We start from the raw sequence: 60,948 nt of genomic DNA, 5'->3' as shown, positions 1-60,948 counted from the left end.
CCACGCCATTGTCGTCATACAATAAAAGTCATGCATTTGTTGTCATTGTGTCGTTGGCATACCGTCGCGGCCGTTCTATCGTCATCATTGTAACTTGGACATTGCCACTCGTCACGCCGTCGTCTTCATGCCGTCACCATTATACGATGTTTGTTTATCTATCGATGGCATTGCTCGTTCATAATTCTATCATAATGATGTCACCATTCAGTCGCGATTATAACACTGTTGTTTTGCCATTGGCCTGAATCGGGTGATCGTCACACAGACCCTACAATTCATCCGCTGTCACATCATCATCATGCCGTCTAAGTCGCGTCATCGCCGTCATTCCCGCTTCTTCGACCGGTTCTTGGAATACCGTCATCGCCATCTCATTGTCGTCATTTCATCGCCATCTGGTTGTCGTTATGCTATTATAATAATTTAAGAACTGACATCGTATTTTCAAGACACCGTCGTTACACACCTTGGTCATTTCATGAATATTAGTCCTCCTTCTTCATTATATCGTCACTACGTCCGCATTATACAGTCATCGCCATGCCTCCATGCTGACGGGTGACCTTGGCACGTGAGTGCCATAGCAGAGTGGGATGATATCAAAGAATGTGACATATAGCCGAGGCAAAGAGTCTCACAATTACTACACCTGTTCTATAAACCTGAATTCTGGAGTATTGTCTGTCGCTGCAATGTTCTATGGCTAGTCGCATTAGCGTCGACAGACATCGTGAGGTAATTTTTAACACTGCCGTAATTTTTTAACAAACACATGTTTTAAATAAGCCTTCAGCTGACGGACAAGTCTTTTATCGTCTGCATGTTTTCCGGCTCTCCGATGTATGCATCTTGCACGTATATTATGAATTTTATGTGTTTGTTTTAGTAATGCATCTTTGTTTAAGTGCTCATGACGCTATCGCCAGCCGCAACATGTGCTTGCTTTATGTTACATAATACGTTTTGTTCACTTAGAAATCGCTGTCCTGCCAGAAACAATCAGCACGACTTGTTCTCGGTGGTAGCACGGGTGCTACAAACATTTTTGCACCTTCTATATTGCATACCTCGCAAGAATTTCAACAGTGTAAGTGCTAGTTCAAAGCTAATATTTGAACGATGTGTATGCCGTTATACAGGCATTTTAACCCCACCGATATGTCTTTTTTATGTTTTCAAAAAATCATGTCTTGCAAATGAAACAGCACACTATGTAAAAATACGACTTTATTGAATATACACATATGACAGGTTTCCTTTATGAATGTCTGAATGAAATAAAATATAATCGAATAACGAACATAGTCTGTGAAATTCCAAACTCTACAAATGAAATCGCGAGGGCGACATGGTGGGCTACGAAGTGTAGCCTCCGAGTAAGAAGACGAGAATCATGTGTAATGTGTAGACTACTTCATGAAAGTGTTCAAATGTATGTCGTCTACTGAAGAGCAGCCGCCTTATTGAAGTAATGACTGCGTTGAAGTCTCCGTACGCATTCATGAAAACCACTTTTAATCGCTGCTCGTCATGATACCCATGCTTTTCTACGCTGCATTAAAGCAGCTTTAAAATATAATATTCAAACTAGAGTTTGCGTGTCACTGTAAAGCACCAATAATGGAGGGCTCGTATTTTATTTTTAAGTTGAAGATATTCTGCTTGCTTAATTGAGGTGTTACTTACATTTGAAAAAAATATCATAGAAGCAAACAAGAGAACACCACACGTATCACAGTAGCTCATTACTTCGAATCTTGCCGAATCGTGCAAAAGAGGCAGAGAGAGATGATCATGACGATGATCTGCAAAATGAAGGAAACAAAAACTATTACTCACTTTTCCGAAGAAAGATAATCGCATAATTATAAAGTTCAAGTTTCGTGAAATCCTAAAATCAAAAGATCCGATATCGATGCCAGGAATTTTATTGGTCGTACACTAGGCTGAGTAGACGGAAACGGAAGGTTGTGCACCGTAAACATTATTTTGCGTAGCTCATATTGAAGCATCCTCTTTGACATATGATCTGTACGCAGATTACGTTGGCTCATAACTTTGAATCATGGTTGATTTTTTTAAGGGCCGATGCCAAATGTGCCAGCTTGAGGCCCTTCTGAGCAATCTGGTGCCACTCACCCTTGAAGCAAAATGTTCAGAGTCGTGTTAATTGCGACGCAATGACATCGGTACACTTTCGCTCCTCGTTTGTCTTATTTCGCAAAGTTTACCCCTGTTTGTTTGCTGTTGGTGCCTGCTATCAACAACGGAGGTTTCAAGCAATTCATTGGAATGAAATAGAGAATAGTTCATTGCAGTGATTATTGACACCTCGTGTTTGATGAAACCTGGCATTATTGCGTAGACAGCTCGTGTAGCCTTATTTGTCTGTTCAATTCATATGCTAAAAAGTGCTGTTCGGATGTGCAACGTGAGCGTTTTCTACACAAAACTGACCAAGGCTAGCACCCTCATAAGGAAGAACAAGACTTTGGCGGGACTTATGATGATCGCTTTACAATTGCAGACTCCACACGTAAAGATGCCGGTGATCCGCTTAAATCAACGAATGGGTACTGTTCCCTGTATAGTTGAAATGAAAATATTTTGCCCCGCGCCACACTACAATCGTGTCATTCTGGCATGAGGTGTCTAAGCTGAGGAATTCTAACAAAACAGGAACTTATTTGGTGAAAGCGAGGTGCCACAGAAACTAAATTACGTATTACAGAATGCTTAAATATTTTCACTGACGACGTTTTTCCTTCAGTTGTCTTTTTATGACCATTCAAGGTTTCACTATTGAGGCGATGGCTCTTACGCACGGATTAGCTCTTCCAGCATAAATGTTCGTTTAGTGTTATCCTTCTCGCTGTATTCTGTGCTTAGACACTATTACAGGCGTCGCTTGTTAAGAAGTCTACACAGGCGCCCTTCGCGAAAGAAGGGATGCTTTCGATGATTTAATTAAACATACACTTGAAACCTATTAAGTCTGTTAAGCACTCGGTGAAAACTATAGGCCCTACCACACACATGCACCTGGATACGCGTCCACGACAGCTTACATCTCGTTGCAGAAAAAGCGAAAATTATTGGTGTTGGTTAGGAGGAAAAAAAAGAAACTGGGCAACTCTATTGGGAGCACCATAACTTCCTTGCCCAAGGCACACATGTCCACAACGCAACAACGGCTCCAAGCGCGGGTGCGCTGCATAGCTGACATAATAACCGCAAGTGTAGATTGTGGAAACAAAAAGGAAAGCGGAACTATGTATTATATTTTTACGGAAGGATGACAGAAAGGAGAGAGGAAGAGGAAGATCGCGATACGCTGGCTGCTGCGTGTTGTTGCTGGTCAGCCATTCTGACCACATTGACTTTGCTTGTATATATACTGTAAATATATTCGGTCTATACTACCAACATCGCCATGACATATTGGTGGGAGGTGCGGGATACTACGGCTGGAAACGAAGCTCCTCAGTGGACGTCGCCTCACCGTTCTCATCATGAATGACGGTGAGCACTCGGGATCAACGTCGTTGCTTCCTCCAACGTCACCGTCACCCTCTACGACACAGTCCCCTTCGGTTCTGGTCGTGCAACCCAAGGATCCCGGAACATTCTGCGGTACTGATGGCGCCGACGTTGAAGGGAGCGTGGCTATGTACCAACGTCTGAGTGGAATCAACAGATGAAGCCCTACGCTCATGCTAGCTAACCTGTTGTTCTACCTAAGAGGCACGGCAAAGGTGTGGTTCGAAAATCATAAAGAGGAGCTGACCAGCTGGGACCAATGCAAAGAGAAGTTAACAGAGCTGTTTGGCAAACCAACCGGACGTAAAATTGTCGCAAAGCAGGAACTGGCCTCTCGTGCCCAGTCCCCCACAGCGACCTATGTTTCGTATATCCAGGACGTACTGGCGCTTTGTCGTGAAGCCGATCACGATATGACAGAAGCTGAGAAGGTAGGGCATGTGCTCAAGGGAATCGCTGACGACGCCTTAAATCTGCTCATGTGCAAACGCTGTTGCACAGTTGATACTATCATCGAAGAGTGCCGACAATTCGAGCAGGCCAAAAGCCGACGTGTCCTGCACCCATTCACCAGACTTCTCAATACCGCATATGTTACGGGGACGTTGGGAGTATAAACTGAATATATTTACAATATATATACAAGGAAAGTCAATGTGGTCAAGATGGCTGACCAGCAACAACACGCAGCAGCCAGCGTCTCACGATCTTCTTCCTCTCTTTCTATCATCCTTCCGTAACAATATTTTCAATATTTAGAATGGTGACTATTATCGCAATATATTCAAACATTTCGCCTTCGGTTAAGGCCCATTATGAATTTCTATACCGTGTGCCCTTGCTAACCCTCCAAGCTGTATGAAGAAAAATATTAGAAAGCAAGGTGAAAAGTACAATTGTAACACTCGCGGTGATAAATTGTCACAGGTCTGACGACTGAACACCATAGGCTTCAAAATTGTATATGGGAAGATTTTTTTTATATTTTTATTCTCTGAACTTGACTGACTGAACTTGACTGACGTTAGCTGGTGCACCCTAAGGTCAAATCGCAGGCACATTTCCCTCAGCGTCACTTTAATTATCTAAGTCAATGAAGTGATGCATACAAAAGCATTTGACAGAAGCTGTACAGATATATCAAGTGTTCGTAGATTGTACTAATTATAAGCCGCAACCGGTCACTCAGGGATTGCATGGAAATGGCATTGAGGTTGGAAATCCAGTAAGGCTGGCATAGATTTTCTTTTTTGCGTAATACCGAAATTACCCAGCGAAGTAATTTTGCCGAAATGTATCTGTGTAAGCAACCTTACCATAGTATGAAAAGCTGCTGTAATGTTATTTCTGAGTAAATTATGTTCTCCTGTATATTACCATTCTAAAGTCGTCTTTCTGCTTGTAACTAAATTCTCGTTGGTTTTTTTTTTGCAGGCAGGGGAGTTTTGGTTTTCTGCAACGTGAAGCGGCATTAAATAAAGAAGACAGAGATTAGGTATCCTAATGTTATATTTAGCGTAATGAGATTATAGGATCACGGAAGCATTCATGCCTTCTTCATGTGAGATTATTGGGGCGTGGTAATGTCCTACTCTGTCGAAGCTCCACTATACTAATCTAAGCATGTACGGTTGAGCAGCTCCAGTTTAAATGCATACATTGAAACCATTTCTCACCTGCACAAACCCGAGCGCGAGACCCAAGCCACCCACGACGGCTCCTGTTCTCTCAAGGAGGACACGTAAGTTTTCACTGCAACCCTGAAATATTCGAAAATAAATAATAAAGCACTTCGCATCAGCAATCACTGTACCTGTGCTTGGCGAATATTCAGCGAGAAAAATACAATCGGAAGCCATTTGTCAACATGAGAATTGGGTGTATTATATTTCGGCATTCCCAGTAGATCGCAGAGTTTAGTGCTTACATTGAAGTTCTAAAAGTACTTGCAAACTCCTTGGAGTAGAGAGTGTTTCAATTTGTGCCTTCACCTTTCCGCCTCATCGTCCCCTTCCCAAGAAAAAGAAAAACAACCGTGACAATGAAAGACGCTGTCGTATTTTCGAACATATTGCTTAAGGGTTTGACTCAATCAATGTAACTATCAGGTGACAAACGAGAAGAAAGAGAGTTAACCGAGGGGCCCTTTGTTTCATTTATTAAGCACATGTAATTTCCCCTATGTTGTCCTTGGTGTCAGTGTTTGTTGGCTTCTTATGATATCAGGTGACAACTAATTTAATAGTTTCTGTATTCGAATATTTCTGGCGTATGCTTCTTGCTGTCTCTATATTCATATTATTGCTGTCTCTTATTCATATTATTCTATAATATTGTCTCTTCTTGCTGTCTCTAATATTCAGGATGAGAAAGCGATGAGGTTAAAATATATATTGTGCAACAATACTTCTTTGAAATACGCTTGCCACCTTGGAGGGCCGTAAGACCGGCAAAACAGCGTCAGGTTCCAACTCTTCACAACTTCTTTTCTAATATGCACATTCTTAACCATAATAAACACGCCTGATTTTGTTCCTTATGCCACAGCACACCTGAAGTAGCATGTCATGCCCATACCTCATGGGAGAATGTCTCGTGTTAGCATTTAGTGTTCCCTATAAATTAGTGAACTCATAGTAGTGCATCGGGTTTTTGTGTGAGTCCCTATTCGTTCATTAACCACAGTGTACCTATCGAAGTTGAAGATAGAAGACGCCCAATATTCAAGAGGTTTTTCCATAATATACTACAAAATAATTTTAAGAATTGTTACATCGCAGGAACAATATTTCTGCCTGTTTGTTCCCCTATGCACAGTGAGGGATATTTGTACCACGGCGGCCACATTTCGATGGGGGCGAGATGCGAAAACACCCGTGTGCTTAGATTTAGGTGCACGTTAAAGAACCCCAGGTGGTCAAAATTTCCGGAGTCCTCCACTACGGCGTGCCTCATAATCAGAAAGTGGTTTTGGCACGTAAAACCCCAAATATTATTATTATTATATTTGTAAGGGCTATCGTGGTGTTCTAGTGATCAAATGAGCTCTGTATGAAACTTGAAGTTTTCGCATTGCAAACAAATTGCTGCCGCCTTTTTCCTTTGTTTCTTTTTGATGTGAAATTTCAGTTCCTTAAGCACAGGGCTTGCTTGCTTAAACCACATCTAATCAAAACATGTCACATTACTAGTACTTTTCTCTTTGCAACCGTACTACTCTCACGCTTTAGTTCGGTATAATACAATGAATGCAAACCTGTAGTCATCAGTGTTATAAGGCTTGCAAGTGTGCAATTTGTTGCATAAGTTTCGCGATTGTTCAACTATGGCACACGCGTGTTAGACACGTAAGGTGCAGAAACTGATTCGCGAAGCAACAAAGAAGGATGCCAGTTCGCGCCCACTACCTTAGGCCACGATGGACCCACTACAGAGATCAAGTATGCTGGCAACATAACGCCATAGTACAGCTGCTAGCTGTATCGTAATTTTGCATGCATGGTAATGTTTGAATAAATGCTACTTGTATATTTGGGTAGGTCATTTTCTACCATAGTTTTCATAAATCCTCAACAAAAGGCATAAAATACTTAATGTGCCGCACTGTGGCTAAGTCCTCGTTGCAGCCCACCAAATTTTTTTACAGCAAAGCTGTTAAGGGCTAGTGAGGCAGGTGTCTATGTGCTAACGCAAAACTTTTATCAACTTCATTGGCTTCAGCGTCGTCGTCTTCATCCACAGCCAAGCTCGTTGGCGCACTTTGGTGCTACTGCGCGAACGCGCTCGTGCCACTGCTCCCGCGTTCGACGTCCTCAATAATTATTATTGAATTAATAAGCACAATGACCTGCAATTTTACAGCGAGATACAGAGAAGCTGTTAAGGGCTAGTTCTCCCAGGATCGTCTCCGTGTGCACACAATATCCTGATGATAGTCTCGGATCGGAAAACATTTATTGGGCTCTAGAAAAGAGATCTTCGCGGCTTCAGACGGCCTCTTCCATCTTCTGAAGGATTCTTTTGCCTGCAATCACAGGGTTGGTGCCCTAGTCCAAGGCTAATGCCGGGCCGACCTGCGGCGGAGGTGCAGTTCGCCATTAAGGGACCCACAAAAACATTTTCGCCGGTCATCTTTCTTGACAGAGTGGAAGAGCACAGAAGGTTTTTTCCTTAAAGAATTATACATGTTTCTAATGCTTCATTAATACTATTGTTCAACAGTATTTATTCGAATGGGTACTCTTACTGGCCAAAACATCCATGTAAGTCGCTGCCAAGTCGCAGGGCAATATCTTAGCGCCATGACTGAAATCCTTCAATATCGGCAAATAACCTTTTACTTTTTGACGCTGTAAGCGTTTGAAATAGAGCTGCGATGGAAGTGGCGTAAAAGGTTTGCTTACGTATATAAAGATATTGTTGGTCCGGGAACTGCTGCACGACTGTGGTATAGTCATGTCTCGGACTTCGTAGTCATGCTTGGAGATGGCACCGCAGCATTCAAGCTGTACCAAAGAAAAAGAAAGAAAAAGAAACACAATCATATACAATACTATTTGACGTAATGTACTGCACAACAAATTGCTTGTGATTTTTAACTAAGCAGAAACATGTGGGACAATTTTTAACGCAAGAATCCACCTGGTTGGTCCTCCATTCTACAGCCTTAATTCTAGTCAGCTAGTGGGGGTTCCTTTTTTCTTCAACAACTGCGCGCATTCCTCTTCATGTAAGAGGGTGCCGTCAACAACAGTGCTTGTACAAAATGAAATCAGTGCGGAGGTTCGCGAGTTCTGTTACGTGCGACTCTGCAGACGGCAGGTCCCACACAGGACACTATGTGGATGAGGTTTCAGCTTGTACCTGTTCCAATACGCCACAGTAGGTTAAAAAGGGAACGCAATACGACAAGAAAAGGCGCGGTAGACAGAGAATAAAGAGAAAAAATTCTCAGCTGGGTGAAAGCATAAAACATTGTGGCTCTGTGGCGAAAAGATGCGAAGGTTGGAAGGGATAGGCTATCCCCACTGCATAACGCCAAAGGAACGGCACTGCGATTGAGCTTTTATTTAAAACAATTGGTTACAATTTAATTTAGCGGATAGGAGCTCCTACGCTAAATAGTGGACATCATTGTATAGGGAATTTCGAGACACTCTCGCTATATATGGGGATGGTCTCATGGTTTCGTTATTGATACGGCCACTGCACCTACTACCAGTGTTTCTATTACTTATGCATCAAGTAAGAAAGAAGTTACTCCCAAAATTAGTACATGGAATAGGGTTCATATATATCTTAATGATTGTTGGCTTAAATGTATGAAACGATTTTGTGCGCCTTTCATTGAAGATAGAAACGTGGGACTGCTTCTATTTATCCACTGTCTAACGGTATGCAATGCAAAATTTAATAAATGGATGACAAAGACAAGTGAAGAGTTTGAAATGGATGCTACATGTCATTAACAACTGATTTTAAAGTAATGGAAATATTGTTCTATGACTAGGCGCCTCGTTCGAGGTTTCTGACACCTTTCTTGAAGGACAACTGAAACACTAAATGAAAAAAAAAATTATCTGCTTAGGTCACTCGGCAAGCTATTCAGCAAGTCGGTGAAAACTTGACTGTGGCCCACATTATGGATGCAGACAACATGAAAGCTCGAGCACTCGATATGTCTAATGTTGGTATGACAGATGGAGATAAGCGGCGAGCGTTTTACTTCATGCCTTTGCTCCGGCCATTCTGCTCCCACGAACACCAATTCTTGTATTTGAGTACGGCATTCCCGTTGACCGAAGTATTTAGAAAAACGGCCAGAAACCAAATTAGGTGAACACTATGAAGTTACTTTTGAACAATTGATAAGAATATACATTTGGCCAACATGATAAACTAAGCAGGGCTTTCTGCCATACCATTTGAACACCTGGGACAGCAATTAATTAAACAACATTTTCTAGCTCACTTATGTGACACACAAGTTTCAACTCCCAGCAATGCGCTGACAGACATACACGCTCCATTTGTAAAATATATCCTAATAGCATACGCAGGAGCTCTCCAGCAGCGAATTTATTGCGGCAAAGAATAAGCCACATGAGAGGGGTTACCAAAACAGGCCTAATTTCTCTATAAGAGGCAAGTTGATTGCTGCTCATGTAAATTTGACAACAAGCAAGACAACAGGGGCGTATCCGGCGATTGCTCAATAAGATTTTAAACTTGCAGAGTTCTCCTAGGCGGTTATCTTTGTCGGGAGAAAAAGGAAAAATGAAACGTGGAGTCGCAGGGGCCAGATGCAAGGGACATCGTGGAACCACCGTAAAAAAATATTTTGCACACACAAAGTCTAAAACTAAGCCAACAAAACAACGCTAAATACGCGGACGAGAAAGGAAGAAGACAGGGCGAGTCTCGTCCACATTTTCGCGCTGTTTTTCTTCAACAGATTCAGATCAACGAGTTCGCCTTCAAACCCTGCTCATAATAAGTTGCTCATAAATTGCCTAATACCAAGAAGGGGTAGGCGACCAGGTTATAAATAAACAGTCAAGTGGAACGAGACACGTGCCATAATTTTAGTAGGGCATTCAGAGTACAACGACCTCTTTAAGTTTTGCGTTTACTCTCTCGGACGAAAAAACACGCACAAGTAGGCGCAAATACACACACACACACACACACACACACACACACACACACACACACACACACACACACACACACATACACACACTCACACACACAAAAACACAAATTCTGAAAAACTCATTGTATGAGGATCGTTTACGTGCGTAACTCAGCGGCGCGTGAGGTAATTAAGAATAGTTAGGCATTATTACCCCGAAAGACATAGAGGACGTTACTACACAATATATTGCTCCGGAACAGTATTTGCGATGACAAAGAGGCGAGCAGGGTGAAGACGACGACGACGATTAGAGGCTAGCGCGGGCTGTTGCCTCTTGGCCAAGTGCGGCGTATTTGCTTGTAAATATACGTGTATGTAGCTTTTCGTCTGCGTCTTCCTACGTAACATATCTGGTGGAGGTGCGGGGTAGAAAACTCGTCCTCATTACCCGAGAGTTGAATTTGAAGTGGTAGCAAAAAAAAGACCAAAAGAACAAATAAGATGCACAGGCTTGACCACCTGGAACAGCAAGTTTAATGAAAGCGGAAAAGTTCCAGAGAAGATTTCGTTGCAGGCTCGAGAACCTGCATCGGCTACTTAGTGTGACGGGTTAAGGATTTTGATCATAGATGTGACGTCCGAATGGCTTCACTCAAACCAATGAAACAATGACTGCATATAGGAAGCTTTTGGACACGAAATTGGTTATTGTTCCTATGAGCACAAAAAGCAAGGCTTTTGTGGCGAAATAAATATTTAAAAGTGTCCCTCAATAATTGATTTATGCACACACCGAGAAGCAACGTGCAATACGTACGTGAACTTGCATGAGGTCCATGAATCGTCTGGCCTTGGGATCATCGATGACTGTGTCCAGTTTTTGTTCTATGCTTACAGCCAGGTGATGCTGAAGCTGCAAGAAGTAAAGGAATCCGAAAAGTATATCACCTTCTATTTTCCGCAAGCAATAAGGTGGCCATAGTGGAATCATTAAACTTAAGAAGCCCTGCTTGAGCATTAAGTGAGAAGACTCATACCAAGCCTGTAATAGTAGATACATAAAATTCAACCCGGCAGATCTAAGCAAAGCCATGTTCAAGGCTTGTGATTCGCTAGTCCAGAATTACGTTTCTACAAGCAGGGCAACTTTACTTTGGTGTAAGCAAGTGCCACACAAGTAGTCTTCTTTATGCCATCTATGGCTAAGGTGCACACATCCCGCTGAACTTTCAGCGCAGTATACGCTTTACCAGCAGAAAGAGTTGGAGGGTGCTTTCTTTGAGCTGCCTATAGTGTGCTAATAAAGAAAGAGATGCAATGGGTCTCAGCAGCTCCAGAGCTTCGTTATGAAGACTTGCCTGCCTTTGCTTAAGTTCGCTGAAGCTTGCATATTGAAGCTCACTCGTGCGCATGCAGAAGGAGAAAGAGGAGGATAAAATTGACATCTTTGTGGTTTGATTTCTCCAGTTATAGTATACCTCGCGGAAGTTCAGTTCTTGACGCACTTCAAGGGAAATAAATTTCATAAGATGTAAGAAATTGTGAAACACAAAAAAAATGAAAGGCCTAACAGTTCGAGATATCAATATGACAGCGTGGGTTTGAGACGGAACGCGGATGGCTCGCATTCGATGTTAAACTTCTGACGAAGTCAGTTGGGAACGTCAAGGTGCCACAGAAACAGTGCGCTTTCCAAAGCCGTCAATGATAAGACGAAGTACTGGGATTAGGAAGCTTGCAGACAAGATGATCCAGTAAGCTCACGCAGGAGGAAGGTGACTCGAGATCGTTGTGAAAAGATCTTGGTCGTGCAATGAACTTGACAACGGCGACGACGCGTGAGAGCAATGTACCATTTTGTCTCTGTGGTTAAACGTTAGTTGAGTAATCCTTCAAATCTGCCTCTCGGGACACACCGACTCCCAGCTGCAGTTTCGACACTAGTTTGATTGAAAAGCAATAGTACGGGATCCAGGTGGTACACCTAGGCAATGTATATGTGCGAGTGCCTCTAAGTTAAACAATAGTGAATTTTCTCGCAAGTTTGCTAGTGGATATCTGGAAATCGGTGCCATCCCCGGTATTCGCTGAAAGTGGATAAGTCTTACAAACCCACTAGCTACAACTCGCAAATTGTACTGCCTTAAAGCAAATCATTTAAAAATGAAATGAATGGCATTTCTTAGTTAGTCGACGATACATTTCCATTTCTCGTACCAGTAATGTCCACCGCTTTGGGCAATATAACTTAAGGACTACAAGTGCGCTATTTGCCACGAGCAATTTTTAAAATTGTTCCATGGTTTAAAATAAACACCCTATATAGATAAACCTCCAGACTGTCACTGCCTGTTCGTCACCAGCCATTTTTCTGGGTAATGGTTATAGTAAATAGCAGATACCGCTTCCGGACACGAAATTGTGCTTTCTTTTGTCAACCGGTGGTTCAGGCTACCAATGCTTCTGTCTCCATTTCCTAAGCACCCGTGCGCTGTGAAAACAGCCAAGATGCAGCATCACCAACTCATGTGATCTTCAACCCTTGCACGTGTTTTCATGGTGATGACACATTATCGACGATGTGTTTTTTTTTCTTTATTTTGTAGACGGCATGACAGGCGTGGCGATGACGACGATGAAAATGAATACGGCGCAACAATGACAGCAGCATGCAGAAAACGCCATAACGACGACTAAATAAGGATAGCGTGGCCATAATGGTGTAGCGCAGGCGGCATGATGACTACCAATGACGAAGACCTAAGAACGACTGCGCTCCTGGTCTTTCATCTGCGCTCCTTTACACCACGGGTGCCCGATACTACTCCGACCATTCCGTTCAATAACATCAGCCGGCAAGACCAAAGGGTGCATCTAGACAAGAGACAAGCAGTGCGCGTCGGTGGCAAATGGAGCCTGAACTCGTCAGCCAAGCGCCGCAGAAACACCCCACAGCAGCATCACTGACGAAAGCCGTGTATACTAAATACCACTGTCTCGTTACATCAGTCGTGAATATCATCTGCATTCTTAAACGTCAAGATTACTGACCACCTCATAAAATAACAAACTCAGGAAGAGGAAAAATACGGGGAAGGCGGGAGATGGAAATTCAAGACGATGAGCAAAACGAAAACAAGGTAAAATCAGGGGCCAATGCTTCGAGAAGTGTACTAATTGTCGAAACATTAGCCCCTTTGAGCATATCTTTGTCTGCCCAGTGCTTCTGGTTTGAGGGTAAACAGACCCAGTGCGTGATTCTGCACATTGGTCTGAGCATCTGCCGAACATGCTTTCGATCGCGGCCTAATGAATAGAACATCGGGCAGCTGAGCTGGCAGTTGGATGCTCTCTTTCGCTATCAGAAACTTTAATTTTCTTTTTATTCAGTGCCCGAAATGAGGTGACACGCGAACCTACCTATGACAAACCTATTTACCACTGAGGGCCTCGGATGAGCCAAAGAGTGCTTTGCGTTAAAGAGCATTTGCCCGATGCTGGGATTGGACCCTGTATCTTCTGGCCTCGCCGTATAAAAGCCAAATGCTCTATCAATTAGGTCACACTCTCTCCACTCTTCTGTTCTGCCAAAGCCAATGACCTTTTTAAAGCTACTGGCGTGTGTGCCATCTTGCATATCACGAGTGAGAGCACGTGCACAGAAGCGCGCACCAGTTTCGTTAAACTCACAAACGTGGAACGTGCGAATAGCTGCCGAACTTTTAACTTTCGAAATAAATAGGGCAGTTGAAATTCAGTACTTTGTTCGTCTTGTTTTGTTTTCAAATGTTACAGTGTCAGATTAACGCTACGCTCGAAACACAAACCAGTACCCATTCGTCCAATTAACTAGTCTTCTTTGACGTGCTTCCGCGGGATTGCAACTTGTTGCTGGAAAGCGTGGCAATGTCTGCCCTGCCTAGTATTTCGCGTGACAGCTAGCACTCTGAGACACTGCGTTATAATGCATCGCCTTCGGGGTTGGGCCACATGAAGGAGTTTTTTTAAACATCCTTGTTCCGCACTCTAGAAACTAACGGTATGTGGAGGCTGTGCGATATTGCACCGCCTTCACTATCGCTCCCGGTAACAAAAGTGGTGATAACTTTTATTTGCCGGAGTACACACACACACCCACCCACCCACACAAACACACACACACACACACACACACACACACACAAACACACACACACACACACACGCACGCACGCACGCACGCACGCACACACACACACACACGCACGCACGCACGCACGCACGCACAAAACCTCTCCTCGTGTCATTGCGGCCGCCGTCATAATGTTTCACCACAGTCGTTTTGCAGGTGCCTGCACACATACGCTTGCTCAACGCACTCAGCTACTCGCCCTACACAGTCACAATGACCCATAGGATCACGTTATTGCGGAACCTCAAAGGATAGTGGATAGCAATTTAAGTGCTTCACATAACATCGATTTTCCCAGTACCTGGGATCTGGCAACTTTTTGTGCTCTCTCACTCTCTTCTTTCCTTTTTCTTTCTTTCCTGCGCGTCGCACTTGCACTGGTGCTCTTACACATTCTGCATTGTATTAATTATATAACTTGTCCACGCATTGCATTCCGTGATGTTGCCAATTGTGCCTCTGTAGTAGAGGCGCCTATGCACGTGGCTCTGATTGTTTGATTCCTCTGCACAAGGCCCGGCACTCCGGACAGTATTGACGGATGGACTGTTCTATTAAATTTAAGGTGTATTAGCGGCTATACAGGAGTTTGACATTTCGCAGACGCGATCGCCTGCGTGCATTCCACGCACCCGGCTTCGTCTTTTCGCCGATTCCAAACCTGGTGAGAGGCCCTTTAAAGGCCAGCCGCCACGATACTTGGAACCATGTGAAAGCCCTAGAACAAGGCAGTGTAGATACGACGGAGCCTCCGTGCAAAATTGAACGTTTGAAATACGCGTGCAAGTGGCACGAAAGTCGCGCGAGAACAGCCGCTCTGGATACTAGGTGAATCTGTGTATTGTTTGCGGCACAGCAAATCAGCAAAAGAGGGGCCAACACAACGCAATCTACAAATAAGAAAAAAAGAGGACTTCAAGGCTTGTCAGACTTCGGCCTTTTTCCGTAAGCAAGGCAAACATTTTACTGCATTCAAGGAAAAAAAATCGGGGGTCTTGAAAATAAGCAAAACGCAAATAAATGACGACAGTCAGAATAACATGTATCAAAATCTCGTACATTGCCCTGTTAGAAAGAGCAACGTTACTGTCACTACAACACTCGCCTGTTGGAAAGTTTCCCAAAGAGCAAAATAAATTACATCTGTTAGGCTACAAGCGACACAAGAGTTGCAGTGTTCCACTAGTGTGCTTGAATTGCAAGCAAGTTAACAGTCCCAAGTCAGTAGCGCTTGATGTCATGTTACTGTTCGTCAGCATGACGTGCCAAGCTATTTTTTATTTTTTTAACAGATCAAGTTATAACAATTAATTTAGTTCGCTGTCTGTGTTCAACGGTTGGGTCACGCGAGCGAGCTATGAAAAGAGGAGTGGGCTGTTTACCTGGTCTCCATCGGCTACCTTCCACACCAAGCCGGCAACGGCGCATTCCATGATGAGCAGCACGAACATGGCGATGAAGTACTGGAAGGGTGGAAATAGCAAATCATAATTCTTAGGAAAAGTGAGAACGGTATAGATAGAGAAGTGCGGCAGATGGTCGTAACCTTAGTGTGGACCAAAACAAAACGAATAAAAGCCGTAGTTTTGCCCGAAATGCGATGCATCGGTTGCGACAGCACTTTGGTTGACAGCTGTATGAAATAAGGAATAATAGCTTTACCGACCGTATACACTCGTATACAATCGCTTGAAAACTAATGGTGTATTTGGATGGGCGTTTTCGAGCGCTCTAGAGTGCTATGAAAAGTGGCCATGCGTTCGGGTGGTAGAAGTCGAGCACTCGGAATAAGTTCGGATCGTTCTTTCGGATCGTTCACCTCCGACTCGGAGCGCTCCGAAATGCTTCGACTTCGAAGTGATAGCCTTCATGCCATCTAGGCGAGAGAAGTGTCAGGGACACTAACCGCCGTGGTATGCCACGGTTCCCGACAGGTGACAGTGCCAGCGCAGATTTTCGCCAGCGGGAATCCTGGAGCGTCGTGCATGTTTGTTCGGTTGTGTTCGTGATATTTCCGTGTGTCCCTGCGGCCAATTTACATCCAGCAAGGCATACTTGCGCCACGTCGAAACGAAAGCTGCTATTAAAGGCACAGGAATAATCAGTGATGCTTTTAGAGCACCTCGCGACAGAGAGCTTTGAAGCTAGCAGCATCGACGACGCAATTTGTCAATGTTGCGTACGAATGTTTTCTCGAATGCGCACGAATCCGCACGAATGTTTGAGATCGCTCAGGCATTCGTTTGGCACACTGCGTCTGCCGTTCAGATTTCGCCCTGCGCTCGGATCTGCCGACTCTGAGCCAGAGGGCCAGAGCGGTGAACCGATTACGCCATAAATAACGAGCATGGTGTCCCGCACGCTCAGGCGAACATAAACACATCTCACTCGATCAGCGCGAACTCTCGCTGTGAGAACGGTGGCAGCAGCAGCGAGCAAATTGACCTTCGTATTGCCTCTCGCTTCAATCCGAAATAAGCGCAGAGAACACGGCGTACACGAAATTATAAGCCAACGATGCACCTAGACTCAGCACTCATCATAGATTGCTTTCAACATGAGGCCCACGCCCCCATGCTCAGTCGCGCCATGTGCAGCCGCCGCAGGAGCATTATGACCCGGTGCCTTGCGCGCACGTGGAAGACAGCGCGCTTACTGCCCTGTCTTCCTCCCTTGCACGCGTTAGATCAATCCACTATTCTCGGCTCACACTCGCAGGTACAGCATACGGCACGCGGCCACGGTGTTAGCGCACTTGGACTTAATAAGGAACATCACGGTGGCGGCGACGGCGGAAATGCGCCTGGAGTGTCCGTATAATTGCTATCGCAATATTGAATTCGCGTGTTCTGCGTGCGATGAACCCCTATGATTCACGCTGTAGCGGGCTAATTTTGGCCACTTCAATTTCTTCAGCATGCTCATGAGCCAAATTACACGAGCTTTTTTACACTTCGCTTACCATTTTATTCCCGTCAATATTTGACAGGAAGGGGAGGCAAACTTCATTTGTATGTCAAATTAGGGATGCAGTGACGATTAAAATAAAGAAACGGAAGAATACACATGCCAATCACTTGATCTGAAGTGAAGGCGCTAAAACGACGGCGGACGAAGAAGGAATACACACACAGGCCGCCCTGTGTGTGTGTGTGTTCCTTCTTCGTCCACCGTCGTTTTAGCGCCTTCACTTCAGATCATGCTTAACCAACACGCCCAACTTTCCATCCTAACGCCAATAGTTTGTTTCATTATGAGAAAATTTGTTAAATCGTATGCTGGAGAGAACATAATTCAGGTGGCTACGTTAAATTGCTTAAAGAGGTGAGCGTTTTCATCCGCAATATCAGCAAGTTTTTGGATAGTTATCAAATTTTGTTACTTCAATGTTATGTTATCACTTTGGGGGCACGTTTCGTCACGAAAAAATTTAAGCCTGAGTTGCCGAGTAATGTCCACAAGGAACAAATTTCGGCAATAACATCTGTTGTGAGATCAATGTCGTGAACATTACTGCGCTTTTCTCGGCTAACACATTCTTGAGCATATATGATACAATCCTTAAATAACAGCCCAGTCCATTTTATGGAGCAATTGGTGAAAAAGGATTCTGCAAACTGAAGCATGCCTAAGAATTTCTTCCAAGTGCAATATTGTCCTGCAAGTTAACCGATTGTAAATCTCAAATTGCAATATCTGCCCCAAAGCGATCGGCAAGAACTTCAAGAACACAATGTTGTCACTCATTTCAAAGTACACTAATGGCTAATAATAGGTCAAGTTTGATCGATAGATTATTCGTTTAGAAGTATATCTTTGTTTTTTGTGTGACATTATAAGAATATCTTGCTTGAAGAATCGTACCGTTCCTGCTACTCAATTGCAGTTTCCCGCACTAAAACGTACTTGACCCAATGCCCACGTAACGTCCCACTCTGCCCCTTTCTGTGAATCGATGGGTGCGAGACATGGCGCACTGCAGTTTCATAGCCAGCGACTACCCAACATAGGAGGTACCGTAGTCCAAACTGTGTGGCAGCCATCTGATTTTCTGTTTTCTTGATTTTATCGCTTGGAGAATTTCTGATCTCGCTACGAACGACTAATTCCTTATTACATATCTTTCGCGTTTTAATCTAGCTCGGGGTAATATTTACCAGCGAAGCTGCACGTATATGACTCAGAGTCCAGACTTTCTTCATCTCCGTTAACAGGACAGTCCACAGAAAACCATTCTATGAATTGAAGCAAAAAGTGTCTATCTCCATTGGAATTACGCATGGAACATACCCCAGTTTTATTTTCAATTAAGAAAACCACAGAACAAGTTTCAAAACCGCATGATAGATGATAACGGGCCGGCGTACAATGCGAAAGACGCAGCGTTCGCCTTATGCGTTTCCTAGCAAAGATTACGATTGCACAAGCTGCAGTTGCCGCGAAGCGGAAGCGGTAGCATATGAAGCAGTGAGTGACGTCACTGCAATTTGCTTCGTAAAAGCAGAACCCGCCTAGCAAACGATTTCATTTGTGTTATTTTATTTTTTATTTATTTATTTATTCAATACTGTCAATCCCGTCAGGGATCGCAACCGAAAGGACATTAAAAAAAGTACACTGACATACAAAACATGACAATAATAACGGTTTGGAAATACACATTAATATACAGAATAAACTTATACATCAGTAGCAGTAAAAAAATATACAATCAGGTTCACACTGCAAGATTTGGGTTGGGCAGATAAATGTGTTAAAATGCAAAACAAAGGTAGTAACCAAGTGATACTGACAGTAAACAAAAATAATTACTGAGATGTAAGTAGATCGTTTTCAACAAGCGTGATAAAAGCAGTTAGTGATGAACTATTAACAGAGCCCACGTTCAAAGCGTTCCAATCGCGTATAGTCTGTGGAAAGAATGAGTACCTGAAAGTGTCAGTGCGGAATGAATACTCGTTTAGTGTGTGTGGGGGGTTATGACGTGTTTTCCTCGTTTGAGATTTCGTTATGTATCGTGAGGTATCCATATTTAGTTGATTATTTATGAGTTGGTAAATGGTTTTAGGGCGCGCTAGTTTTGCTCTGTTTTGGAGGGTTAGCATCCCGGCTTGTTTGAGTAGTTCTGTCGGTGAGTCTGATAGCCTATGTTTGTTAAAAATGTATCTGAGTGCCTTTCTCTGAACGCCTTCAAGTTTTTTGATCAGCTTGTTAGTGAAAGGAAACCAAACTACGTTTGCATACTCTAGTACCGGTCTGACAAATGTTTTATATGCTAGTAACTTTATATCAGATGGCGCTAGTCTGAGGCGTCTATTAATGAAAAATAACTGTTTTAGTGCGGTTGCCGTGACTTTGTTAACGTGAGCATCCCATCTGAGGTCGGAGGTTAGTATTATGCCTAAGTATTTGTATTTACAGACAGAAGCGAGAGGGATGTTGTTTAGTGTGTACTGAAAGAGTGATCTATGTTTTTTCCTAGTTACAGATAATACAACAGATTTATTAACGTTAATAGTCATCTGCCAATCTTCACACCATTTGGTTACTGATGCTATGGCGTTATTTAAAGCTATATGGTCGGCGACAGAGTTAATTTCCTGATATAGCACGCAGTCATCGGCAAAAAGTCTAATGTTGTTAAATATGTTAGCAGGAAGGTCGTTTATAAAAATTAGGAATAACACTGGGGCTAAGACGCTTCCTTGTGGTACACCTGATGTGACATCAGCTGTTACGGATTTCTCGTTGTTAATTTCGACAAACTGAGTACGGTTAGTGAGGTAATCAGTAATCCAGTCTAAAATTGGGCCAGTTCCTAAAGTTAGTTCAAGCTTCCTAGTAAGTTTTGGGTGTGACACACGGTCGAAGGCTTTCGAAAAGTCTAGAAAAATAAGGTCAATTTGTTTCTGGTGATCAATAGAGGTGGTTACGTCATGCACGAGTTCAATTAGTTGAGTAACGGTAGAAAGTCCCTTCCGAAAGCCATGCTGGAAAGGCGTTAGAATTTGGTTATCTTCTAGATAGGTTGTTATGTGCTTTAAGATGATGTGTTCAAGTAGCTTGCATATTGTGCTGGTTAGTGAGATTGGTCTGAAGTTTGAAGGATCTGATTTGCTTCCTGATTTATGTATTGGTGGTATTTTCGCTGTTTTCCATTCTTTAGGAAGGGTGCAGGATGACAGCGATTTGTTAAAGAGTATTACTAAAAGCTTCGCAATCCACTCGGCATATCTGCGCAGGAATGTGTTAGAAATGTTATCAGGCCCCGATCCTTTTTTAGTGTCTAAATTTAGCAGTAGGTTTAAGACTCCAGTTTCAGTCACAGTAAGGGGCCCTAGTTTCTTGCCGGTGCAGGGGCTATTGCGGGGTGCATTTCCATCGTCTGTAGTAAAAATGGAACAAAAGTAGTTATTTAGTGTGGTTGCAGTATTTCGATTTTCCTCCGAGGACGGATGACTGTCATTATGTACTTTAGGATTTAAGTAACGCCAGAACTTCTGGGGAGAATCTTTTAGGAAGTTTGTAAGCGTATTTGAAAAATAGAAAGCTTTAGCTATTTTGATTTTAGATTTTAAATCGTTAGTGGCTAATGCTAATTTTTCGGCTGTTCGTTCTGATGGGTGGCGTCTTTGCGTTTTTTTCAGGCACCGGACCTTCCGTTTGGCATGAATTACAGTTCGAGTAATCCAAGGATTATTCTTTCGCGTTATTTTAGTCTTAGTAGGAACGAAATTAGTCATACAATATGATAGAACATTTTTAAACCTATGCCATAGAATTTCCATATCGGTATTAGTGTCATATGAGAGTTGACGGAACAATGATAGCTCCTCACATTATGTGTCAAGTATGCTAGTGTCGTCAGCTCGGCTGTAGTCAGGAAATGTTATTGTTCGGGATGAGGGTGTAGTGTAATGAAACGGGACGGAACACATTAATAGTTTGTGGTCAGACAGACCTTCAAGTACTTCTACATTGGCGTCATGATAAGGGAAATGATTGCTCAAAAACACTAAATCTAATATGTTAGAGCTAGTTCCTTGTACACGGGTAGGTTCTGTTACGAGATGCGTGAGGTTGAAAGAAAGCATCATATCGAAAACAATTTCCGCGCAAGGTGAATGATGTTGCAGTGTACTCCAGTCGATATCAGGAAGATTGAAGTCCCCTAGAAGTATTAGTCTGGTGCTCTTAACATGACGTTGTATATAAGTACATAATAATTGAAATATGTCTGAATCAGAACAAGGGCTGAGATAAACGCATCCTACTATGATATCGCCACTAGAAAAACAGAGATTGCAAAAAATCGCTTCCACCCCTTCAACTTCAGGCATTGTAAGGAAAGGTACTTTATCTTTATTAACAAAGCCACGCCTCCACCACGTGTCGGTCTGTCCTTACAAATTATAGCGTAGTTTGGGGGAGTTATTTCAAAATTGTTAATGTCTTTTGTTAGCCAGGTTTCCGTAATGGCTAAGAAGTCCGGCTCGAAACCCACTAGTAATGATTCAAGGTGACCGAGCTTCTTGACAATGCTACGCGCATTTATGTTCATGAAAGTCATTTGGGACGTTGCTGGCGGCGTGGGCGAGGGGTTCGTGCTTCTGTGTCCTGGTTTTTTGTTTGGTTTGAAGCACTTGTAACAAGGCACACGCCTTTTTTTACGTCGTCCCAAAGATATAGCTCCCCGTTTATCTTTAGTTTGTCGTAAACCAGAGAGGCTTTATCGCCGGAATTTTTTTTTTGGTTTGCCGTATTTCCACAAGTTTCTTCTGATGTCGCGAACGCGGGGTGAAAAATCTTCACTGCTGGCAAACGCAGTCCCCTTTAGTTTGTGACAATTTCGCGAAATTTTTGCTTTGTCCCTGAAATCTAGAAGCTTCAGTATTATTGACCTTGTTTTGTTGTCTTCCGGCCTACCTAACCTGTGAATCCGTTCGATGATAGCGCTATGGAAACGTCCCGCATATTTAGGGCTTCCGAAGAACAGCACGAGCACCATGAGCGGTGACGGAAACAGCAACTTCAACATGCGCAGCAGCGTCGTGCTCGGGCTAGGCCGGGCGCAGCGGCTGCTGTCCCAAGCAAGCCACGCACCATTTCAGAGTCAGAATCAGAGTCAGAGTCAGACGAAGTCTGGACGCCTGATGAGCACGAAATATTTATAAATATCGTTTCAAAGAAATAATGTTTTGATACAGTGCATTTAATTGTCTTGATGCCAATCATTTCACTTAGCGCAATGCTCAATCATTCAAGTACGCGTCACATTGGGCTATGACATCAGGTGATACCGTAGATTTCATGTTCCCGTGCAATAGCGTACGGTTCCATCATTCATAAATACGTTGTGCTGAGTTTTACATGGTTAACGAATTACTCAGAAGGGAAAAAAGACGCAGACGGACAAAGCGCAAGCTACCATCTTGCATTTCGTAGTGTGCCCTTCATCCGCCTGCGTCCTTGTCCTCTTCCTTGTCATTGTTTGCCGGTGTAAAACTCAGAGCCACTATTTGTGAACATGTACCAATTAGTCCCTTTCATTGCCTTATTTAACGTTCATCTCATCAAGTAATCAAACTGAATGCGCAAACTTGTGCACTTTGACGCAGCTAAGTTTGTTAAAGATTCACTCCTAAACACAAAAACTGGCCAATCTTGCACTAGTGGTGCAAACCTGGAATCAATAGCGGAGCTTGTGATTACCTAGCTTTTACGTGGATTGCTAAGTTGTTTGTAGGATTTGACAGGCTATTCTAGGTTTTGCTAAGTTGTTGGTATGCTTGGCTAAGTCGTTTCTAGGTTCTGCGAGGTTAGGGTAGGCTTGGCTAAGTTGTTTCTAGGTTTTGCGAGGTTGCGCTAGGTTTTGATAAGTTGTCTCGGCAGGCTTCACACTGGAAGTTTTCGAGCAGCCACAGGCCGGGATAGCTTTCTGGGCGACGACTAGCGTTAAGGCACCGACTCTCGCGCTCCCTGGACTGAAACTCGAGATCCTCGACTCGGCTCCCCTATCCTCAGCCGCAGCTTCGGCGTGGTGTTACGGATCAGCTCGGTGGCGACGCGTCGCTTCTGGCTTGGCAGTTCGACGCTCTTCCTGGTAAGCCACGTCTTCTTCAGGCGTCAGTACTTTCTTCGGTCTTCCATTGGCAGCACCACGTAAGCGCGGAGTAGAGGCGAGAGGTGTGTCACTGCGCCAGCTGTTCCGAGCTTTTACTGGCTTGTGACGTCACAACTGCGCCCAACGCGCCTGGGGTGCGAGGAGTTTACGTGGCTTGGTCCTCTCGCGTGTTGTTTCTAGGCAACGCGAGGCGGCGCACAGCTGGACTGAATTTTTTGGTAACACTGCACGGCGGAACTAAGAGTTTATGCAGCTCCGCTGTTAAAATATTTTAAAATAAGAATACTAGCTACGCCCATCAGCACGTATCACAATTAAACCAAGCAAGCTGTCCCCATTTACTGCACCACCATGTTCCAAATAGAACGCTGCAATATCACCGCATATCACCGCCTGGCTGCTACGTGCGCTTCGGTCGCACCCTGCCTCAGCAGTGATATTCCAGAATATATTGTTAAGAACAACGACAGGCCGACATGTTCATTGCAAAGTTTTCTTTCATTACTGTACTCCGCGAATCTTCCCCCACGCTGTCCATATCCTGACCATCCGTGCACACGAGACGCAACACACACTGCGCACCACCTGCGTCTCCCTTCATCTGTCGCCTAGGCTGCCTCGATGCCACGCTTCTTTGTACAGGATGGTTACACGCCCGGTTGCACCTGCATATTGTGTCGGGGCGGGTAGAGGCGCCCTATGACAGGCAGCGGGAATTTTGCTTCACCGCTCGCTGACAGTGTAAACTTTTCTCATTTTCGTAGTTTGTACGATTACGTGCACTGCAATATCTATATCGCACCTTAAAACTAAGTTGGAACACTTGCAGTAAAGCAATATTAGAATAAGTTTCAAGCCCAGAAGATAACTAGTCCTCTTTTGCCGCGCTTTCATTTGAGCTCATAAATTTGTTTTCAAAACAACTTTGACGCATATGGCGTATAATTAAGGTTTTAGAAGTTGTTCATGAAAAAGAATGACGCAACTTATACCGCAAATGTAGAGCTGCCTAATGCGGGGAAAGGTATAGGACAAAACTGCTTCAATAAGTACGGTAGCGTTACGAATATTTGAATATATCAGATGCCGAGCGAACGGGCATGACGGGTTGTGTTTACAAGAAACCTGTAACGCACTTTTCATCCCATGTCGCCAGCCCCAAAAGTCAACTTAGCGAGCACGCGCGCAGCACCGTGAAAATTACAAACACCAGGCGGCACGACCGCGCAACAGTGACTAATGCACGCGCATGCACCTCCGCTTCGGCAGCTCCTACACAATATTGTCACATAATAGTGAAGGTGAAAAAAAAAACAGCGAAACTCTCCATAGCTTAACTAGCTTTTTATTGGGCGAAGGGGCATCCACAAAAGCAAGTTGCGCTCAAAGCACAACGACAGCGGCGAACACAGTCGAGTATCGTCGACATCTGATCAGCCTGTCAAGCGCGTCGGCTTTTATACAACGCTCATCGAAGGTGCCAGAGCAATCGCTGTTGCCGGCGTGGTTTTCAGAAAGTACTACACAATTCCTGTCGCGCATGCAATCTGCTAATACAAGGTTCCACGAGGCCGTACACTACAGATAAAATGAACGATAGCACTCACTTAAGTTACAAATCATGCAGGTGCGTCTGCACTGAGCGATAACGTTTAACATTGTTAGCCGGTGAATCGTGATCACCGGAAAAAGATATACAAGCGCACATGGCCATATGGTGGAGTTGCGGCGCGGGTCTGGTCAAAGGGTGCCACCACCATGAACGGCGGGAGCCGGCACAAACACATCATAAATGGATTTCTCCGCTCTTTCTGCGCATGCGCAAGAAGCAGTGGTCGCGAGAGGGACATGTGGGGACTTGATACCGCTGTATAGGTGTTTTTGAAATCCACGCTGCCAACACGAATGCGACATCCAGCACCCAACTAGCCCGCCTCACTGATTTACCTCCAGAATGGCTATATACCACTGTGACACAAGATTACAAAATCCGTAAAAGTTGCTTGATACCTGTCGTCTGATACATGTAAAGGTGCTTGATACCTGGGTAAACACTAGGTTGTAAAGAAAATGGTAAAGCGATAGCTCAGAGATTAACGCAAACACAGTTACTCAGAGCACATGTCGTCATGAGACACAGTCCTGTGGACGCGGAATGCAACAGCCCGCTAGCAGGAACAACACAAAACTGGCAAATGGTCTACAAAATAAATGTGATGAACTTCTATGGGCCCAGGCTTAATACATGCTACCGGACAATTGCCATGTTGGCAAACGTTCACATATATTTCCTAACGTTTAGAGATGAGGTCCGCGATGGCATGTCCTGTATCAACAGAAATTCAGAAGGTGAATGAATTCAGTGACCTACCTTGCGGTATTTATCGCTACCTCTTGCGAGGAGAAGATCATGGGAGAAATGAAAGAGCAAAGTGCACAAAGAATTTTGGTGCTATATTTTCCATATCGCTAATACTGTAATACGAGAATGCTAAAGGACACCGCGGTGCCAGAAATGTTTTCGTTTATTAGAAGCAGCGAACGGTAAGTATTGCGTCTGAGCGCATCCATTCTGCTTCCATACTAACATTGCAAAGGGAAGCTTAAAGACGCCACGTATGATTACTATTTTTGTCAATAACATTCCTAAATGGTGTGTCCTCCTCTTTGATACAGTAAGCATTTCTGAGCTTCATTACGGTGTTGGCACGGGCGAGCTTGCACAACTAGCTACGCATGTTCTTTTCAACTACGATGGAAAGAGCAAGAACCGAACCACAACTTTTCTTAATAGTAGGTGCCGAACATTGTTTATTTACTAACGAGATCACACGGTTCAGTCCATAAATGTGATAGCCAACAAGAAAAGCTCATCGTCAAGGCCAGCTGAGACAGTAGTTTTCATAAAAGGCGGCCGAGCCTATGAGGTCCCAGCTTAACCTTAAGTAGCAAAAAATATCATTTTCAGTCTTTTGTGGGCTACTTTTTCTTCGCAATAGCACACATTAGGGACGCCATCATTGTTTACAATCGCCATAGCACGGGTACTCATCTTGCTATGTTCCGCGAGAAAGCCAACATTTGTACAGAACCTCTATTCGTTATTGAGATGAAAGTTGTGGCGTTCACGATTCCCGCGTAACTATCGACGCTGAAGTGCACATGTCCAAAGCGCGGTTGCGTTGTGCTGTTTTTGCGAGCCTTAACGAGCTTGGTCCCTGTCCCTTCGCTATGATTGAATAACACGTTAACCACAGGACAATATCGTCTACCCCCGCAGGCACCTTAGAGCTTTTACGTCATTGTTGTGGAATGACGACCATCTCCGCGTTGGTCTCCTACCGTGAGCAGCATGCAGGGGCTGTCGATGGCAGCGGCGCAGCAACCCATGAAGCCCAGCACAAGCAGCAGGAGGCCCACGGCCATGACCACGTAGCAGGCATTGTAGTAGTTGGACAGTGGCAGGTTGTCCTGGTACACCCAAAAGTCCGGGTCGGAACGAATCCAGATGCCGACAGAGAGAACCCCGAGGCCCAGGATCTGCACGCACAGCCATGCAGAGGATATCATAGATTTTATCACCAGCACACCGACATGGTGAAGCTAACAAACGTTCTGTGGTAATGAAGAGAGACTCTCCAGATGCAAAGAGCACGCGTGACAGCACTTATAAAAACTCTACCCAAGTCACTTTTTTGTTCAAGCTGATAAACAGAAAACATGGTTATCCTAATATCTCCAGCATTTATGTTAATATAGCGCCTAAGATGCAGAGCTCAGTGTTACGTTAGATTATATATTCATTCGTTCTTTTTTTGGAGTCTTACCATAAGCAAAGTCTAGGAAAGTTCAAGCACTGGTGAACACCGGTGAAAATAACTGACGCTTTTCGCAAACAGAAACAGCTCTCAAACACTGCCGGAATACTTTATTTTAGTTTCCAAATACCACTCTATCTATTTCTATACATAGCAGGCGTGGGCGCAGATTTTAGTACACAGAAAAGAACAAACACTAAGCTTAAACAAATAGATTAACAGGTGACATGGTTAGATAATTGCTCCATGAACGCTTCAAAATGCAATGCGCGTAGCCAACCATCCCAGCAGTTCCAAATTTCCGCTATGAATGGAACAAAAAGATAATTTAAAACAGCCTATGTATGTCCTGAAAGGAAAGAAGTTTTGTGCATGACTTTGTCTGGTTGCACGTGCGCTAGAGATGTAAAATAGAAGGGTGCCTGAGTGCCGCATGACGTGTGAATGATCTCTTGAAGCATGTTAATTCGTTCCCGCGTGCGCCCGAGTTTCAAAGTCTGCAATGATAAGATGTGAGCATTTGATGAAGGTGAAAATCCGAGATCATAGCGACCATAGACGAATTTCAGTGTTTTGTTTTCTGAAGTAATTCCAAAAGCTCAATGTCACATGTGAAGTGAGGGGACCACACGTTTGAAGCACTTTAAACATATTCCAGTATCGGGCGGACTAGTGATTTGTAAGCAGTTAGCTTACATTCTTTTGTAGTATTTTTAAAAGTTTGTTTAAGGTAACTAGGCGTCATAACTGTTTTTCCAGAAATGCGAATATGAGTAATGTGAGCATGCCATTTTAAGTTATGTGAAAAAATAACAACGTGGTGCAAGTACCTACCGTTGACATTGTAACAGAAATGTAGCGGCTTCTTTTTATTACAGAAGGCGAATGCGTTTGTTCTACTGAAATCAATTTTGATTTGCGACGTGTTACTCCATTTGCAGAACAACGAAAAAAATATTGTCTAATTCCTGTTCCTTATTAGCATTGCTCACAGTGTGGTATAGGGCACAGTCATCAGCGTATAGACGCAGCTTGACGGCAGTGTTAATAATTATATGTGTAATTATAATAATAATAATAATAATAATAATAATAATAATAATGTAGATTACAAATAACAGAGGTCCAAGCAGCGAACCCTGAAGCACAACTAATACGACTGACTGATGAAGACTATGCGCTATTAAAAGTGACGAATTGAGATCTTAATTATAAGTAGTCAGCGATCCAGTCAAGTAATAACCTCCTATTGAACACTGCGAGCAGCTCACATTGAAGTTTCTATGGCTAAGTAAAATGCTTTTACATAATCAATAAAAATGGCGTCCATCTCATCGCGGTTATTGATTACAGAAGCTACGTCGTGCCTGACAGTGGAAAAACCAGCTCCAAAGCCACGCTGGTTTTCAGAAAGGAGATTTTGACAGGTTAAATAGTGAACAATATGCGTAGGAATAATGTGTTCAAGGGACTTTCAGCAAGTGGAAATGATATATTGGTCTGTAATTAGCCATCAGTTGTTAATCTCCAGATTTATATACAGGGATGACACTAGCAATTTACCAAGCATGGGGAACCGTTGGCGTGTTCAGCACTTTATTTATAATTACTGCAAGATACCGGGCATTCTATTCCAAGCATCTTTTTAAGAACCTATTAGGTATGGCGTCAGATCCCGTGCTATTAGTTGTTTCAATCTTTAGCAACATGTTATGAACCCCAGCGTAAGTTACTTCAAGACTGGGCAAATCGTGTACGTAATTATGAACGCAGTTAGAGATGTGCAGGGACAGAGCTTCTGCCAATTTGCTATTAGGGCTATCGGAACATGTTTGTACAGCCCAAAACATGAGGACTCAAGGAAGAACACAACACAGGCGCTGTTGTGTCCTTCAGACCTCGTCTTTTGCGCTGTGCAAACATGCCGATATCGAATCACCAACTCGCCCAAGCTTCTACCTTACCATGCTATAGGAAGGCGTCCGCGTGTGCAGTATGGTAGCTTAGCACATATAATAAATCCACAATGCAAGTACTTGAACAATGAAAGCGATATAATTCTACGTTCTGGCAATGGGCATGGCAGCAGTATTAGAGTAGAAGTTCGTTCTTTGAAATGATCGAGCGCCGCTCGATAGAACTTAAAGCTTAAACGCTTAACGACCGCTGCATCGAAATTTCACATAAGGTAAACTTGTTATAAATTAGTAGTAGATACCGCTACAGCGACCTTGGCGAAGCCAGAGCGCTGGTAATTGCATAGTTTGTTGAGAGCAGCCTTTAAACAGCACACAAACTGACGGCACCTACACCTGGTGTTTGTAGCTATGACGCAAGCTTGAGCACACCGAGTCCGAGATTTGTCAGCGTACCGCCGCCGCTGCTGTATCTCGAAGGTCGTGCTAAGGAGGCCGGCGCTCTATGCCATGCGTCACTTTCGGTGAGCAGTAATGGCGGGATCTTTTGTCAGTTTCCGTATCAAAAGCAATTGTTTTTGCCAGCTTTTCCTGATGATTCCGCTCGTATTTGCAAAGTCAAGTTTTTGCACGCAGGCTCGTCTAAAGCTGCGCTATCCTACGCTAAGCTTTTTCCATGGTCCGAAATTTAGTCGCAATTGGCCGTTGAATACACTATTGTCACTACTTTCCTTGCAGGAGTTGAGCGCATATTGAAAATGATACTATAATTACTTAAAGGGCGATGTTCTCACTCATTATCGCAACTGGGTTAGGGATCAGGACATTTGACTTGACAAATAAGTCTTCCTTCTTGGAAGCGCTAAAGCTGTAAATAAACATTAGTGAGATACTTCACTCAAATGCAGCTTTCTTTCATATCTGCTGCCTTTTTCTGTGTAGCAGAGCTTGTCAGAAATAAAATGAACTTAAAATCATTGTGCTCGTCGCAGCACGGTGCTAGTATGATTGGGGTCTCGACGCTAAATAAATGCAAGCAACCCTGGCTTTTCTGATGGAAGAATAGACTTCGCAGATATGTAGTCATGACTGAATAAATATTTTTTTCATACCAACATTTTGCAAGTATTTTACTACTTAAAAATACATTTTCATACAAGAGCAGAAATTTGACTTTGCTGAGTAGCAATTTGGTGGAATTATGAAAACACTCGTGGTATTACGATTGAGTAATATCACACCGAAGCGGAGCCGCTAAACATTATTGCAATTAAGAGACTCTCATTATCCGCAACGATTTGAGCCCTGTTGAAGTCCATAGGGTCACTGTGAACCCAACGTAATGTGTGCAGAGATGCATCATAAAACTGGGAAGCACATAAAAAACAGTGGATATGCAGAAGCAGCAGCACTAAATACAAAGAGGAAGCATACTGCGCACAGGGCAGCCCCCCTCCCCCCCCTCCAAAAAAAAGGATCAAAACGTTTCTGCCAATAAAAACACAAACTTGAAGCAAAACAACCTTATCTGTGCTGTAACAGAGGAAAGGAACGTAAAGAAGGAAATAAAGATATGCCAATTCTATCACTGCCACCTTTCATCTCGTAACGTGGAACACTGACATACGTTCTGCGGCTCGCAGGACGCAATGGTGTTTGCTTTGATACCCTGTTTGCTTGCCGAAACTTGAACTTTTGCACATGCGGAGGACTATCGAAATTATTCCTCCGTGCATTGTTCCTCGAGAACCCAGAGTGCAGTACACAAGGGGGACGTACGAGCGTGTGACATACAAGCATTTCAGAAACAAACATATAGCAGAACAAACAAGACAGCTCATATACCGGGAGCACTTGCTCTAGATTATACAGAATTTACAAAAACATTGCATGTGCTTTATAGCAAAATTCTAATCCTTCAAGCGTATTACTCGAAGATACAGACAGTGCTTGCATGATGAATTAAAATGCGTAATGAATAATTTAAAAATAGTGAACTAATACAGCTTTGACGTATTACATTACGGCGCTTCAGGAAATTTAAGAATTGCAACCCTGTGACTTCGCAAGGCGTATTGACTTGTAACGAATTTTCAGGATGACCAAACCGAGAAATTTTGGACTTTGCCCCTGCACCCCTCTGTCGAACTTTACCGAAATGTGGCAGCGTAGCTCAAATGACAGCATTCTAAAAACAAAATACTAAGGCCGCTCAAATTTCAACAACTTCCATGTATAACGTCGAGAGGGTACGCCCTTCAACCCCTTGCATGTTTAAGGTACTTATTCATAACTTTCCTGCTGCAATTAGATGTGTTTTATTTCAAACAGAAACTCTGTTTTTACTCAGCAATGACGTCATATGTAAGTGCCCATACCCTAGTTAAAGAGAGGGCTACCTTCTTGACGTACCCTCGCGACGTTGCTAACTGAGAGCTGCTGAAACTCGAGCGGTCTTAATAAATATATTTTTTCCTAACACTGATTTTTTCGAATGCTGCCCACTGATGCAAGATGGTGCACTGCGACGAAGTTTGAGATATAGCCGAAGGACTAATGTCCAACATTCCTGAAAATTTTCACCCTTCAAGGGATTCGTCTCCAAAGTGTTCAACAAAATACATTTGCATGCCAGTTACTTTTGTTCTTGAATGCCAAACAACGCTGTCTTAATAAAGTGAGTGGGACAGTGAATCTTCACAGCGAGTATGTCGTACGGTAAGTCATGTTTCATGGTACATGTTTAAAAACCGGTGCCATCCTTAGAATTTATGCCAAGTAACCTAACCGGCTAATCCGTAAAATGTAATGTGTACCATGAATTATTTTGTAAGAAAGTGAATTATTGAAGTTTTGTTCATTAAGCATATTGATTTCTCGTGAAGGTGTTGTCCGCCTCTTTGAGTTATCCAATTGAAGGATTAGAATTGCGCCATCTGCCTGAAGAAATTTTTTTAAAGTTGTATTATCTAGAAAAACACCGTGCATAACTTCAATGAACGCAGCACAGAGTGTTTCAGCAGAGTATTCCACAGAAGGCATCACCTCACAGATGTGATAAAAAAAAACACTACCTAGAAGAGCAAGAAAAATATGTCAAGTAAACCTAGTACCAAAAGACAAATTAACGGTGCACTTCAAGGATGAGGTGAAAAGCAAGAAGTAATATACACGCATAAAAAAACGGCGCCCAAGTAAGCATAACGGTACAATAACAAATGAATATTGTCATATCTAATACTGTAGTGGTTTGTTTTATCACGAAATGTGCGGTGTCCGTCAATGAAGGTTTAAGTGCTATAGTAGTGCAAAAAAGAAAAGGTACTCGCTACGCCAGTGTGCGAGTACTGTCTGCGAGTACACCAGTGTGCGAGTAATACACCAGTGTGCAAGCCAACTGTTCTCCACCACCTTCGCTACGTCAAAGCGGTTGGCCCTACGTCAACAGTTGGCTTGCTTTACTTCGATGATGCTTATGCCCTTAGAGTATTGCCGCGAGGCGAATCAAGTGGCGTGACAGTGTATCCCCTTTACAATATCAGAGATCTCGTATTTATAGATGACTTGATATTGACAATTATGCCAAAAATATGTTGTTAGATATTTTGACCAAGGTTAGCGAAGCGTCCGGTATAATATATATATATATGTAGACGGCTACTATCAATTTCTGAGATACGGCTACCATTCATTCCTTTTTTTCCCTCTATTGCAGAGGTAATAATATTCATATCCAGCGTTGTAGTGCGAATTGCAACTTGTGCTAATGTGCGGCCCTCGCTAATGTTGTTGCGACAAAGCATCACAAGCAATGAATGTTCTCTCGGTCTATCTCTGTTTTCGTGCCCATAGGGAAATTGGTTTTTGAAAGTATACGCATATATATAGGAGCATATAGCGTACTGTCAGTTCTATTTATATATTTTTTCTGGTTATTCATGACGTGGCGGAAGCATGGGGCTAACGTTGCACAGGTAGAGTTATTTTGATGGTTTCGACTGTTTCCGTACCTGCTTAAAACTAGCGCAGATTTATTTAATAATTTCTGGCAAAATCGGAACATGATCCTTTTCTTATAACCATTTGTGCAACACTGGTGTGCCACATAAACTTGCATAATTTACACATGGTACGTACAATTAATAAAGAAACATAATACGCCCTTTCGTTCGAACTTCTGAATCGATTAAAAGTATATTAGAGGCGTTACCACTCTGGCTACATTCAAGGCAAAAAATATCCATCTGATCGCAGAAGTGAAATAAAAAAAATTATAGTCCATATTTAGACAAAATGCTTTTATGCCCTACAAGAAATGCTATATTAATGCTTCCGGAGGCTTTACTCCGTTGTCGTAGGTCATTTCAGAGCCCGTATAGTTTTCCTACAATAAAAATACTGTGATCAAGACGATTCGGTGTAGACCTACAAGCAGTCGTTACTGATTCACAAAGAGGGAGCCTGATATGGACAAGTCTGCATCCTTTGCTGCACGGGAAATGAATCATTTTGCCCACACAGATAAGTGATGAAATCGTTGGCGTGCGTAAGACGAGTGCAACTCCCGGTACAGCCGGCTTTATCAGTAACATCCTTAAAGTGGTGAGATCACGTAGTTGTTTTCTCGGATAACGCCCCAAATAACAACTGGAGACAAAAAACCTTTACTCGAAAGAATAACAGTACTTATGATCCTAGAACTCGTACATTCTTAGGACAAATAGCGACATCCACGTCAAAGCAATGGCGCAGCGTCCTCCATTTACGGTCAACTGGCTTCCATTGAGGAAGAACGGCAGTGTGTGGCTTTGCACTTTGGCTCTCTTCGTAATATGTCCATGGGACTGCACAAGGTCTTCGAAAGGCCAAGCAAAACGTTGTTTTACCAGTCTGCGTCAGTGCTATAAGCTCTCCTGGTTAAAACACCGCGTGAGCAACAATCACGCTTGGTATTTATATATATATATATATATATATATATATATAGACATATATATATATATATCTCCATACGGGGTCGAAGAAAACGCTCAGTATGCCTTGTAATTCTGTATATATATATATATATATATATATATATATATATATATATATATATATATATATATATGTACAGAATTACGAGGCATACTGAGCGTTTGCTTCGACCACGTACGAAGAGAAATTACCGTTCATTTTTTGTGCTAAATGAGTCGAGCCAGTAATGTCTCAGTCAATTTCTCAAGGGAAGGCAACTCTAACAATTTCCGGGAGTTAAGCGGTAAAACATAAGTAAACCGCGGTATTCATCCCACCGAAGCTCTGCGCCCACCACGGGGGACGCAGTGGTGTGGTCTTCTCATCAATTTTGGACACCTGTCATTATTTAGCGTGCATCCAGATAATGGCTCACAACAGTTTTTGTATTCAGCGCTGATCGGCACCGCAGCCAATATTGGGACCCCAACGTGGTGCTCAAGAGCAGGATGCCATAGTCACTTAGGTATCTGGGTGGGCGAGTTAAATGTGTTCAAGCTGTATTCTGCGTATGAAAAGCAATGCTACTACCAAAGCCAGCGATGCCGTCACATCTCTCGGGCTTACGACACACACAAATGGAAGACGTGGTCAAAACTGACTCAACAGAAAAACCGGAATTAGCGCCGTTCACACAAACAAGTCACAGAGTATCGCTGTAAAATGGGGCAACCTCTCAGAATGGTGATCCTGTACCACTGTGTGTCTTTAGCCACAATGAGAATCCTAAACACGTCCGTCATAAACGATGGTGCAATAATCTTGTTTTTTATTCTATGATAATTCAGAACTGTCTACGTTTCACTAAATATATTGTGCACAGACGCCTTTTCATGTGAACTTTTTCTAAGCGCAAATACGAAACTTTATTGGTGGGGCTGGTTTTTTTTAACATCGCTTGCGTACTGACTGCCTTTGGTTCGTTCAAATGGGACATTTAGGCTAATCTTTCGGTGACAAGAAGCTGCGCTTATCCCAGGCGCATTTTACTAAGGAGACGCGACCACTGAATTCGAAAACAAAATAACAATGGAATAGAAATTGAAAGTATTACGAATATAAATTCTAGCGGGCTCCATTTAGTGCCACGCTTCTAGATAATTCATAATTATTGGTACAGTTGAGGGCGCCGAGGGTAACCTTTGGCATTCGGAGGCCCTTCGGAGTGCAATAGACGGGTTTCCTGAGCCTTTACCTCACACTGATATTACAGTGCACTGACACCTTGATATTCCCTTCGCAGCAAGAAACGGTATGAGCGACAAATAATAGTACCCGACACCTCACGCTATCTGTAAGCAGACGAATGTCATAACAGTTCAGCCGAGTGAGCAACCTGGCAGGGTAGACGGCTGGCGGTCGATAAGCGCGTGGAAACAAGATTATATTAGTGGCATAGCGCTTACCCAAACGGGAGAATGCTTTTGAAGCATGGAAACATGTGGTGATAACAGGGAATGGCACTCAGGTAAAATAAACGAAAAAGAAATAATGCAGGAACACAGAGCCACCGTTTTGGCGCCTCTCACGGAAATGTGTACCCTCAATTCGCTCACTGACTATATAGTATAGCTGGTACGCTGTTGCAGAACAGTAGGTGCAGCGCGAGCGTATAGACATGACATGAAGACACACAAACACCTTCACAAACGCAGTGTTCAGCAATAAAACAGCGTCCATCTGCATCCGCATCTGCATCTGCGTCCAGTGCATTCATGTCACGTCCATTCGCGCTGGGAGTACTCGGTTTTCGAGGTTATTCACACAGACCATGATGCATCGTAAAAATGGTTTCATATTATGCGATCAAGCAGGAAATATGTTTTTTGCTCCGCAAACTAAGCTGTTTAAAGAAAGGCAACCTTCTAGGCTCATGAAACGAATATTGTGTTCTCATTAGCCCCTGAAACTATTTTGTCGCTTTTGTAGAAACGCACTGAATCGTTAGCGTAGGACCCTCTGATCGTTAAGGGACGCATTTAAGCACTCCGCGTAAAGCATGTAATATATTAGACGGCTTTGAAGATGTGCATCACTATCGATGACAGAGCCACCACTTCCCCAAGTTTTTAACCTGCACCTCCCAAATTGATGCAGTTAGCTCAACTGACCTCTGTTGTGTGAGCTACCCGAATGGCTACCCAGATGGCGTCATCGATAATCTTTCTAAAGATCGTGAACAGACGTTCTTAATAGTTGGACTGTTGGTGAATTTTTATTCACACAAAGTTACATAATGCCAGAATGCACAACGATAACTTAACACTACAGTCAAGCAGTTCCGGCACACAGCAAGTATTGTCTGCTTGTTCGACAACGCTCTCCATGTTGAAGCGAGCTGCATGGTTAGCGCCGGCCTCGTGCTTTCTTTTCGCGAGCCCCACGGATCGACCTTGTTTCGTTGCGGACTGCAAAGGTAGCGACTGGCGATATATCAAACTGCGACGTCTTGTCCCTCTGCACGACAACATGCGAGCGCGTCGTGCTGTCGGTAACTGATCGGCTCCAGCATCTACGCGTTTCCGGCCGTCACTTCACACCGGAGGATTACACCCACATTAAAGAGCTTTAACGCGTCCTGTATACGGGTGAACGCAAGCGCAAGCATGCCGGGAGTTTTACCGGATGAGTGGAGGCGCAAACATGAACGGCCTGCAGGGTGCTACCACCTCGTGGCGCAGTGCTCGACCAATCAAACACAGAAATGTATAGGAGTAACCAAGTACAGTAGACATTGCTGCTGGTGTAGATTTTCGACAGGACCGTAATCGCGAACATGTTTTCTTTTTAAATGTTTAAAATGTTTTACGCTAGGTTACAACAATATAAGGCTTGTGTTTGGTTGGTTAGGCATCTCTGTGAGCGGCCTGCTGCACCGTGCAAACCCTTCACGTTTACGCTAAAGCCCTTTCATCAAAGTAGAAGTACTATGGAGGAGGTTTACCTCCGTATTCAGAAATCCAACCGAATGTGAAGCACATGCTTGATATAAATGACGCCTTGTGTGAATGCGCCCAAGATGCTCATTGCGCTTCCTTGAGTGCACTCACGACAGGCGTCATTTAAATCAAGTCAAGCATGGGCAGCGTATGATAACCAGACAGGCTCGGAGCTCTGACAGGATGCTCGTAACGCACGTTCTTTAGAAACCTATCTCTGGGGATCGGCGGCCAGGCGGCCAGCGGAGAGGTTGGCAAGGCTTTGCGCGCTGGCGACCGGAAGTAGGCGACATGACGTCACATCATGACTCAGCGTCAGTGAAGGCGTAGCTTAACCTCGATGACACGGCGAACGAGCTTAGCAGAAAAACAATGGCTAGGAAGGAGGGTAACTTGTAATCGTCCGTAGCTATCTTAATACGAGACACTTCACTTAAATAGTAGATACGGATGGGATATATAGTTCGTGAGCCATGACACTGATGAAGCAACGTGATGAACCAGCGTATCGTTTGAGAAGCGCACGCGCTTCTTATATCTTATAGAAATCCGGGTCTTTGAGCCATAAAGCAGTAGTTGCTTTCCAGCGCCTGTGTCTGGCCTTTATCATGCATGCGTCAACGTGCCTCCTTTGAGCGCGCTGGTTCATCAATGACATGGCTTCACTTAAATTGTGGCACGGACCTTTTACTCTAGATGTAACCTACTTGTTTACAAAATTTGTTCTAACAGTTTCAGGGACCCTGTAAATCTTTCGCTGCTAGGCCTATAAAAATAAATCAGTTAAATCGACACTTATTCAGCAGGCTCTTAAACATTTCTAATGGCATTGTTCTACTAGCAACACCACGCACTACCTTAAATGACGCCCAAACATTAATTACTTGTCAGATTTCACAATTTTTCGCAGATTGGGAAGTGTGGAAAAATAAAACTTTGACTAGAAGTGTAATAGAAACTGCGCACCAGTGCCCCTAGCGCTTCTGCAATAAATCGACTCAAATTGTTTGCTTTGTTGAACTCGGCAACATAATTTTTAATTGACAGCAGCAATGAGGACACAGGAGGCTCCCTCGGGTAGTAAAGTTTTTAATCCGACGTGCAGGCTTTTTTAATGATGTCCTTAAGTGCGGTAGATTCTGAAGAGTGTGTGTTGTTTTGACAATTAGAAAAATGTAAATTGCAGCATCATTTTCCTCGCTGTCGGTCGCTTTTATCCATCAACGCTGTGTCAGCCTATGTGCAAATTATAACTAACAATCCTCCCCGTGGTGTGGCGTATTCACGTACAAAAGCGCACGCAGTTGATTCCAGACCCAACATCGACCGGAGTTTGACTAGCTCATTTCTTGCATTTCGAACACCACCTGTGCAAGTGCCCTTATGTATTATTGTACAATATTGTGCCACACTCCACACTAGTCTGTAGCACCGTACAGGAACTGATGATAGTATGCAGAGGCTCCAGAGTCAGTTGAACACCCAGGCCTACCTCGCTTGCACGGAAAACTAATAGAACGCAATAATCAAGTACGAGCAGGCTTCTTCATACTCTCGGACTTGAAAACCATTGCTTTTCGAGCCGAAAAAATGCAATAAATAACAAACGAAGTGCCTGCTGCAATGAGTAAAAACAAATGAACGCTTTTGAACAAGAACTAACTCCTTCTTAAATTTGCGAAGCTACCGGTTTGCCGCATAGCATGGGCATCACAATGGCGAGTATTGATTGCGATAAATCTTTAAAGATTTTTCCACGAGCTAGTTTACAGAAGTTTCAGGAGCTTTTACCGAGCCACAACTGCCGATATACAAAAAGAAAAGTGAAAATACTGCCCTGAAATCAGTAACATCGCACTGACGTGGAAGCGCTGGCAGTTTTCGTCAAACATTTTAAAAACAAAACATTGTCCATCATTTGGGTTATCTAATGTTGAAATCTTGCCGCGAAATTATCGATAGTGTTTGGAAATAGTATTTCATTCATTTAAACTGATTTAGTGTTTCTAGTTATTGGCCTCTTTAAAGAAGCGATAGTATAGGGTGTCTGCTTCTTGAATGCATGATAGTTTCTTTAAGTACAGCTTAGGCACCCGCCGCGGTAGCCCAGTGGACATGACACTGCGCTGCGGAGCTCGACGTCGCGGCTTCGATCCCAGCCGCTGCGGCCGCATTTCGACGCCGCTGAAATGCAAAAAAGAAAAGGTGGTCGCGAGCTTGCATAGCTGAAGTTTATAGAATTTCACGAGGTCAAAACGAATCCGGAGTCTCCTCCTCCCCCTACTACGGCGTGCCTTGGTTAGGGTGCGTAAAACTCTAGTATTATTGAAAAATTAGGTTCATTTTAATTATTAGATTTCCGTTCAATATCTCCCTGCTTCATATAGAAAACCAATTTGAATGAAGTAGCGTTAAATTTTTTATCTCAACTCTTTTTCCCACTTTTTAGACAAGACCCTACAAATTCAAGAAAAAAAAAGCTGACGTGACTATCCCTTCCCGCCACCCCACTGCCGTTCTCAAAAAACGCTTCAACTTAAATTAGGGTGCTCTGTACGGTATGCTGTGGGCGCACTGATTTGGCAGGCCGTTTATTTTAGTGTATCCGCTGAGTATGCCGCCAGCGGCGAACCATGCGTCCAAGCGTGAGCTCGGGACAGACGGAAGAGAGTTTGGGACAGCGACAAACAATTTGCGAAAGTTATCACGAACGGCAGCGTATGGTTTTTACTTGCCGCTTCAGGGCAACAAAAAACAGTGGACGAATGACATATTTATTTTTTGACCACACTAAGATGGCGCACTTCTGCGATGCGCCAGCAGGAAGCAGGCAAACAGTTTTATGTAGCACGTATTGAGCAAAAGAAAGCTGTATCGGGAGTTTTTCATGTTGCTCTATAACTTCCTCATTGACATTTTTCACGTAATTTTAATATTTCAAATACTCATTAACTAATGCTACTTATGGAATTACATGGGGAAAAATGATCTTAGTATAATGAGAGTACCAAAAATAATCCTGCTAACAACATTACCTTGGTTCTGTGCAGCTACGCGGCATTTGTATATTTTTGAATCTTGGTGCATGGTAGTTGGGACACCCTGTATAATGGAATTGGATTCTGGGGTTTTATGTGCCAAAACCACGATGTGATTATTAGGCACGCTGTGGGGGGGGGGGGGTGTTGCGGATTAGTTTTGACCAACAGGGGATCTTAACCGTGCCCTAAATACACGGGACATCAGCGTCTTTGCGTTTCGCATGCACCGAAATGCGGCCGCCGCCGCCGGGGATTTCATCACGCGACCTCGTGCTTTGCAGCGCCACACAACAGGCGCTAAGCCACCGTGGTGGGTAATGTCTTATATAAAAACCCAGTTACATGAAAACGACAATAACTGAATCATAGTAAAAGAACGCTGCTGGGATTATGCCTTGTGCTTTACCATACGTTTATTTTGATCAGCACAGTCAGGTTGATTCGCTTTACACTAGGGGAAGTCAAAAAGTAAAGGGACTTTTGAGAAAAGGTACATTTTTGCTGATGAGAAGAAAACTGAAACATACATCATTTTTCTACATAACCTTCCTGCACTTCAGCACACTTTGCCCAACGTTTCACAAGTTTTTTTTTTTTTATTGCGTCAGGGAAAAGACTTTTTGGGTTGCACCTGTAACAAATTCTGTACCGAATCAATGACTTCTGCATTGGTGGCAAATTTTCTTCGGGAGACTGAGCGCTCCCGTGAATGATCGAGACATATGAAAATCGCTTGGAGCCATGCCTGGAGCGTATGACGGTTGTTCCTGCCATTTGAATCCCAACTCCGACTAACGCTGGAATAAGAGAGACACGTTCAACAGAAGCTTTGTAGGCGACGCTAAGCGTTGCGGGCGATACTAATTCAGTGTTGGATACTAGCAGTGTTACCAAACCCCTAGTGCGAGAAATTACAAAGTCCCTTTACTTTTTGACTTCCCCTCGTATAAAGATGGTGTTGATGGCCACAACAAAATCAAATGATCGTTTGCACCTAGTAAATCACAGTTGCAACCAATGTGCTGAGGAAAGAAACTGTCGGACGATTGCGATAGTGCCTAAGGCGAATTCTTAGAGGAGCTCGATATGTGTTTTCATTTTGCAATATATTCAGGCAAGGAATTTGGGGCCGAAATCACCGCGCCGAATGGCAGTCGGCGTATGCCGTCAGCGCCTTGGCAGAGGGAGAGACAGTATGAGAACGCTGACATGATGAGCGGCATCGGAGCCAGTTGTGGTTGAAGGCGACGGCGAACGCGCGAGCAGTGGCACCAGCCCGTTCGCGCGGTTACGCCGAGGGACGCCGACGCTCAATACAGGAACGGGCACTTGAGAGCTGCACTATAAAATTTTCTGTGCGTTGAAGAATACCAACGTTCTATCACACCGTTTGCTTTTCATCTGCATAAGTTGAGAATTATTTGCCATTACTGAATCTCGGTTTCTGTTGTCTTCTATACACGCCAAAGAAATAACATTTTGACGGAGAAACGTACAAGGGTTGTACTCCGACACCGAACGTCACAAACCTTGAAGTGGCCGTAAACATTACTGCGCCAGAAAAAAAGAAAGAGAACACTGATATAGGTGAGGCTCCTCAGCTCGTATTGTCAGCTCTGTGTAGAGTTTATGTTAAATCTTATCTTCATCAAATATGCGCACTATGTGTTGATTTGTTCAGATAAGATCACAATATTTTATGAGTGTTGAGACGTGTTACAGCTTTCTCTACGAAGGCGCGATGCGTATGCCGCTGAAGAAAAGAAACAAATGAGAAATACGGTACATGAACAGAAAAGGAAAAGGTCTCGCTGAAAGGGTGTCAGCCATCGCAATTCTCGATTTAGGAAAATATCAATGTCTGCTGGGCGGTTGTCATGCATACCCATTGTCTGAAGTGAACTGTCGTGAGACATTGAGGAATTCATATAATGGCTAGCAGCTCTCTGTGGGTATTTGAGTTTTCCATAATGTGTACACGCTTGTATTCACCAGTTGATTGTTTTAAATAATCGCACACCAGAACCCAGTAGCAGGAAGGCGTGTTGTGACATGCGCAGTAGAAGCCGTGAGAGTAGCGAAGTTGTTGACATAGAGAGAGAAACAGTGCGGAAATACCCTTTATATATATATATATATATATATATATATATATATATATACTTAAATTGACTACTACTAAAATGACCTATCAGCAACATGAGCGATTTGCTCAAGGTCGTCTTCATGATCCCTCTGAGCGCCTACTTCAGCTTGATATCACTGTCGAATCAAAAAACAATAACTAATGAATAGCGCAAGATCGCTGACAGAATTCTTTTGATGCTATCGATGAAAATAATATTGACAAGGGAAAGAGGGGAGGGTCGCGTAGCCTTCTAAATGTGCACGACACGACAAATCAGTAAGGGTCATTTAGCCTTGAGTGGCTGCCATATAGAAACAGAACAACAAATGCAGACGTGAATGACTACTTCAATAAACTTTGCCGGCAGAATTTCATGAATTGTAGCAGTCGGACTTTGGCGCCCTCTTGTTGTTGATTTAGTTATGTGTCCAGTGTTTTTCATGTTTTCCCTTAATTCAGGTGTGTGCAAACAGTTCACGCGCCTTCTTGATGTCACACTCATAATATTGTACAGTTTCATAAGTAAATATTCTCTTTCAATTCATTCTTTGAATAAAAAAGTATTGTGTGCCGTAAACAAATGACACATCCTCTTCAGGTAACTGTTAAGTTTAACGATTGATGTTGCTGATCGAAATGCCGGTAATGGGTGGGAATTAGGAACAACACATGGCTCTTCTGGGGCAGGAGATTTTCTTCCACACATGAGTAACGCGACACGGTTTCAATAACGTCGACAAAGGACAAGAAAAAACAAAGTTGTAAGCCAGAGATTTGAACTTAGGCCTAACATGGCCCACACAGCAACGCTCCCATAATACGTTTGAACCCGACGCCGTCCTGCGTCGCGCGCACTCACCCAGACGAGCAGATTGCAGGTGATGAGAATGTACTTAACGCAGGCTACTCCTTCATCCATGGCGTTCTTCGATTTTGCGAGGCACAGATCGCGCAAATTTCGCACCACCACTTAACGCACACGCGCGGGCTTCGCTGTGCAGAGTGCGACGTCGAGCGAGGAATGTAGATTACGCAGGGGCGGTGGCCGGTGCCCCAGGTGAGCAAGCCCCAACGCTCAGAATGCTTCCCGTTTGAACTGACTCGGCCGTTATCGCCGCCAGCGGAACGCGGGGTTCGTCGACGAGGGCTCCGCGCGTAGGCACAGGGAGAGGAGTTATAGAAAGAGAGAGAGGAGCGTCAAGAAGCGCTTCCCCCTCGCAAGCCGTCTCCAGCAGAGTTTACGACAAGCCGCCGCGGCGGCAGCGACCCTCACCCGCGCTGTGCTGCGCTATCTCAGCGCCTGGGATGAAGTCCACCTTGCCGGCGGCGCGCTGCGTATCGTACGTGCCTGGGAGTGTGCGTGTCCGTAGCCACAGGCTGTGTACTCGTCAGTGTTTGCCTCCTCATGGAGAGGAGAAGGAGATGAGAGGCACAGAGAAAAGAATATCGTGGCTGCTAACGGGCCGTTCTGCGCGGGCAACGCAATCTCCACATTGGCGAAGTCCTGGTGCGGCGCAGTTCGAGTCTCGCCAATGCCCTGACAAAGGTTGTAGGGAGGAAGTTGAAATTGCGCCGAGACAAACTTGGTTAACAAGGTCATCGAATGAATTAAGAAACGTAGATAACGAAATCACTCTGCACGTAGAGCGTGGGTGCGGCGTTCCGACAAGTTGACATAATGTTGAAGCCATCGCCACCAATAGGTGCCTACTTTGCAATCGAAGATGCTTCAGCTGTTAGGTATGACGCCACCTTTGAAAATGCAATAAATTATAAGTCCTACTTCATTATTTTCTCTCGCAATTTTCGAATTGTCCACGGGCAAAGAATATTTTGACAAAATAATCTTGTTGCCACCTTAGCCCGCTCAAAAAGCACAGGCATTGTTTTTTTCCCCATCTTTGTGTATGCATTGGAAATCGAAACGGGAAAGAACGCATAAAAAAGTGAGCCTTTTGACCCAATGTGCTGCCACGCATATGTAATTTTACTTTTCTGGCGGTTTCGGAGATAAGAGACACGTGTAAGAGAGTGCTTTGTGATAAGTGGGATTTTAGAATTAGTTCAATTTTTCATTAGAAGGCTGAATGGCGTCTGCTGTTCTGGTTTGTTTACATCGCGTGTGCTTGCTTTTGCAGGTCGTCTGCTTGTTTAGTCATCTTTTGGAACTTGGAATTGTCAATTAGCATGTCTAAGCCAAAGTTTTTGACATTTCGGGGCTAATTCCAAAGTTATAGCCAGAAAGAAAGTTGTTTCCGAACCTAACAACACCAAAAGAAGGCGGCACACCAGCCTACGGTGGACACAAAAGAGAGGGAAACAGATTGGGCCCAACGTATGAGCCTGCTGTATTTTAGGTGAATGGCGTATTGCTTCTCGTATCTGACCATTGGTACCAAAATTTCAGTGGTAGGTTTCGGAAAACTTTATATCTTTTTTTACTTTCTGGCGTTACGTGAACTGATAAGCATTTTCTGGCATACATATCTGTATAAGATTTGTGTGCTGTTTCTTCATACACAAAGCTGATGAATGAACCATAATTGTTTGAAAGTTGCAAGAAAGTTTGGAAATATGGGAAATTTGGACAAGAGTGCGCTAAACGTTTAAATTTTTTAATTATTTATTTTTTTAGAAGAACGTACTTCGGCCTCGGTATATGGTAATGATGGCAGTTCATTGTACAGTCCAATGATATCGTTGCATACATGCTTGGCTTGCAGTGATGCTGGTAGTACACCCATATTTCTCCTGCTGGCGTGACAGAGGTAACCCAGGTGACAAGCAGGTGACAGTGGTATCCCCTGTTCACGTGACACCCATATTCTGGCATATTTTTTCCAATAAGATACGCGTGTTATATTATTTTGTGATAAAGTTGTCTTAGGATTCCTATACAATCTCGCTTTACAAAGGTTGACTGCGATTGTTACTTTGCACACTAAATTCCAAAACCATTGCTGAAGAGTGCTGACATACCTTAAAGCATGACGCCAAGTGAACAAAAAAAAAATATGATGAAGAGTAAGAATACAGATCATTAGTCCGACTTATAGAGCACAATTTCGTTGACAAATAAAAGTGCTACACAACGTAGAATTTTTGATAAACTTATATAAAAGATCTCTTAGCAAACTTGGGTATCACACCAGAACTGATAAATTAAATACAACTTGCAACAGCGAAATAATGTTTGGAAGACACACGGAAGAGGCATTATTCTGTGCAATGAACCAAGACTAACCAGATCTGAACAATGCTTGAAATGTAATGGTGAAATAACCAATGCGTGTTCTTGCGATAGGCACGCCATGCCGTAAAATACAGCCATGTCAAAGTTGCACATTATGGTCGTTCAATGCACGGCCAACTACCTCTATGTAAGAAATAAGTTCAAATGTTATAATTAAATCAATAATTTTACAAGAGAATAATTATGCTTATTTGCGTCCAAAGCAACTGTGAAAAGAATGGGTTCTGAGAAAGTCAACAAAAAGATTAGAGACCGCTCCAGTCCTCTTACCAGATTTTTAAGTTAAATCATTTAGTAGCTTGTATTACCCTGAGTCTTACTGTAGCGTGATTAGTATGGCACTTCACGCACTTTCCAGTGTCTATCCACGTCTACATCTAACCGTTTTCCTTTCACGCCAACTTTTGTAGCTGGGTATGTGTCACTGGGTATGTACCACTGGGTATGTGTCGCGGGGTATGCGCCGCTCTTCAGTGAACCTCTTTACCGCCAACTTGGGTACGCTGCATATGTGCCACTGCGTATAGAGAGCTCTTCATAGTAACCATAACCTGTAAAACCAATCAATTCAATTCCCTCTATTTCAACACCAAAATCTGGAGGACGGCAAACAAAAATTAGTTTTTCGGATTAACATGATGAGGGCGCGGTAATCACCTTAGCGCTGGCAATAATCTTCAAAGAATGGATGCAGCACAAAGTTATTGACGACAAGTTTGTCTTTGGTGACTTACGATCACTTTCCGTTTCATGGGATGGACGTTTGTCTCTTTTGTTTCGTAAATAAGACAATTTCAGACATTCTAGTGCACGTTGGGCAATGAAAAAGACATCAAAATGAAGTTTGCAACGAAAAAGACAACGCTATTTAGTGTATTGCGATGTGTGGAGAAGTAGTAATGCATAATTAGGGGAGAAAAGGCCCCAAAAGAAAGTAAAGTGACAGCTGCGCTAATTCAGACTGCGCGTGCCTAAAACCTGAACCGGGGGTACGGCTTTACTACACAAAAATTTGGACAAATACCGGATATAGTGAAGTAAAGAAATGTGGGAACAAGCGATTAGTGTAGTGTAAAAAGAAAGCAAAGGTTATGTAAAGGGTTCTATATAAAAGTAACTTGATACTAAAACAGGGTAAAGTGGTGTATGTGAAGTTAAGGTGACTCAAGAAAATCGGAAAAACAAAATCTCGTGGAGCCTCTCTTCGGTCCCGAACTAAAAGAAAGCAGGGAGTGAGGATCAATAAAGGAGAACTAGTATTTAGATGTTTAGGAAACTTCTGTTTCTCTCGTCTTTGCAAAAGAATCTTCACCATAGGGTAGCTACTCATGTCCAGGAAGTCTGGGCATTCTTTTTCGAAACTTCACAGCAACGCACAACTGTAACATAGTGTGAAATTTTTTTTTTCAAAATTCTATTTCTGAATTTTGTCCAGCGGTGGGAACGTCGTGCAGTTGCTGCAGTACAATTTGTTGAAGATGATGCGGAATAACTGTTAGGAGCTCGGGCCCATCGGGGTCCATGTTGCGGCGATACAGGATGCCATGTTGTAATACGAACATGTGAAGGGATGGGTCAGACGGATCAGAGAGCAGGCGTTCGATAATGGGGTGTAACAACTCATCGCTTTGTTGTTCAGCGCCAATGTCTGGCAATGCAGAGAGCGAAAGAACGCAGATCGGTGCGACATCCACTAAACCGTCCGGTACATCAGAGGGATGACGAGACAGGCAGTCGGCGTCCTGATGTAGACGACCCGACTTGTATACTACAGTGTATGTGTATTCCTGCAGCCGTAGGGGCCAGCGACCGAGGCGTCCGGTGGGATCCTTGAGGGAGGAAAGCAAACAAAGGGCATCGTGGTCGGTTGTAACTGTGAATGGTCGACCATATATTGACACATACTTATCTTTATCGGGCACCACGTTTGGCCGCCTAACAAATGTCATCATGCAGCGCAGGACGCGCCTGCATGTGAAAGAAGTTTCTGGAATGTTATCGATGGTTCCCTCCACTGTCTTTCACCGCAACTTGTGTAATCTGATTGCATGTATGCGCGACGCGAATAGTGTAGAACTTTGTGGAAGGCACGCGGGTCCCATCGGTTAATCTGGAACATTCCACGACTGATCTATAAAAGCCGACGCGCTTGACCCACTGATCAGATTTTCGACGATCGCCGAGCGTGTTCGCCGCTATCGTTGTGCTATAAGTGTAGCCTGTTTTGTGGGCACAACTGCGACGCGACGTTCCAGCTTCAGTTTAACACGATGCAGCCGTGATCCGACGACAAGACCCAACTGCAACACCAGACAAAGAACCACTGACCTCGACGTACTTTTCGACGGCCACGCAGTCACTGCTTTAGTCGACACAGGGGTCGATTACTCCGTAATGAGTGGACACATCGCCGCTCAGTTGAAGAAGGTTAAGACTGCATGGGAGGGCCCCCAAATTCGGACCACTGGAGGACACCTCATTACCCTGACTGGAATCTGCACGGCAAGAATTACCGTTCATGACCGGACTTACCCTGCCACCTTCGTTGTCCTCCAACAGTGTTCACGAGACGTCATTCTCGGCATGGACTTCCTGAACCAACACGGCGCAATCATCGACCTGAAGTTGAAGTCAGTAACGCTGTCGAAAGATCAAGCGATACCGCCGGAGAACCCTCGTAGTCACCACGCCTTGAGGGTGTTCGAAGATCAAGTGAGCATCCCGCCTCGTTCCAGCATTGTCATTTCGGTCGGCACCGAAACACCCGCTGACGTAGAAGGCGTCATCGAAGGCGACCAACGTCTACTGCTAGACCGTGAAATTTGCGTCGCAAGAGGGATCGCTCGACTACACGGAGGAAACACGAAGGTGTTGCTGACAAACTTCAGCCAGGAGTTCAAGCACATCAACAAGGGCACGATGATCGCATACATCGAGGAAATTCAGGAAGCCAGCGATGCGTTTGTCCTCTCGGATTCTGTCGCATCTACCCCGACGACCGTAGTTCCCGAGCCAGACTTCGACATAAATCCAAGTCTCCCCGGAATTAAGAAGCAACAGCTCAGAAGTCTGCTTCGACGATACAAAGACTACTTATCGACGTCATCGAGGATTCGACAAACCCCAGTCGCAAAGCATCGCATAATAACCGAAGAGTGCGCTCGACCACTCCGCCAGAGCCCTTACCGAGTTTCGACGCGAGAACGCGAAGCTATAAGACACCAAGTCGACGAAATGCCGCGCGACGACATCATCCAGCCGTCGAAAAGCCCGTGGGCGTCTCCAGTTGTTTTAGTGAAGAAAACGGACGGAACCCTACGTTTCTGCGTCGATTATCGTCGATTGAACAAAATCACCAAGAAAGACGTATACCCCCTCCCACGGATAGACGACGCATTGGATCGGCTCTGCAATGCTAAATACTTCTCATCGATGGACCTCAAGTCTGGCAACTGGCAAATAGAAGTCGACGAAAGGGATCGCGAAAAGACCGTCTTCATCACGTCAGACGGCCTCTACGAGTTCAAGGTTATGCCATTTGGACTGTGCTCGGCGCCTGCAACGTTCCAGTGCGTCATGGACACAGTGTCAGCAGGATTGAAGTGGCAGACCTCTCTCGTTTACTTGGATGACGTCGTCGTCTTCGCCGGAAATTTCGACGACCACCTCAAGCGGCTTGCGACACTACTAGAAGCCATCAAGTCGTCAGGGCTTACTCTGAAGCCGGAAAAATGCCGCTTCGCTTACGATGAGCTTCTGTTCCTAGGCCACGTAATCAGCAAATCTGGTGTCCGTCCAGACCCGCAAAAGACAGCTGCAATCGCACAGTTCCCGCAACCCATCAATAAGAAGGCAGTGCGTAGATTCCTTGGCATGTGTGCCTACTATAGGTGCTTTGTCAAGCACTTTTCCCGCATCGCCGAGCCGTTGACACGTCTAACTAAATGTGATGTTGAGTTCAAGTGGGAAACGCCGCAGGCCGACGCATTTGAAGAACTCAAACGACGTATGCAGTCGCCGCCGGTACTTGCGCACTTCGATGAGTACGCCGATACAGAAATCCATACTGATGCCAGTAGCGTAGGCCTCGGTGCCGTTCTAGTCCAGAGGCGAAACGGAGTCGAACAGGTGATGGCTTACGCTAGCCGGTCACTGTCAAAAGCGGAAGGCAACTATTCTACGACCGAAAAGGAATGCCTGGCTATCGTTTGGGCTACAGCTAAATTTCGCCCTTATCTTTATGGCAGGCCATTCAAAGTCGTCAGTGACCATCACTCGTTGTGTTGGCTAGCGAATATAAAGGATCACTCAGGACGACTAGCGCGGTGGAGCCTCAGAGTACAAGAATACGACATCACTGTCACCTACAAGTCTGGATGAAAACACTCCGATGCCGATTGCCTATCACGCGCCCCCATTGACCCGCCGCCGCAAGACGACGAGAATGACGACGCCTTCCTTGGAATGATAAGCGCGGAAGACTTCGCTGCACGGCAACGGGCACATGCGGAGCTAAAAGGCCTCGTCGAATATTCGGAAGGGCACACCGACGTTGTCCCCAGGGCATTTAAGCGCGGATTATCTTCCTTCACGCTTCAAAACAACCTACTCGTGAAGAACTTTTCACCAGTCCGCGCCAACTACCTTCTTGTTGTACCGTCAGGATTTCGTCCAGAAGTATTCCACGCCCTACATGACGATCCGACCGCTGGACACCTAGGATTTTCCCAGACACTATCGAGGATACAATAAAAGTATTATTGGCCGCACCTGACCGCCGACGTCGCCCATTATGTCAGAACATGCCGAGACTGTTAGCGACGCAAGACACCGCCGACAAGGCCAGCCGGATTACTACAGCCAATCGAGCCTCCATGCCGACCATTCCAGCAGATCGGGATGGACTTGCTGGTACCCTTTCCGACGTCAACAACCGGAAATAAGTGGAGCGTCGTGGCGACGGACTACCTCACCCGCTTCGCTGAAACTAAAGCAGTGCCGAAAGGTAGCGCAGCCGAAGTGGCGAAATTCTTTGTCGAAAACATCCTGCTGCGACATGGCGCCCCAGAAGCCCTCATCACCGACAGAGGAACGGCCTTTACAGCGGAGCTCACTCAAGCCATTCTGAACTACAGTCAGACAAGGCACAGGAGGACAACGGCCTACCACCCGCAGATGAATGGTCTTACGGAGCGGCTGAATAAGACCCTCGCCGAGATGCTAGCGATGTACGTCGACGTCGAACACAAGACGTGGGATGCCGTCCTGCCGTACGTAACATTCGCTTACAACACGGTGGTGCAAGAAACAACACAGATCACACCGTTCAAGTTGGTTTACGGCAGGGACCCGACGACGCCGCTCGTCGCCGTGTTGCCGCACGTCACTGACGAAGAGAATCTTGACGTCGCTACCTATCTCCAGCGCGCCGAAGAAGCCCGACAACTCGCCCTCCTACGGATCAAAAACCAGCAGCGGACCGACAGCCGACACTACAACCTCCGACGACGCTTCGTCGAGTACCAGCCCGGCGACCGTGTTTGGGTATGGACCCCGATACGCCCACGAGGACTGAGTGAGAAACTACTGCGACGCTATTTCGGACCCTACAAGGTCATCCGACGTATTGGCGCACTTGACTATGAGGTCGTGCCAGACGGCATTTCGTATCCACAGCGTCGCCACGCACGACCTGAAGTGGTCCACGTGGTGCGTCTTAAACCATTTTACGGACGCTAACGAACTTCCCTTATTTTGTTGTTTTCTTTGCTACGAGTGCCTATTTATTACTTTCATTTGTTTGCAGCATCGGGTCGATGCTTTTTTAAGAGGGGGGTAATGAGACGTATACATATCTTTATCGGGCGACGACGTTCGGCCGCCTAACAAATGTTATCGTGCAGCGCAGGATGCGCCTGCATGTATCCGAAGTTTCTGGAAAGTTACTGATGCTGCTATCCGCTGTCTGTTGTCGCCGAACCGTGTTACCTGATTTCATTGCCTGACGCGAATGGTGTAGAACTTTGTGGAAGGCACGTGGGTCCCATCGGTTAATCTGGAACATTCCACGACTGATCTATAAAAGCCGACGCGCTTGACCCACTGATCAGATTTTCGACGATCGCCGAGCGTGTTCGCCGCTATCATTGTGCTATAAGTGTAGCCTGTTTTGTGGGCACAGGTTCGCCCAATAAAAGTTAGTTTTGTCGTTCACAGTATTGCTACAGTGTTATTCAACGTCATTACCACGTGACAATATGTAGGGTCGGAACTTGCCCACCGCCCAAATGAGGGCGAGACACACGCTCAGTGATCGAGTAATTGTGCTCTGCTGGAGAGAGGAGGCGGCTAGCGTAGACGATGACGCTGTCGCGCCCACATTGGCGTTGAGCTAAAACTGCGCCGATGCCGTCACCACTGGCGTCAGTGCGGATTTCTGTCGGAGCGGAGGCGTCAAAATGGGCGAGAACAGGAGGTGAGGTGAGCAGCGTGATGAGCTGCGAGATAGCAGATGCTTGTTCAGAGCTCCAACAGAAAGGAAGGTCTTTCTTCAGGAGGTCAGTCAGGGGACGGGCAACATGGGCGAAATTTTCCACAAACCCGCGGAAGTACGAGCAAAGCCCAATGAAGCTGCGAACATCTTTGGCACAAGTTGGTACGGGGAAATTCTGCACAGCATGAACTTTAGCGGGGCGGGTCGAATGCCTGACGAATCGACGAGGTGTCCGAGCATGGTTATTTGGCGGTGAACGAAGTGGCACTTGGATGAGTTGAGCTGCAAGCCAGCGGTGCGAAAAACATTAAGAACAGATGAAAGTCTTTCAAGATGAGTCGCAAAAGTTGAAAATAATTTGATGACGTCATCCAAGTAGCACAAACAGATGAACCATTTCAAACCACGCAAGAGCATGTCCATAATCCGTTCAAGGGTCGCCGGGGCATTGCACAAGCCAAAAGACATTACCCGGAATTTATATAGGCCGTCTGGTGTGACAAATGCGGTCTTTTCACGGTCCATTTCATCCACGGTAATTTGCCAATATCCAGAGCGAAGGCCTATAGATGAAAAATAAGTGGCACCGTGGAAACAATCCAGAGCATCGTCAATGCGGGGAAGTGGATATAAATCTTGGTGATCGTGTTTGGATGACGATAGTCAACGGCGAATCGCCAGCTGTTATCGTTCTTTTTGACGAGAACAACAGGGGACGCCATGGGTTGGAAGAGTGTTAAATAATCCCTTTGGCAAGCATCTTGTCAACCTAGCTCTGGATAACTTGTTGCTCAGAGGGCGACACCCGGTGTGGGCGTCGGCGAACAGGTGCTGCATCGCCGGTATTTATACGATGCTTCACGACCGTAGTTTGACACAAAGGGCGATCGTTCAGGTCGAAAATGTCGGAGCAGGACTCGAGGAGGTCACGGAGCTCTGCGGCTTGTTGGGTTGAGAGGTCCGGCGCAATCATCTTTGTAAAGTCGTCGGTCGGGGCTGATAAAGAAGGCGCAGAATGAGCATTGGTCGAAGACGGCGCAACAGATAGAGCGGAAATGTGGCACTCGTGCGTCGGTGACAATGTGGCAAGAGGAAGGTGACATATGCCTCGAGGAAGTACTTGTGGGTACTGTCTGAAATTTAGGATGGGAAGACAAGCCTGATCGTCTGCAACAGAAACGATGGTGTGCGGGAAGGAGACATTGTGAGGAAGCAGGACTGAAGTCACCGGAGTAGACACAGTCTCCGTCAGGTACAGGGTAAGACAGGGATGCAGGTTGCTGCTAAAGATGGCAGACGTATAAAATCTGCGGTACAAATGTGAGTTGGATCTTGAGCAGGAAGGTCAACGGGAACAGGTAGGGGTAGATCAAGTTGTTCAACATCGGCGGAACAGTCAATTAGAGCAGAATGGGCGGTCAAAAAGCCCGAGGATCACGTTGTGAGAGCAACGTTCTAGCACACTAAACAAAACGGACGTGTGGTGACCGGCGACACTGACACGAGCAGTACACATTCCAAGTACAGCCGCAGTTCCACCGTCGGCGACCTGGAGCAGTCGAGTCGGAGCAGGAGTAAGTACTTTCTTCAAGCGCGTTCGAAGCTACGCAATCATGATGGAAATTTGGGCTGCAGTGTCGATGACTTCCGTAACGGGCAAACCATCCACGTCCAGAAGGTTCCGATTAATAGGCAGGGTCAGCAGAGGAATTTCAGGCCGGGGTTTTAGAGCAGCGTCACCTCCAGGAGCTGCCCCAGTTAATTTCCCGTCGGAGAACGGCGACGGTAAGCTGGGGATGGAGAGCGACGCAGCTGGGGCGAACGGCTGGTCGCGGTGGCTCGAGCATTGTCAGGTGCATCTTTAACCTCGGTGGAGAGTGGTGGTGGGCGAGGATTCATTGGGGAGCTGTGGTAGGTGGGAAAGCTTGGTTGAGAGTCGGCTGGCCAGGAAGTTTGACAGTGGCGAGAGATGTGGCCCACACGTCCACTGTAAAATCAGATGGGTCTATCGTCATGAGTGCGCCATTTTGCCGGGTTGCGATAACTCGGATATGGACCGTGTGGGCTCCTGTTAACAGGGGCCGGGGCAGCAGACGAAGCAAAGTCATGACGGCTGGCGGAGCAGGAGATATTTTGTTCGCTGCGCGTTCTGTTCAGTTGCTGCAACGTCACAAAGTTGCAGTATGCAAAATTTGTGACAGCGGGGCGGAGAGAGCAGCCAATCAGGAAGCGGTGACCTCCCCGGAAGTTTACTTCCGTCGTTTGTCGTCTGCTTGCAAGCAGTATACTACAAAACCAAATGTTTCTCGTCTTCCAAATGAATTAAATCTTTATCTAAAAAAATGTATTTTTCTTCTCAAGCCCAAACACGTTTTCAAATAGTAGTACGTGTGACTACTGCAATTTATAACTACAAGGTTCTTTGCTTCGTCCCTAGGTGGTGTCGCGCACAGCGAGAAGGAATAAGAAAAAAAAAACGACGGGAAGAGTGGCGCACTTTTCAAGAGGCAGCGACAACATCCCAGTGGCTCGCTGGCACCGATGATGTAGTCGATTTCTCTGTGCAACCGACGAATTATTTGTTTCGAGAAAGAAAAACGACGCCGGAATTCACTTTCTGTCATTTCTTGAAACGCGTTTCGCAAACGTGCCATTCTGCAGCCGCAAAGGCCGCCTGTTGGATCCAATCCAATCCACCAGACGCGCCATGCGAAGCCGTATGATCGCTCCAAACTTCTCAACTCCCGTCGCGTTCGGACGAAATGCTCGGTGGGCGGATGATTGACAGGAGCGTGTCGTCATTTTGACGTCACCAAAAACGGGGCGGCGCCCCGCGGCTGGCGACGTCGGCGCGGAGTAGGCCAATCGCGCGCGCCGGTAACCGAACGAACGCGCCGAACAACCATCTCCGATCGCACACCAGATGGACGGTAGACCCACATTGGCAAGTTCTTGGCGAATTACCGACTGAATGAGAGACAAAAGCGGCCGGGAATCGTTAAAGCACTGCGTCAATGGCGTGGCAGGCGACGCTGCTTCGATTTCACGTTGGAAGATACGTACGACGTTCTCGGAGGAGGTGGGCTGACGTGGTTGACAAATGTACTCGCACGCTGATGAAGCTGCAGTATTAGGTAGACGCGTAAACTGTTGAACTATGCGGCGACTCTTCGCGTCTTCAAAGCGGCGACATTCGTTAATGACCTCATTGACCGTTGTTATGTTCTCATAAACAAGCAGGATGAACGCGTCGTCCGCAATGCCTTTTAAAACGTGGCTGACCTTGTTTGCCTCTGCCATATTGTTATCCACATCGCGGCAAAGAGCGAGGACGTCCTGGATATACGGCACGTAAGATTCAGTGAACGTCTGTGCAAGGGTCCCAAGGTCCTTCTTCGCAGCACGTTGGCGGCCGACGTGTTCGCCGAACAAATCTCTAAGCTTCTGTTTACACTTGTCCCAACTCGTAATTTTTTCTTCGTGTCTTTCAAACCAGAACCGCGCTGTTTTCTTGAGGTAGAATATTATATTGGCCAGCGTAAGCGTGTTATCCCACTTGTTGTGTGCGCTGACCTGTTCGTATTTCTACAACCAGTCATCGACGTCAACGTTGTCGATCCGGGAAAACATACCAGGGTCGCGAGGCTGGGCTAGGATGACCGTCAGTGGCGACGACGGGGCCGTGGTTGAACTCTCTCATTCGGATGACATGACGGCCAGGTTACGTCCGCTGTGGAGCTCCGTCTTGCGCAAGTGATTACCCCGCACGTCCACCAATGATGTCACGGGAAGGAAGAAGCGTGCGTCTATTTACAGATGGCTTTTAATGGCTGAGCCAACGAGCGTAGAGCAGCGATAGGTATGGTATGGTATTCCTTGAGCGATGGCGCACACCCACTGTGGGGGATTGGCCAAGATTTGGATGAAATTAGGCTATCTTTATTAAAAAACTGAAAATGGTAAAGCTAACTGGAGGGAAAGAACAAAAATAAAATGTTTAAGAATTCAAGACAACCTCTTCGTAGCAATTATAAAATCCTCCACGGTTGAGCAAATATCCCTGTGGCACTGTCCAAGAGAGGAGGCTCCTAGAGAAAGGAGCAGCGATGAAACTTAACTCTTCTTCGTCGTCTGCAAGGATACCATCATCGTCCTCTTCTTCCCACTTTACCGACTGTGACAATATAACAAAATGTGATTAGACAGTGCGACCACTCAAGTGTTTAGTCTTATTTGAAACCGAACTGACTTGTGCGTTCGTACTTTAACGGGGTGCAATGCTCTGTGAACAATGAGTCTTGTGCTTATATAAGCAGTCGGACAAACGTACGTGACAATTTTTCTTTTTCTGTTTTTCATCCCGCGTCCTTGTTAGAACAGTTGTGAACCACTTTCTCGAAAAGGGGGGTATTGTGATAATATGTGGTACGCGGGAGTGCGAAGCATAAACATATGAAGACAGTGCGCCGTGTGATGGCGAAGAGGACAGCGACTTTTTGCAAATACCCCCGAGAGAGCCATCATCATCATCAACACCTATTTAGAGCGTCGACAGTGGCGCCTCAAAAAGCGTGGCGCGGAGAAGTGTGGCCCGTGGCGTGAGCAGTGCGCGAGGATCCGCGTTCGACGGCAAAGAGGTTCCTCGCTGGGCGTGTGGCCCATAGGAGCTATCGCCGCCCGCGTCACTTTGCCACACCCGAGTCAACGCTGTCACCCGCTGAGAGGCTACCTCCCTCCGCTCGTCCGCTGGGCAACTGGTCCAGGGGGGCTGGCGGTCCTGAACCGGGGTGATCGAGCGTTCGGGTGAGGGGCCACAGGGCTACCCCGCCAGCTGTGGACGTGAGCCGGTGACTGCTGATGTGGGCTCCCGAGCACAAACCCCACCGGAGGGAAACCGGGCACGCGGACGCTCCAGTATATCGACTGTTGCGCAGGGCCATCTGAGTCCCGCGAGGCGGTCCGACACTGTTGTCCGACCCTGTTGTCCGGCCCTGCTGTCCGACCCGGCAGTCTGGTCCTGCTGTCCAACCTCGCTGGCTGACATTGGTTCCACGAGGTCTCCGACACGGCGACACGCGCTTCCGCCTGAACTGAAGGCCGATTATAATTGACCGAAACACACACATATATATATAGCTGCAGTCGTCCATGAGGTGTTTTGGGGAACTGTCGCGTGTGTGTGCCGTTTCCGGTGTGTTATGTGCGGCAATACAAGCCTGATGTGTGTCTGTGCTTCTGCGTGCTGCTTCTGCCTTTTTCTGGAGTGATCCTGCACGCAATGACATCTCAATATACATATATATATATATATATATATATATATATATATATATATATATATATATGTATGTATATATATATATATATATATATATATATATATATATATATATATATATATATATATATATATCTGTATATATATATATATATATATATATATATATATATATATATATATATATATATATATATATATATATATATATATATATATATATATATATAAGTACGCCTGTAATACGTACCAGCATATACTGAGCATAATCTCAACCATGTCTCTTAATATACTCAAGTTCGCAAGTCTTGCATGAATAGAAAAAAAAAGGCTTATATGCCAGGCCGAAATTACGTGCGGTCTTTATTTCAAGGGGGATCATGTTCTAAATTTTAGTTCCACTAAATTCTATTAATGTTTCGCTATAAACGTTACGGCATTTGGGCAAGTTAATGTCACCGTTTGAAGCATGACGCGTATTACGTATAGGAACGGAATAGAGATCAACAGGAAGGGGCGAGTTTCTATTATGTATGGTATTGATGGAAATACCAATCTTGTAGTCACGCAACATCGTAACTGAAAGAACGCATTGCCATTGAAAAATGTTACGTACATTTTGATCGTACACTCCAAACAGGTTTGACCCTTTTAGGGAGTTTTGGCCTCGTTGCATAACTTCAGCCCTTAAGGGAGGACAATATACTCCATTCGAACGGAATTGTTTTCACACGCTTGTGTTTGGTGGTGTTATGGGGAATTATGGGAGTTTTTTAATTCTCCTTTGAACACCAACCCCTGAATGGTTGCAGGAGTCTATTCTTTTATTTGAATATACTGCAGGCTCTTCACGGCCCGTGCAGGAGTGGTACAGAAATGCAATGAAAAAAAATTATGATGACAAGTCAATACAATGAATGCGGTTAATAAAGAAGTCGATGTTATTGCAACACACAATATCGTTAGTTAACTTGTTTCGCCCATGTTGCCCGTCCCCTGACTGACCTCCTGAAGAAAGACGTTCCTTTCTGTTGGGGCTCTGAACAAGCATCTGCTGTCTCGCAGCTCATCACGCTGCTCACCTCACCTCCTGTTCTCGCCCATTTTGACGCCTCCGCTCCGACAGACATCCGCACTGACGCCAGTGGCTACGGCATCGGCGCAGTTTTAGCTCAACGCAATGTGGGCACGACCGCGTCATCGCCTACGCTAGCCGCCTCCTCTCTCCAGCCGAGCGCAATTACTCGATAACTCAGGGCGAGTGCCTCGCCCTCATTTGGGCGGTGGGCAAGTTCCGACCCTACATATATGGTCGACCATTTACAGTTACAACCGACCACCACGCCCTTTGTGGGCTTTGCTCCCTCAAGGATCTCACCGGACACCTCGGTCGCTGGGCCCTACGGCTGCAGGAATACAAATACACTGTGGTGATAAAACGCGCACAAGCCCGGGGACGGGAGGCGTTGGTTTAGCACGCTTCTCCTCCTCTAGCCGCGGCTCTACCTCGGTCTTGCTCCACTTTCACCCTGTCTGAAGGTAATGCGCGATTCGTTGGGTAGGGTGAACCTAAGTAGTGCAATTACAAGTTTCGGAGAGGCGTTGAAGGTAGCGTGAACAGAACCATTCCATAGCCTTTATTTGCGTTCTTATTTACGACAATGTAGAGACAGCGAGTGTTCGCGGTTGTTGAGTGAAATCTCTTCATGTTTGCATGCGCGCGTCACCACATGCTTGCTAATTTAATTAGCAAGCGAGTGTTAACTGCAATTCATACAGCCGATGAAACTACGAAGATTGCTTCGTGTAGTTGTCTAATAAATTGCTATGGATATAAAAACTTCGCCTTTAGGACGAAACTGTGACCTTTTTGTTTTAATATTTCGAAGGTTCATCAAAATCAGTGTTGCGTACGCTAACGTCTCCTTATGTTCGTGGAACGCAACGCACCGTGGTAGCCCAGTAGCCATGGCGTTGCGCCGCAATCACAACCGCGGCGGTCGCATTCTAGTAGGGTCCGAATGCAAAAATGCTCGCATACCGTGCATTGCCTGCACGTTAAGGAATCCGAACTGCTGAAAATTAATCTGTAGTTTGCCATTAGCGTGTTCCTCATTAGATCTTGGTTTTGGCTCGTAAACCCTCAAAATAAAATGTTACGCCGTGGAACTACATTCACAATCGGCACTGTGGAGTGCGTTTACTGAAGATAGGTTGAGATCGCGTACCTGGGCTCTGTTTAATAGCCGATCTTTTTTACATTTACCTATAATGAGATGACAGTGTGACAAATCCATATCTTCCTTAGCACATGAAACGAGCTACCGCTTAAGCGTGTGAAAAATAATAGACATCGCCAAGGAAAACGAATATTTAGAGTTCGAAGTCATTGCAGAACATGATAAGCGTGAATGAATGAGACACAGTATTACAACCATGGCAAAAACCCACAGGGTTTGCTTAAACCAGAAGTGAACATAAAGCAAGAATACATTCCCTGGTATTTCTGTCTCCTGCATTTTAATCTTTCTATCGCCAAGACTCATTTCGAGTCACAAAGGGGTCCCGATCTTTCGCGGCGATTCTTCGCAAGCCATTGGGATTTATTTGACTCATGCGTACGGGTTGGCCACTATTTTTTGACCCTACTCACGCAATAAGGGTTCTTAGCGAAGAAAAAGAGTCGCGTTGTTGTGGGTCACTTCGGCCAATCTTTTTCTTGGAATCTAGTCGCAAAACTGAGGAATTCCATTCCTATCCTTGACTAGCACTACGGGAGATGCCCACGGACTTGACAACGGTTGGATAATCCCATTGCATAGCACTTCATTGACTTGTTGCTTTAATATATGTAAACTGGGTACGGGCAGTGATGGGATGGCCGAGTGCGTTCTTCGGTTATTATGCGATGCTTAGCAACTAATGTTTGTCGAATCTTTGCTAAGAATGCAAAGCAGTACGTGTATTGGAGGCGAAGACTTTTGCGCTCTTCCTGCTTTGCATAGGATGGCTTTGACTGACGTCAAAAGTTGGCTCTGGATCAATGGCCGTCGAGGTAGTTGCGGCGGAGTTCGAGAGGACAAACATGTTGCTAACTTCCACAATTTCATTCATGCATTTGAATATCGTTACCTTCTATCTTTGCACTCCTGGCGACGTATTTCAGTATCACTTTCCCTACGTGCAGCTGAAGGATTCCTCTTGCGTCTCTAACCTCACGATCAAGCGGTGCATGTTAGTCGGCCCCGACAGTGTCTTCTACGTCTGCAGGTCGTTAGCTACCGACGGAAGGGATGATGTTCGATAAGGCGCGATGCTGACTAGATTTTTGAGCATGATAATGAGGCTGTGTTTGGCTTCGGAAATCCAAGCAGAGGATTACGTGCCGTGAATATAGTTGCAAGGTTCGCAAACATGGCCGGATATATCTGGTTATGAAACCTTGCGGTGCAGATTCTAGTCGGCATCAGTAGATGTCCTCCAGGTGCCTAGAAGATTTCAAGATTTTAAGACCGTGCTGTTAGCTCTGGATTTCAAGGTCCGCACTTAGGCGGCAAATAATCCACTAAAGGTGAAGTAGTCGACTCCTGT

General features: G+C 44.9%; 1 protein-coding gene across 1 annotated transcript; it reads right to left on the bottom strand.

Moving 5' to 3' along the window:
* Nucleotides 1-1,212: 1,212 nt before the first annotated feature.
* Nucleotides 1,213-43,467, bottom strand: LOC135905202 (CD9 antigen-like). The gene is made up of 7 exons (XM_065436221.2): nucleotides 43,193-43,467; nucleotides 26,818-27,015; nucleotides 15,734-15,814; nucleotides 10,998-11,093; nucleotides 7,947-8,048; nucleotides 5,220-5,303; nucleotides 1,213-1,808 (listed from the first exon to the last, which is right to left on the bottom strand). The coding sequence occupies exons 1-7, from the start codon at nucleotides 43,250-43,252 to the stop codon at nucleotides 1,749-1,751; spliced, it is 681 nt and encodes a 226-aa protein (XP_065292293.1). The 5' UTR covers nucleotides 43,253-43,467; the 3' UTR covers nucleotides 1,213-1,748.
* Between the last annotated feature and the right edge of the window lie 17,481 nt (nucleotides 43,468-60,948).

The sequence above is a fragment of the Dermacentor albipictus genome, chromosome 3 (genome assembly GCF_038994185.2).
Source record: "Dermacentor albipictus isolate Rhodes 1998 colony chromosome 3, USDA_Dalb.pri_finalv2, whole genome shotgun sequence".
Classification (NCBI taxonomy): Eukaryota; Metazoa; Arthropoda; class Arachnida; order Ixodida; family Ixodidae; genus Dermacentor; species Dermacentor albipictus.
The sequence above is the reverse complement of the archived record's forward strand: the minus strand, read 5'-3'. Positions and strand labels throughout refer to the sequence as shown.

What these genes read in the sequence shown, in the direction of transcription:
- LOC135905202 (XM_065436221.2), bottom strand. Translation starts at nt 43,252, where the DNA reads ATGGATGAAGGAGTAGCCTGCGTTAAGTACATTCTCATCACCTGCAAT. An exon ending in CCTGCAATCTGCTCGTCTGG is followed by an intron (nt 27,016 to 43,192) that starts GTGAGTGCGCGC and finishes CTGTGCGTGCAG; the next exon opens with ATCCTGGGCCTCGGGGTTCT. An exon ending in GCCCCTGCATGCTGCTCACG is followed by an intron (nt 15,815 to 26,817) that starts GTAGGAGACCAA and finishes CCACCCTTCCAG; the next exon opens with TACTTCATCGCCATGTTCGT.